Source organism: Cupressus sempervirens, chromosome 6 (assembly GCF_028749045.1).
Source record: "Cupressus sempervirens isolate cs-2001-9-10 chromosome 6, ASM2874904v1, whole genome shotgun sequence".
In the NCBI taxonomy this organism is placed as follows: Eukaryota; Viridiplantae; Streptophyta; class Pinopsida; order Cupressales; family Cupressaceae; genus Cupressus; species Cupressus sempervirens.
Window position 1 is genome coordinate 703,350,593 of NC_143123.1, and position 72,089 is coordinate 703,422,681.

At 36.3% G+C, this 72,089-nt stretch overlaps 1 protein-coding gene across 3 annotated transcripts; it reads left to right on the forward strand.

Annotated features, from left to right (window-relative positions):
• The first annotated feature begins 2,484 nt into the window (after nt 1–2,484).
• LOC149554220 (Transducin/WD40 repeat-like superfamily protein) lies at nt 2,485–57,516 on the forward strand. 3 transcript variants are annotated; one of them, XM_089789458.1, is made up of 5 exons: nt 2,485–2,797; nt 44,891–45,055; nt 55,980–56,467; nt 56,732–57,085; nt 57,221–57,516. In XM_089789458.1, the coding sequence occupies exons 1-5, from the start codon at nt 2,566–2,568 to the stop codon at nt 57,227–57,229; spliced, it is 1,248 nt and encodes a 415-aa protein (XP_089645584.1). In that variant the 5' UTR covers nt 2,485–2,565; the 3' UTR covers nt 57,230–57,516. The 3 variants fall into 3 exon arrangements, with proteins under 3 accessions (XP_089645584.1, XP_089645583.1, XP_089645585.1); XM_089789457.1 differs by having other exon boundaries at nt 56,732–57,516; XM_089789459.1 differs by lacking the exon at nt 2,485–2,797 and adding an exon at nt 43,734–43,917 and having other exon boundaries at nt 56,732–57,516.
• Nucleotides 57,517–72,089: the final 14,573 nt, after the last annotated feature.

The window sequence follows — 72,089 nt, forward strand, 5'->3', positions numbered from 1 at the left end:
AGACTAGGTTGAGTTGATAGTTTTGGGACTTGAGGTTCAAAAGGTCTTAGGGGTTTAATTAGTTTATGACCATCACCTAGTCAGTCTAAGTTATTTTCCCACCTGAAAACTAGTATAAAAGGAGACTTAGGGGCTTCATTTTCACATCATCTCATTCTTAAGTTATATTCTCTCAAGAAAGCAAACATTCAATGCATTTTTATTCAAGCATCAATGTCCAAGCATCTCCTTCTTGCATCAAACTTCTTCCTTCAAGGTGGTAGTGGAGTTTGGCTTTAAGGAAAAGATCCATCATTCCTATTCACCATGTCATGTCACATACATTTCTATACATGAGGTTTTGGCTTCTTTGATTTACTTATGGTTTCTTTGAGTCAAGACTATTACACTTACATACTTGATCACATATCAAAGGTGATTGCACCTATGAAGGTAATTGTATCTTTCACTTGATATTATTCCAATCTACTACATGCAAGCATTTCCTTTATATTTCTCATTTACGATTAATTCCTTAACCTAGGGCTCGATTAGGGTAAGCCCTCATCAAACCCCAATCCCCAAACCTTCCTTTTTTGTGTTGATTTGCAAATTGAGAGTGAAAAGAATTGCAGATTTGGAACCTACAACTCACAATTTTGTTGGAGTCATTAGTTTCAAAGCCATGAACTACATCAATTTGGTTGTAGGACATCCTTCCAAGTTGACCTATTCCTTCAGTCTTAGATTCTGAGGAGATGTCTCGGTTTTGTTCCTTTCATCATTTTATTCTGAGATCTGTGGTTAGAAGTTCACAAAAGATTAGATCCGAAAGTTCTTGAGCTTAAATATATCTTTCCTCTATGCATTTCAAGGTAAGTCTTTCATGGTTCATTTCCTTTCATATCTTTACCCTAGATTTGTATCTTAATTGGGCTAATTATATTTACATAACACCTAAATTTATATTTCCTAAGCAATTAGTTCAATTTTATATTCACATTATCCTATTAAGGGCCTAAGAGAGTGTATTTCTTCATATTGCATTCCTCTTTAGAACCCAAATTTAGTATTAGCACCCTTCTCCCTTTGGGTCTTAGCTAATATAATTTGGATCACATGTGGAATCATACTTGGAAACCCCCCTCTTTCCCTTTCACATTGCAATTGAATGACATAGTGTCCCCGTTAAGTGGAAGTCTACATCTAATTTAAAGTGCTTCCATTTTACCACTAAACACCTTTACCCCTTAATTATCGCTTGAATAAATGTCTGGTACTTGCTTACAAACATGCTACAAAAATCACCATAAACACCAATAGCCATTCACTTTGGTTCATTTTTAGTTTTCTTGGTTGTTGATTGGTCCATTTGTGAAAAAAATACTATTTTTTTTGGTAAGTGACTATTAGGGGGTCTTAGTGGTGGGTTTTGAGTAGACATTTTAAAATGACACTTTTAGACCACCTCACACTCTACAAGTTCTATAGAGAGCTCTGCAAATGCAAGGAACCTAAAAGGTTAGCTTTAAGTTCTTCACTCACATACATAGGCTCACTGAAAAAAATGGTAAATTTTCACATACAGATTAGGAACTGTAAGTGCGCAAAGTAAGCCTGGGCGTCTACAGGGTTGTTCCCCTATTGACTCATTATCTCCCCCCTTTTAATTGGCCAGCTTAATCTAATTACTTTGTTGAAATATTATTATATTATTGTACTTGCCATAGGTTAGGACTATTACATGTGCAAAATTAGTTAATTAATTTTGCAAATATCAACCAATTATATTCAATTATTTCTCCATTGTTTCAATATTTCTAAAGTTTACATATTTTTATCAATCAAATTATTCTTAAAAATGATTTATCTCAATTATAATTGGCTCAATTGATTAGGTGTTATATGACCCCTTTTATTAGAGCTCCCTTCATATTACATTTTTTATGGCAAGATTTTTAGATATTAAACATTGTAATAAAATAATATTATCGTTAAATTATAACACTATTAAGAAAGAACACCTAAACAACTATTGTTTCATTAAACTACATCAATAGGAGAGACGATGATTGAAATTGCGATATCAATCTCATTCAACAATGTGATTGAAGATGTGTATAAAATATAGATCACATCAAAATGTAATAAGCATGAAACAATGTCACAATTTGACAAAATAGTTTATTCTATTTTATTTCAATAATTTATAATAAAATTATAACTTAAAATTAAACATAAAGAAATTCTATAAATGTAATTTATTAAAAGTGAGTCGAACGTATCAAAAATTTGTAAAAATAATTTATCTACATATCTATTTATCTACACTTAATGAATATAATTGTTATAAAACAATAATATTAACTATAATAGCCTATTCTAACTACATATAATAAATATATTCTATCAATTATAATTTTATAATACATAATTATTCGATTAACTATAACCATATCAACACCCATTCCGTAGCCCCTGTTAAATGATGCTACCCAACCTACTACATATATAAATTGAACGATTGAAAGGGAAAATTCGGCTCCGCAAAAAATCCTGAAACAAGCCAAATTCCCGTGAGAAACGATGGATTTGCTGCGGGCTGCATATTCAGATGATAGCAATGAATGTGAAAAAGTTTTTTCAAATGGTAATAAAAACATATCACAAACCGCAGGAAATAAGAATACAAAGAGAGAGAAAATAAGGGAGGAGAGCAATGTTGAATGTAATTATGCGGCTGCTCCTTACATTTCAAAGCGACAGCGCAGAGAAGCACAGACATCTGAAATTCCTTCCACGGCAAGACCATCAGCTGGTTTTTATGAATTCCCTTCTATTTATATATTAAATTCATTTACTAACCTACCTAAATTTAAAGTTAATTTTTTTGGGTTTGCCTTTATATGTTCTAGTATGATTTCCTAAACCTAAAACTTCTTAATCCGCATAGCAATAAATATTGATATCTTTTATATTTTTGCTATTTTGATGCTCTTCAAGGGCTGTATGAGTACATGAGCTCGAAATCATAGCATTGGTCCTTTACCAGACAATTTACTTACACTGTATACAGTGTATGTGATATCTCACTGTTAGTGCATCCAATCATACATAGAACATCCAATCTAACATAGAACTTAGAAAATATCCTTGTGTTCTTCTGCACGCTCAAATAGTCAGGGAGATGCTCTTCCCAGATTGAGGTAGTTGGGAAGTTCATTAATAGTGACATATCTATTCCGCAGATAGTGGGGGCTTTTAATATCCTTTAGGTCAATTTGTACAAATAATGCAATTTCCTTCAGTCTTTGTTGCAAATGTGATCTTCGAGACATTTCTCATTGACACCATGATGCGTCTCTTACAAGCCTAAGAACTTAAAAAAAGGCATAAAAAGCCATAAATAAATTAAAATCAGAAATTAGTATGCAAGAAAAAGCCCAAATGAGATGAACTTGTGAGGAATGATTACTGGACGATATAGTTGTTTGGGCAGCTGTTTCTATGGGTGTTTAGTTTCAGAGTGAGTTCTCCAGGCTTTGTTAGATTGTCTTGATTTATTATTTTTATGATACAGGTACAATATTCAAACATGTCTAATATAATTAATAATGAACATTATGGAAAGAAATATTTTCCTATTTTGTTTAGTGTAAGTCACATAGCTTGCAGATTATTTTCTTTCAAGACTTTTTAGCAGTCCACATCCACCAGTTTCATTATGTATCTCGAATGAGTAGTTATCAGTTGCGTATTTACTCTTTTCTTCTTGAAGCTTACATGTTTTAGGTGGGTAGAATGGATGTTTAAATTACAAAAGAATGTCTATATATAAGTTAAATATACCTTTGATGTTTGCAACTGTTGTGAGACTTTCTAGACAACTCTGTATGCAAATGTTAATTTAAAATACCCGACTGCAAAATCATCATGTGCACAGTTGTTAATTTAGTGTGGGTCTATCTTTTTGTCACAGTGCCTATTTATAAATATATTGAATAAAACATACAAAACTGAGAAATTCTATGAGGTGCAATTAGATCCATTGCTAAGGCAACTTAGTTTTAAGCTAGGTACATTGTATCGCTGACCCATCTCATCAGAAATAACAACCGGTTTTTGTCCCTGCAAATTCAAGTGAGGTCTGCACACAGTCTTATTCTGTGTTGGTTGCTTCTACAAAATGGTTTAACCTGCAGAGAATGGCTAGTGGAAATTGTTATGTCTTGCCAATATATATATATATATATATATATATAATAAACGTCCAACAGGGTTTGACCCCACAAGTTGAAGCAGGTGAGATTGGGGGGTAAGCCCAATATTGCATCCATTAACTCACACTTGAGACAGAACTGATGAAACATTGCACGATTGTTTGCTCATTATAACAAAATTCAAATTCTTCAAAATGGTTACCCATAAAACAAATTTCCTAGTACACACATATACACTCATGATCCCTAATTTCAATTCTCTAAATCCTCATCTTTCTTCTCCTCTTCATAGCAATGAACAATCATTTCAGCTCCCTTTCTGGTCTTCTTTTCAGCTGTCCATAATTAAATTCTGTTCTTTCTTTACTTTGCTCATGTTTTTTGATTCCCTCTTCTATCTCCTTAAATCTGCAACTCAACTTTTATAATATTTCCTTATTCGCAGGAGAAGACTACTTTTTACAACCCAAAATATTCTTCTTTCAGCTGATACACTTTTTGCCTATTCTATTCTATCTCCAGTGCTCTCCTGCTGCAGTTTTAATGCTCACTTAGGTCTGCATATTTTTAAATTTCTTCTACGCTTTTCCTCTATCTATTCTCTTTCATATCTGTCCCAATCTGCTGGAGTATTTTGTTCTTTTCAGAGTTTGCCCTGTTAAATCTAAAGCCCAGAAATAAATGGTGATGAAAAACAATAAGAAAGAGCCAAAACTGAACTAATAAACACCAGAAATATCCTGGGAAAACCCTTCTAGAATGAAGGGAAAAACCCAGCGACACAACAAAAATATATCTTTATTGATAATAAAAGTTCAAGTGTACAATATCCTTTGGTAGCTACGAATATATAACAATAGGAGAGACTCTTCACATTATAACCGAAGGTCTCTTGAGATTCCCATAACTCTTATAATTAATTATAACTCTTCGAATATTCATGCCTCAATGCATGTGAATGACACATGTCATTTACATTTAATATTACAAATTAAACTTAAAAGTCCTTTTCAGCTGAACATAATAATGACAGTAATAACGTTCATATTTCCAGAGATAAAGATCTCTATCGCAACTACCATCTTCAACACTCCCTCTTAGCCAGAGAGAGATCTTTAGCTGAACAATCACACAAGATTGCAACCAAAATGTTAATGATGAAATCTCATCCCATATATCCTATAAGATTCATGAAAACTTGTAACAATCAGTCACTTTCATGGAATTGCTCAACATGAAACCCTGGAACAATTAATCACATTCATGGAATCGCTCAACATGAAACCTTGGAACAATTAATCATATTCATGGAATCACTCAACATGAAACCCTGTAACAATTAATCACATTCATGGAATCACTGAACATGAAACCCTGTAACAATTAATCATATTCATGGAATCACTCAACATGAAAAGATTTGCAAGACTCATAGCTAAGCCTTTATTTACAGACTCTCTCAACATGAACTGTCATGGAATCTCTCAACAGGACATCCAACTCCCATCACAGAATCTCTCAATGTGATGACATCATGGACTCTCTCAACATGATGTTCACTATTGCATAGAGAAAGAGCTATCATAGCTGATCTTACAATCTCATTTATTCACACAAGAATAGAAATAGGTATAACAAAAGCAAGACTTAGTTCCATTTAGGTCTCAAATTTAACAAATACCACAAGCATCACAATCATATATGAGAATGAAGAGGATTTCTTAAGCATTCCCTCTTAATTACGAAACCTCCCTCTTAATTACGAAGCCTCCCTCTGAAGCTAAAATCTTCCTCTAAAGCTCAACATCCTTATCTTGTTGCATCCTACAACCAAGAGAGATTATTGAAATCAACTATCAATGCTAAACATAATCTCTTTTGAGCAATATAATCATAAATACTCATCTCGTTGTGGTCTAATTTCATACATACACAAAGAGATTCAAAATAATGCCTCTATAGCTAATGTAAATATCATAGCATCAATATAATTATAAGAATGCTTATCTCTTCAATTCCATGCAATTCTGACATTCCACCATGGTAATGTTGTATATGCTTTTCCTTTCCTTTACCTTTTTGATAAGAAAACATATCCATAATATACATAGCAATGTTATTTATTCAACAAAACATAATGAATCTCATACAATATGACAGATTGTACAAACCAAAATGTATTAATCCAGACAAAAAATAATAATCCCAAGAAATATAATAACCCCATTTTTTTGTCTGATTAAAAAAAATGACACTCCTAAATCCCTCCCTGTCATATTCTTTATAATGAGCGTATACTCAAATACGATCACCAGAGTTTGTTGACAGTCACAAGAAAAATCTATGATAACCAACCACTATCTTCTCGCTTATTCTGAACGCTCTGCAAGCACACCCCACTAAACATGGAATGATGGTTCCAAAAAAAATGAGAGTAAAAAAAAAAGTTTACCTGGCAGAGGCATCCAACATTCAAGTTTACATGACTAAAATTGCATATACATGACAGTCACTGCTATCTTCTAGTCAATAATCATAGATGAAATACACAGAGCTATCTAAGGGATGAGAACCAAGCAATAGCCGAGAAGCTTTGTGTGATGACAATCTTATAATGACTCTATGCTTGGCAGAATCTATGGCAATGGAAGGAGCCATGGCAGGATCTCTGAAATTTAGTAGAAGAACATACTCCAAATTGATGACAATGGCCCGCTCTCGGTCAAGCATTGAAGATGGATAAGAAAGTAAAGAATCCAAAATACACAAAACATGAGCAAGAGGCCTTGTGCGGTGCATGATTGCATGTTGGATTTCTTCAAATCAATCATCACAATAACCACTGTGCAAAAAATAAATTCCAACAATTCATTAGAAACTTTTATTGTGCCATCACATGAAAACGGAAGCTTGCATAACGTGGTGATCACCGCCGAGAATATATAATGCCCAGAATAGCATCTTTCACAGGCATGACAGATACAAAATCGAAGTAAAGAAAATCTTAACAACTCCCCCACTTTCTGCTTTAAAACAGTAAAGACAATATGCAATCTTCTGACAAGAAACAAGAACTGACTATGCTCCTTCTAATTTCTTTGAGTTGTTTGACCATATTGAAATCTTGCGAATGGAAGAGAGAGAGAGAGACGACCATACCTGACAGATGACTATCGATACTAGAAGGAAATACACTTGCAGTGCTCATCAGAAATGAAATGCCCAGAGAGCCCACACAAATACACATTTTCACTGAGAATGAATTAAGAACTCTTGGCACAGGAATGTCGTTACAGGATTCTTCGAATTCTTTAAATGAGAGATATCAAAAGAATGGAATCTTATCTTTGAAAATCGCCATTGATTCCTTTTCAAACCAAGAAAAAAAAATCATTAAGATCTCCGATAGCATGCTGATAATAATATAACAAGAATATACAATCCTCATACGCAAATAACATGTAAAAAAATAAAGCTGATCTATCATCAAATATGCAAATGTCTGACAATTCTTGTGCAATAAAGAGAGAAACATCTGCCACAATAGAAAAGAATTGCGTTGGAAAATACATGACGCAGAGTCTCCATGTATATCTTCCGATGGTTGCAATCTGAATCTCCTCCAAATGTGTTAAACTGTCGCTCCGTTCTTCAGTCACTGAAAACTGTTATCTTCCTCCCACAAGATTAAGATTTACACACAGTGCATAGAAGGATCACGATACACAGAATATAAAACAGATGCTCAACAAAAGACATCCATATGCTCTGATGAACTTCATTGCATAAACAGGAGAATCTTTCTTACTGTTGTTATCTAACTGAGCTCTGATACCATGTTAAATCTAAAGCCCATAAATAATGGTGATAAAAAACGATAAGAAGGAGCCAAGATTGAACTAATAAACACCAAAAACATCTTGGGAAAACCCGTGTAGAATGAAGGGAAAAGCCCGGCCACACAACAAAAGTATGTCTTTATTGATAATAAAAGTTCAAGTGTACAATATCCTTTGGTAGCTACGAATATATAACAATAGGAGAGACTCTTCACATTATAACCAAATTTTTCTTGAGATTCCCATAACTCCAATAATTAATTATAACTCTTCGAATATTCATGCCTCAATGCATGTGAATGACACATGTCATTTAAATTTATTATTACAAATTAAATTTAAGTGTCCTTTTCAGCTGAATGTAATAATAACGGTAATAATGTTCATATTTCCAGAGATAAAGATCTCTATCACAGCTACCATCTTCAACATGCCCTTATCCCATTTTCTATTCTCCAATCCCATCTAGTTTTGCTGCTTCAAGAATGTTATTTATTTCTATTTGAATTATTTCTTCAGTCAGACTCAAAGAGATGTTCTCTACCTCCCCAAAATGATGTTAATATAATTTTTCTTTAAAGAAAATAATGAAACAACGGTCAACCTTAAAAGAAGTGCTTGGCATCCCACTCTTTCCAATTCCACCATTTTCTTCTCATACCATGGTTCTTTCTGATAGTCTGACTGTAGTGACAGCAAGGATTACCACATTAAAACTATTGACTGTTACTGTAGCTTGTCATGTTCAATATTCTGATCTTTAAGATGCATAGTTATGAATAAATAATATAAGGTTTATCAAGGAAAGATAAATGGTTAGAATATATATATGTATGTATGTATGTCCATGTCTTAGTCCTGCTACTACTAAGAGCCTAATGAGGAAGGGACTGTAGTTTTTCCAAGGAGGGGCAGTTTAAATTTAGCCAATAGGTTGATTCCCAACATAGGGTAGGGATCAGCGTCCCTTAAACCTTGAGGGTATGGACCCAAGATAGGATAAGGGCTTGGGTCCGTAAACTTTGAGGGAGCCTATTGTGCCTGGCCTTTAAGCACTTTGGTTACATCCATATCTTTTTCCTTCTCAAACTGTGGTAGTAGTAAGATCAGCATTGACATTGAAGAATTCTAACTAGTAAAAGAAACCAATTTACTTAATATGTTTGATAAATGGACAAGTTTTCCTTACCTTGATCCATGGAATAACATAGGTCTGAATCATTATATCTTTGTGAATTCAGCTTACGACACAAAATATATGGGATAATTCTGGTTATAACAGGCCTAAACCTAGCAGGGGATATTGTAAAACTATAAATATACTACTTTCTGTTAGTGGCAAAAAAAATAGAAATTCAGAACAGTAGACATTTGTCTACCTGTGGCTGTTAGAGAATTAAGTCTATGTGGACTTTATCATAGAGTTGGATCATAGTCTCCTTATCCATCTTGGACTCTTCTAAATGGCAAATTTGCCCACTCGATACTAATATGCTAGCTGGGGTCAAATCATACATTTTTTGAATGTCCTTCCTGAATCCTACCTTCACTTTAGCATCCTACATAGTTGTAATATTGCATAGCCTTTACTTATATCACCTTGGCATTAATGCATGGGTACCACACGGGAGCGTTGAGCTAGGTTAATGATTTAAAACTTTTTCATGCACCATGTAATAAATTAACGTCAAAGGCATAATAATTGAGATAAATAAAAGCTACTTTGCACACATAAACAAGTTTACATTGATCGTATATCTATAAATTCGAATTTCTGAAGGAAAGAAGTTAAATTAAATAACACATTAGAAATAGAAATAGCGTCACTGTCAAATGTCTACAATTTTCATGGAATATGAAATCGATGGAATCAAAAGTTCAAAACATATATCAAAATAAAAGCTAGAGCCTAGAAGAATAAGGTTCAAACTAGCCTATATGAATGACTAGTTGACCCTACAAGCTTCCTATGTGTACGCATAAGATAGGTCCTGGAAGATTCTGCAGCCATCTTCTTTGCCTGTATGTGAGGCTCATTTTCAGTGACATCCACATCCTTATCCTCATTATCCTTAGATTCCTCACTCTTAAGCCTAGATCCTCTAATGGGCCTCTTCGTGCTCTAGCCACCTCCTATGCCATTGCTACTACCTCTGCCTCTTGATATTCTTGATCAACTCATTCCAAGTCTTCATCACTGAAGATAGTAGCATCAGCATCAGTGTTCAGCCTTCTCTTCAAGTTCATTTAAATGAGTTTGCATTTTACGGATAACATCCGAGGATGCTGCTTTGCAGGTTTGGCATTATGCCCTGATATATGTGCAAGGTGATATTTCAATCGGTTAATACCTCCCCGACTATATTTAAATTGAAGTGCCAACATATAACTTCCTTTTTTTTGATTCGGGGATGACATGTTTTTATACCTTATCCCTTTGGTGTCTAATATGGTTTGCATTTGGGTTACACTTAGGCTTAAATGCACTACTCTTAGGCTCAAACATTATGTTACCACTGCATTATATCGTAAATGATAAAATAAGCATCTAGAATTTCTACACATTCTTATTAAATTGAAATAAATAAAATATAGAAAAAACAAAGCTAGTGTTTTTTAAACTTTTCAAGTTTTCTATCAACATAAGATGAAACAGATGTAAAAAAAATGGAAATATGAATTTAAAAAATTTAGAAAACAAAAAAATGTAACTCACCTCTTCAAATTTGCTCCAAAAATGAAGAAATGCGCTTGAAATTTGTAGAGGCCACCTGTAAATGCTTATTTTAATTTCTCTTAATGCGTGAATGCAAGATACCAACTTGTTCTCTAAAACACCAATGTTTTCCTCTAATTCCTTATTTCCTCTCTTTCTTGTGTTTGGAAATGAAAGAATCTTGCTCTTTGTGTTTGAGAGAAATCTAAAAACATTAGAAGTCAAAGCAAAACAATCAAAAAATCTTTTTTTGTCACTTTATAAAGTTTGTAAGCTGCTGTCAAGTCTTGGGCTTGGGACTTGGTGAGTTAGGCCAAGTTTGGCTAGCTCAGCGAGTTAGCCAGGACTCGGTATGACTCGGCCGAGTTCGAGTCTAGAGCCAATTTGACTTGTTTTTTGGGTTTCGACATTGGACTCGCAGAGTCGTGTAACATTGTAAGAAATAATTATTTTAGTTATTTAGGAGTCTTCAAGGAAGGGTTATAACAGTAATGTTCCCATTTCATACACAATGTTGTTCAATGAGATTTTAGTCAGTATTCGGGTTTTCCTGTAAGCCTTTGGTTGTGATGGGGAGAACTCTAAAGTCTTGGAGAGTTATGGTTTGATTTTTCTTGGTATCTAATGATGTTAATGAGCTCAATTGGTGATTTGGGTTGCAATGATGTTTCCAAAGCAATTTTGGCCATTTGGGTTGTTCTCCACATTTCTTGGAGAGCATATCTATATATTGCATGCAGGTTTGCAAGTTTGCACCAAACCTCTGTACTCAACTTTAGTTACCCCTTGGTGTGATCATTTTTTGTTTCTAAGGCCTTGGTGGTGGTTTTGACAACTTGGACAAGAATATTTGAATGATGCCTCAATTTGGTTTCTATGGCCTTGCTGGTGGTTCTAAAAGTTGTAATATTTCACGTTAGTATTATTTTTATAAAGAAACTTTGTTCCCTAATGTTGATGCCTAGGGAAGGGGGACTTGGACATAAGTTAATTTTAAGCTATCAAAAAGGACATTTGAGGGAAAGTGATTTGTCATGAATTAAAATTGGATTATTTGAAATACCTGAACTACAACATTGTTTCAAATCTGATCAGGGGTTTCGATTGTTGCAATGTTTTGCTTCATTTCATTGCCAAATAACAACATGCAAAGGAAATGGCATATATTTTCAAGGAAATAAATGATTATAAAGACAAATCTATTTATAATGATTCTTATATAAAACATGCATGACTGTTACATCAAATATACCACTGTTACGATGTTGGAACATGTAAAAACTTTCTAGGCAAACATATCTGCACGACTCCACTCAATATCGTCATAACACGTGTGATGTAATCATTTGTAGCACACATAAGAAGATTGCATATCATACACAAAGAGAGACCAGTGCAATGTGAAGTTGCTGCTCTAGAGAAGTCCCAATACCAACATGGAAGGAGGAATCAAGGTCAACAGTCCCACAAATAATCATTGCAATATGAAGAATAACTGCCGTCCAAAAATGGAGAAGCTGTTATGGAGCTTAGAATCATTAGAAAATTCTTGTTCCAGCTTCAATTTGACCTTTAGAAATCTAGAATAGGTTGTGAGAGGTAACACTACTTAAGGCATGCCAAATCCTGAAATTTGGCTAAGTTTGAATTTTTTTGAATCTTTATTATAACTCTTGTGAAGTTGAAACCTATCTCAAACATCCTGACAATATTTATATAAATATAACTTGAAAGTATAAAAAAGGAAATTCTTTCTTATACTTAAATGTTATATTTATATAAATTCTTTTGACTCTTCAGCTGAAAAAATGAAGTGTTGATGTGGAGTTGACTTGCAAATCCAAAATGTTGGCACTAGGTCGAAGTCCAACTAGGTCCAAGGATAAAATCCTCGCCTCCCCCTAATTTCTGCCCTAGCAAAATTGGATAAGCATTGGCACAAGCCCCTCAAACTTGAATTGTGAAGAGGAAACAAGAAAAAATGTTATATTAATATAAATTCTTTTGCCTCTTGAGAAAAATGAAGTGTTGAAATGTGTAGTTAACTTGCCAATCCAAAATCTTGGCACTAGGTCAAACTTCGATCAAGTCCAAAGATAAAATCCTCGCTTCCCCCTAATTTTGACCCTAGCAAAATTTGAGTAAGCATTGGCACAAGCCCCTCAAACTTGCATTGTCAATAGGAAACAAGAAAAAATGATGAAGTTTTTATGGAGCTTTAGGGTGGAATATAGTCCAAATCCTCAAGTAGGGCTGAAATCTTCCCCCTGCCTAGGATATTATCCTCCTAATACCAAGGATTTTCCCCCAACACTAAGGGCCATTCAACCTTTTTTTGGAGATCTATGATGAAGATAGACCATAAAGGGATAAGCCTTGCGAGTTTGTTGGTGAGTTGGGGAGATTTCAGTGAAGTTTATTAAGGAAAAAAATAATATAATCCTCAAGTAGGGGTGGGATTCACCCCCTACTTAGGATTTTTATCATCTAAGCACCATAATTTCCCCCCTTGTTGAGTAAGACTCTTCAACTTTTTTTTTGAGAAAGACAAGGTAGATCAAAGGTGTAAGAATTTGCCTTAGGGTAAAATTCACCCAAGAACTAAGAACTCAAACACAAGCACAATCGTAGACTAGAAAGGAGTATGATCAGAATAACAATGTATTCAATTCAATAATCATTCAGAGTACACTAAGAGTTCTTGTATATAAAAGCCTCTGAGATGCATCTAGAATGCCTCGGAATCAGCTACATGATAAGTCATACAACCAGGCACATGTCCACCAGATATGGGTTATCCTCCATTAAGCACAGAAGTAAGTGCGATGATGAGAGGATAAGCCTACAAGGGTGTAAAATGCAAATCAGTGTTGTAAACAACATGTGCTAAAAAGGGAGTGCAAATAATTGTGTTGTCTACATGACAACTTAGTGAATGATGCAAACAACAGTTTTTTTGACACCATGTGCTAAAATAGAGTTGCGTACTTCTATGTTGTCAACATGACAACTAAAAAAGGTACACAAACTCCTAAGTGTCTCACAAAATAAAATAATAAAATAATGCATTAACCTAAGTAAACTTAAGTAAGTGTAAATAGTAAATACGTATTTACACCAACACCCCCTCTTAAGTGCAACTTAGGGGAATGCCCTTAAGCTTACAAAAACTAGGATGAAATGCAAGATGGGTCTCGGTTACTAGGCCATGTTAGGTACCCATGTACATAATGAAATGCAATCTCTCATAAAGCGGAGAAAGAGGGAAAACCTCATGGGAAAAACCCTCCCCTAAAAAGAGAGGTAAATAGGGATGCATGGATGGATGGAGTAATCAAGACCCCCTCATTACGACATACATCCAGTATATACAATAGTGAAGAAGGAGAAGAACAATACCTCATAAGAGGAAAAAGTCCCCCCATAAGAAAGAAGAGGAAGAGAGACAAGGTAGTCCGCCCCCCCAAATGAAGAATGCCAACCAGTGATTGCTGCTCCAAGGAAGAAGCTGGTCCAAGAGTGCAGAATGATGTTCCTCCCCTTTGGAAGAAACAATGGCAATGGTACAATCCTGAAGATGTATGGTGGCCCTGAAACCTGCTCAAGTATCCCTGTGCTGATACTGATGGTCGCCCCTTCCAACTGTGCTAAAAAGAACGAATGCAGATCTGGCAAGGATGTCTGTTGAACCTGTGCCAAGGAACCATCTGTCTCCTCAACTAATAAAGAGACCTCCGACAACTGCTGTTCATAAGGATCCACAATTACGCCAACCTGTAAATATTGATCATGTAGAGAATGGACATGAGGGTCAGAGTGAGCCCTCGCAACAACTGTAGAAGGATCATTGTAATCAAAGAGAAGATGTAAATCCTCAAGGCTGTCTCCCAAATCTGCGATGTGTGACTCTATGAACAAACGTGCAATGTCTGCCATGTAGTCATCAACTAAAGCTGGAGCTAGAAGACAACATGTACCTTGCTTTGTTGGACCTATCACTATGGCAAAGTATGCATGTGGACTATATTGATGATGTGACCTCTCGCTGCAACTGTCGATAGAACCCCACGTGTCTGAATCTGTTGAAGCACTATTGCTGGTGTCACTATCAGTTTCCACTGTGTATGATGTGTAGAGAGGGGTAGAGGATAAGCTGGGTGAACTTTCCTCAAAGTGAACATCCTTCTCCACAAAAATCTCATGAGTCTTAGGATCCATAAGTCTATAAGCTTTAGCATTGTCTTCATAACCTATGAAAGTACAAGGCCTAGGTGCTTGTGCCTTGCATCCCCTGGAAGATAGGTTTGCCCATGTTGGACAACCGAAGACTCCAAGGTGACTCACAACTGGTTTTCTGCCGCACCATGCCTCAAAAGGAGTTCCCGTCTAGGGCACTATGAGGAGACCTATTAAGTATGTGAGTAGCACTGCTAATGGCTTCAATTTCAAGTGTTGATCAAGAGATTTGGCTTTTATCATGCAATTTGCCATGGTCTTGAGAGTTCTAATCCTCATAGCTGCAACATTTGTCTTATGCGGACTGAATGCTGGTGGATTTTGAAGATCAATCCCCTCATGTTTGCAAAAGTCTCTAAGTCTTCTGTCCACATATCTGTTCTCATTGTCCATCCGTAGAACCTCGATAGCTTTCCTTGATTTGTGTTCAACATGAGTCTTAAAGGCTTGAAGCTTATGAACCACTTCACTCTTATGATGAAGGAAGTAGACTCATGTGAATCGTGAAAAATCATCAACAAAAGTAAGGATGTAGTGGCCTTGGCTGACTGAAGTCACTACAAAAGGTCCTGCTAAAACCATGTGAACCAACTTGACAACAATTGGTGCTCTAGAAGATTTCCCTTTATCATACTTCTCCTTGAGATGCATATCCATTGAACATGATGAACACTCACCCTTAGAAAAGTTGATGTCAGGTAGACCTTTGACCATGTGTTTTGAGCAGAGTTGTTGAAGATAGCGGAAGTCAAGATGACCAAACCGCTCATGCCATAATTTTGTTTGTGGATGTGAGTGAGTCAACAAGGCTTGAGAAGGAGACTTAGGAACAAAGTGGGAGAAGGAATAAAGCCTCTTATCATAATTGACTTTCCATACTGCAACCAATGAATCATCTTTTAGACTGCGCACCATCACTAAATCTGGAAGGAACTCAACTTTGTGGCCATCTCCAAGGTGAGTGATTTGGTCAACTAAGAGGAGATTGGAGCTAAGGTTTGGAACGTAGAGAACATCTTTGAATTCCCCATTTTTCATTTCCACATGTCCTTTCCCTTCAACTTCCATTTTGGTATCATTTCCCACGAAGATGTGCGGTACCTGTGACTACTTCAATGAAGAAAAGTCTCCCTTAGAAGAACCCATATGGTAGGAGGCACCTGAGTCAAGTATCCATTTTGAAGAAGAACTTGTATTTGCCATAAGTGCTTGCCCTTTTGCCTTCGAAGAGGTTGGAGTTGAATCCTTGGAAGTATCTGGCACTTGAATTTTGTTCTTCCTTAGTAGATTTTCTACCTTATCGATTCTTTTAGTTTTGCAATGATGCTCATCATGATTTGGCTTTTTGTAGTATGCACAAAAAAGTTTGTCCTTTTCATTACTTACCTTCTTGTTGGAAGAAGAATTGCCTTGCTGTGAGGAGGATTGGTGTGTCTCAGATTGTGATTTTTGCTTCCACTGCTTCTTGTTGTTGCTAGAACTTTTCCCTCCTTGACTTGATTGGTGCTCATCACTAGCCACCAATGCTTTGGTCTTTGATGTCGTGAGAATTCCTAAATCCATCAAGTGAGATTGTTCAACAATCAACATCTCTACAAATGCATCAAATGTAGGCTTTTGGTAAGCAATTCCCATGGTCAACCTATGAGTATTAAAACTTGAAACAAAGGAAGCATACTTTGAAGGTAGCCTCTTCAGGATGTGATGAATCAACTTGTCATCCTTCATGAGATTTCCACAATCGGTAAGTAGTGCCCTATACTTATTGGCTTTGTTGATGTAATCTTGGATTGTGTCAACGTTCTTTGGATCCAAGAGAAGTAGATCGTCCTCAATCTGAAATCCCTTTTCTTCATCCACCTTACCATACAATGATTCAAGTTTGTCCTAAGCTGATTTGGATTTCATACAACTGGCAATGTGAAAGAAGAGATCTCTATGTACACAATTCTTGATAGCTCTTAAAGCCTGTTCGTCTTGTTGTTTCCAATTAATGAGTTCTTTAGCATCAGTGGGTTTAGGTATTGTACCGTCAACATAAAGACTGTAACCTTTTTTCATTGATCTACTCCATGCAATATCTTTCCATGTAGAATAATTATGTGAAGTGGACATTTAGATGAACCCATGATGCAGAAATGAAAAGAGCACAAAAGAGAGACACAAGAACACAGTACACCCCCTCCCTTTTCAGTCAATCAAAAGAACCCCCCCCAAAAAGATGCTTTTGGCATTTTATAATTAGTGCATGTACAATGGGCCACTTGTCAAAATGAACAAAGTGGACTTTTTGATTTTGCTTTTACAACTGCCATTTGAGGCCCAAATCTATCACTAAGCACTGTAGCTCAAATGTACAACAATTGTGAAAAGTAATCAAAGCTTTACAATGTAGAAAAAACCTTAGTTCTGAAAGTGGGAATTTTGTCAACACAACCCTAGAATTTGACTACAGATCTGGAAAGTAGACAAAAAATAATGCACTTTCAAAAAAAATGATACCTATTTTCGTTTCCAGATGAGCTCGTACGGAGCGTTTGAAGTTGCATAATGCAAGATTGAATAGGTATAGTCGCCAACAAATGCAATTTTTGAAAAATCTTTGCACCAAAACTAGAAAAGAACACCACCATTGGAAAGGTTAGAAATTTTTACCCAATTTCAAAAAAAATCGCCCCTGAATTGGAGTTCGGATGACCGAGTTATGGCCTCACAAAGTTAGGCTACCAAATCAAAAAGCAACTTGGAGAGGGGTCTGGAAGGAAAACTGCATGCTTAAATTTGATGGTCAAACAGTCGTCATAGCAGTTGAAAAATGACTAGGAATGACGGTCAGACGGCCGTCAAATTTAACCTAGTGAAATGCTGATGTTAGTGAAAAAATCAACGGCCTGGTGATGTGGCAGATGATTGGACCGTGCCGTACTGTACGGATGTGACACATGGCAGTATAGATGTACGATCTTGCTGACGTTTACGAGTGACTGGCAGGTCCGATTGGCTGATTGGGTCACTGACTAGGTCCATGTAGGCAAATGAGGTTGATGTTGACGCTGATGCTAACGTGTCATAGGCTGTATGTGCAGTCGATGAGTTGTCTACTGGCGTGGATGGGTGTGCGCTGAATGCCGTGAGGGGATGACTGTTGCCAGGATGTGGCAAAAAAGGGCGGGTCCCTGTGCTGTGTGGTAAGAAATGATACGTACGCGTGTCACTGCAATGTCGACATGCGTCGGGCTCGGAAGATTCATTGGTGCTGCGGGATTGGTCTGCAGGTGTGAGGACTGCATAGTGTTTGTGCATAGCTGGCATGCACCGTAAAACATACAAACTGCCGATATTGTATATCCGTTGCCGGAGAACTCTTTCATGACGCCGAAAAGCTTTGTGCGGTGCCAGAGGGAAATTTGCGGGTGTTGGAGTAGTTTGATGCGGTGTCGGATTTCTTTAAACAAAATCCCATATTGAGTGGGTGAAGCACTTCGAGCACTGTTTAAAATGAAGCTCGCACACGACTTAAATAAAACGGCTCGTCGTGGATTGTAAAGTGGTCGCCGGTTGTGGCAAGTCTGTGTGGCCACCAGAAAATTGAGGGATCTTTGTCGGATTTGTTGAAGAGCCCACCGAATGAAGATTATTCCTCTGAGCAGGGCCGGGCTTTGACAACCTAGTTCTGCAAAAAAAATTTCTCTGCTAGCTCGACTAGGCAAATTTTTTTTGAAAAAATATAGTTGAAAAATGCAAAGAAAAAAAAAGATCTTAATTAAAAATTTGCAAATCTAAAGATCACTCGTGTTGCAAATCGGGGCTTTTGGGTTCCGATTTGCAAAATTATTTTGCCTCATGGTCGACTTTAGCACAACATAGGAAAATTTATAGTGGATCTTCATTGAATCAGTGTTCTGGACGCAATGGCGATGTCTGTTTAGGCTCTAGACACTCCCAATTTTTACAATACTCTAGATTCGGGCCGAGGTGCTAAAGCAACAATGGTCTTGAACGGCTATGTGAAGAGAAAATCTCCCAGCTTTGATACCATGTAAGAATTTGCCTTAAGGCAAAATTCACCCAAGAACTAAGAACTCAAACACAAGCACAACTGTAGACCAGAAAGGAGTATGACTAGAATAACAATGTATTCAATTCAATAATCATTTAGAGTACACTAGGAGTGCCTATATATAAAGGCCTCTGAGATGCATCTAGAATGCCTCGGAATCAGCTACATGATAAGTCATACAACTAGGCACATATCCACCAAATATGGGTTATCCTCCATTAAGCACGGAAGTAAGTGCGATGATGAGAGGATAAGCCTACAAGGGTGTAACATGCAAATCAGTGTTGTAGACAACATATGCTAAAAAGGGAGTGCAAATAACTGTGTTGTCTACATGACAACTCAGTGAATGATGCGAACTCCAGTGTTGTAGACACCATGTGCTGAAATAGAGTTGTGTACTTTTGTGTTGTCAACATGACAACTCAAAAAGGTACACAAACTCCTAAGTGTCTCACAAAATAAAATAATAAAATAATGCATTAACCTAAGTAAACTTAAGTGTAAATAGTAAATATGTATTTACACCAACAAAAGGATTAGGGGTTAAAATCATGAGGTTGATGTTGAAACAAATGTTTAGTATGGTGGATTTGATGAATTAAAAAACCAAAAATCCCCAGGTAGGGGTGGAATCTGCCCCTGGCCTATGATTTTTATCGTTGTGACACTAGGATTTCCACCCTTTAAATAGAGCCAAATTCAACATCTTTATGGGAGGATAGTCCATTGAATGATTTGGAAGTGAAGACTTGAGTTAGATGGCAAATTTAGAAGGAGAAGTGAGATTTGATTAAGTATGAGATGTTGAAATCTCGGCTAGGGCTAGGATTCACAATACATTGAGGATTTTATTGTCAACTGTATTTGATTTCCACCCTCTAGTATTCATGCCAGTTGACCTTTTTTATGGTAGCGTGATCCAAGATAAAGGATGAAGGGTTTAATCTTGAGAGTAGTTAATGAGTTTGGGGGAAAGAAGTGAAGTTTTTTTGAGTACAAGTGTTGGAATCATGGGGTAGGGAGTAGGGGTAGGATTTTTTCATTATCATGATGAAATTTCCGCTCTCTACTTGAAGTTGAAAGGCATGGATAGAGAAAATAGAATGGAAGATGGGAGATTAGTTTCTATAAATTTAATATGAGTACGACTTGGATTTAAAAATGAATGGATTCCATTGCCCTCCAAAGATTAATCCTACAAGAACCCAAATTTCCACCCTCGCCTACAGTGAGCTTCAAAACACAAATAAAGTCATCCAACTTGCACTATGAAGAGATAATATGCAATATGGGGAGAGACATCAAGAAGGCTTACCAATTTGAGGAAAACAACTCGCTACTCTTGCTACAATTGAGGGTGTTGTTCGTCCATCATGGGTTTAGATTCCTCATCTAGCTTCGGTGCTTATGATTAGTCGAACACTCTTTACCACTCTTGCAACACTTTCAAGCATGTGAAGTATGGAAAACATGTTCTAGAAATGCATAGGGTTCCTTTGGTTTTCAAATGGCATCTAATTTCATGCATAATAGTTTCTCCTCTATTGAGGCAAAGGATAATTGAATTTCATGTCATGGAATGCCACAAAACATTTTTGTGCAGGATATTTGACAAAAATATCTTGGTATAGATTTTTTGTCTTCAAGAAATAAAAATTGCTTTATTCATGCTTTTTGCAACATGTGTTATTTAGCTGGATTGATTTTTGCTTCCACACACAAGGCAAGTAGTGGAGGGTTGGCTACGTTTCTTGTGTCATGATAGCAGTCTTGTGTAGTTTTCCATGGGTTTGATCCCACTCAGTGGCTAGTATTGTTCCTCTAACAACCAATTTTTCTATCCCTATATTTACCTTCTCATTTAATATTCAAATCAGCAAGTTTACATATTCACAAGCATGGGATTAACAATTCTAACAGAATAACTGCTTTTGAGGTGTTGCCTTAACTAACAATTGGAATTGAGAAATTATTATGTAACTAATGCTTTTATAATTTATCATCATAACTAACCAAAACATAATGAGAAAGAGAGAGATCACTTCCTACTTGATACTATTGAACAATACTTTACAAATCTGAAAGAAAATAAATACAACGGCCACATAAATAATTTCATAACTAATTGAACTTGAATAAACATGAAAGGAGGAAGTGTTGCCTTATCTAACATTTGGAATTGAGAAATCATTATGTAACTAATGCTTTTATAATTTATCATCATAACTAACCAAAACATAATGAGAAAGAGAGAGATCACTTCCTACTTGATACTATTGAACAATACTTTACAAATCTGAAAGAAAATAAATACAACAGCCGCATAAATAATTTCATAACTAATTGAACTTGAATAAACATGAAAGGAGGAAAGACACCTGCTAACCACAATGACTAAGAATGCAGTCTTGATTTGTCTTGTGCACGTCTTGGCATCTGGTGGAGAGGAGAAGCATTTTTAGAGCCTTAACTTCCCAACCACGGACCCTAAATATCCCCACACAATCTCAACTGAGAAAGGCCCTCCCAGTGCGGGAAAGAGCACAAGAACACCATCACGTCTTGCCACTTGAGCATCCTAGTGTTAGTGTCAACCATCCAGCCGACCATCCAGCCGACTAGACCCTGGATTCCCTCCTAACAGTCTATTAATTCAACCGGTGGCTATTCCGATCTCTAGCGATCACAACAACGTCAATTGCCTCTAAACCTACCATGGCCAGGGATTTACATGGACATTGAGTGCCTGGTCACCCACCTCTTGACTTGACAAACAAGACACCCGTCATTGAACCACCACGAGCTGGCCAGGTTATATTTATTAGACTTAACTTTGCTTTCCTTCTTGGTTATTCGTACTAGTATAATTCTCACATTTGTAGGACATTCCCACATAGTCCATAACTTCATGTGTTTACATCTTCATCTCGTCCCCACTTGGCTGTCCTTGATGATTCATTGATGTATCCATATATATTTATTGTGTTTATAGATTACTATTCCTTTTACAAACAAATCCCATTCCATAAGTGGTTATTGCACGTGAATATGATGCTATTCCCTGATTTAAAAGTTGGAAGACACATTGCCGTGAGGTAAGCTTTCCAGTCTCAGAGACCTATAGATATTGATGCCCTTGTACTTACGGCTCTCTTGGCCAATCATTACTTAATAAGTTATTATCATGTGATGAGTCAATATAGTAGGCTTCCGCTCTCACAGGCTGTTCAGATTTAAAAGGAAAGGATTGGTCATGCTATTATATGGTCATGCTTATACGAGCTCTGAAATGAAACTTAACATGTATAAGTTCAAAAGCATTTGCAAGCCCAATATCATAAGTGAAGCGAGATATGCATAAATTCAAAGCAATTGCAGGCTCGATATCTTTCATGAATTAGACATGTATAAAATTCAAAAGTATTCACCGGTTTGATATCTTTCATGAACAGAACGTAATATCATTTAAGGGAATATGAACAGTTGAGATGCAACCTGATAAGTATGAGATGCTGGTAGTAAATACTGCAAACGCTCCAACTGCGATCTGCTACATTGGGGTCACCTGAAATGCAGTATCGATAAATGCTTCCTGATATTGTAATTACAATGCAGAATATGGTGCAGTAGATGCAAGAGTAGACACTTTGAATGCAAAAATGAGAATGGTTGCAATCCTCCCTTCTATATAGAATAAGGCTCGGTTATTAGAATATGTGAGCTGAAACAAGAGAGTTACGTGCATGGACAAAAGTGCAAGGTGGTACACAAGAGTTACAATTTTGGATTCCTAACACAAGAAGAATAATGAATAAAAAGAAATAGTTGATGGCGTTAAAAAAATTCATTGATATTAAGTGGAATTTAATTATTCCCCATGTCTAACTATAATAGTATCTATCTTATTTACATATATTTGTACATGTTGTACATATATATACATACATACATACACGTGATATTCCCAAATATACGTATTTTATGCATACGTTGTATTTTAAATATACGTATGCAAACACATACGCCATACTTGAATATACACATCCATACATATATACGTGTGTAACATGTACACCTGTATGTAAGTAGCACGGTACCATTATTTTGGAACGTGTTTGACATTACAAGAAAGGACTTGAGGTCAACTCACTTCTCAAAGGTAACATTTGTTTTTAAATTACTTCACCGCATATATGAATATTTATATATCTTATTATGCTTGTTGATCTAGTTAGCTCATGGTGGCCACTTGACATGTGTCTAGTTTGTCCTAGCTTGCGTTCCTTGACCATGGTAGTTTAGATTCATAACTATTGACTTTGGTAGGAGGATGGTGCTCTTGTACCCTATTCCCTCTCTACCAATGCTTGGCCCCCTTTGTCATGCTCCCTACAAGAAGAATTAGCATGGTGAAATCATATTTCCACATCAATCAATTGTAATTGGTCATTATAACTAATAACCAATTTAACTGTAATAGCAGGTAATTTAACTTAAGTTGTCGGATTCAGAACTTGGAGCTCGGGTCCGAGTCCGAAGTCATCCGGGTTCGGATTTGGGCTCAAGTCCGCAACGGGTCCGGGTAGGGTCCATGTTTTGGGTGGATGCATAGGCCAAAACACGGACCCTGCCCGGACCCGTTGCGGACTCGGTGAATCCGTGTGGACCCGTGACAGGTGGGGCCAAAAATTGTGCAGGAGCACATTAAATACAAGAACATGAGAAAGTTAAGATTCATTATTTGTGATATTAAATACATTTGAGTCATTTATATTGTATTTGGGTCAAGTTTTAAAGGCTATGAAGCCATTTTTGTCAAAAATGTAAAAGTTGCGTAAAAAGTTGTAAAATGCAACATTGAGAAAGTTGCTAATAATAGAAAAATGATGTAAAAAGGTATATGGTTGGTCTTGGGGGTAGTTAGGAAGGTTTATAACTGTCAAATGGATATAAAACCATTGTATGGTCGAACCAAATCAATTTGGAGAAGAGGAAATACTTTGATACATTTTTGGTGCATTTTATTGTTGTGGTTTTGATTGGTTTTTTTAGTTTTAGAGTAGTTTCCAGGCCTTGTACGGCCATGTACAGCCTGAAAACCATGTAATATAGTAATGGATATATAGTATGATGAATCCTTTTTCTCATGCTTTTGGTTTGGTTCAATTTTATGAAGAAATGAATAAGTTATGGGTATTTTGGTGAAAGTGGATGTTTGCAGATTTGAGATTCGCCGAATATAGTCATGTTGCAGCGTGTGGTGCGGACATATTTTGGAGACTCGGGTCTCTAATGATATTCATTGGAAAGATATGTGAACTACCTTTCATTTCCAACTGTTTTGAATTATTTTCATTTAGATTTGGGAAAGTTATGAAGATTTGAGTGAAAACTAGTTTTTAAATGCCTTCAATGGTGTTGCAGAAAAAGATTTGATATTATACAATGATTTATGAATGAGAAAAGAAAATAACTTATATATTTGGAAACTAGACTTAGAAATGGATACTGCAGAATTGGTTTGGTATTATTTAAATTTATTTTGAGAAAGTTATTTGATTCCCTAGGAAGGGTTAATGATTTGGCTCCTGATTTATGACAGAAAATATGGGTCTTGGTTCAGAGTACATAATTTATAATCTGCTTATTGGATTGGTCTCAGCTTTGGGTATGTTTTAGAATTACTAATTTGAAACAATTCCTCCAAAGGGTTTTTCAAGAAGATATTTAGAACTGAAGTTATGAACAATGCAATCAGACATAGCAATCTGATTGTGTGAGTGAAGATGTTGTCTTTATTGGTGTATAATGTCAGGGTTCTTTGTTGTAATCTTTGAGATGTTCTTGGTTCCTTGAGGGTGTACCAGCCTATTGTGAATCCCTCTAGTTGAATTAAGATTCCTTGAAGATAAATACAGAGGGCTCTGCATCAAAAAAGTGGCCCAAAAAAGCATTAAAAATATGTTTTTTTTTTTTTTTTTGCCAAACTCTAAAGTAAGGCCTATTAGATGCATTTCATTCATCTAATCTCTCATTTGCTTTGTCATTTTGCTCTCTCATTTTGGTGTGGCCATTTTGCAAGTTTGAAGAAAAGGTTGTAGAGATTGTTTGTGGAGTCTCAAATTCTTCAAATAATCAGTGCTGAGTGTTCCAGGTATGCATTTGATCCTTCTTTTGCTTCTTTCATAGTTTGTTTTTAGTTTTTTTTAATATTTATTGTTCTAAATTTTTATCAAGTTTTGTATAAGTTTTGAAATATTTTTTGAAAATTGTTTTTATAGATTGCAAGAATTCAAGAATGAGTAGTCAGGGTTCAGTGGGTGGGGTGGGATCCCAAAGATTTAAAATTGATAAAGGCTCTCCTTTGTGGAAGTATACAACAAGAATTGAGCAATGTGCTGGTGGGGGAGGGTATATATGGAAATGCAATTTTTGCCAAAACCGATATAGAAGCTCCTATTATCGGGTTAAACATCATTTGATAGGTCCACTAGGTCAAGGGATTTCCATGTGTGAGGGGCCCTCGGAGGGAGGTAAAAAAAAGGGTTGCCAGCTTCTCAAATAGTAGGCATGTTAAAAGAACAACAAGAGGCTGATAGGTTAGTGTCAAAGGCAAAAAAAGATAAGTCAAAGCAAAAACCACCAACACCACCCTCTCAAACAATCAGTAGACCACATCCCTTCCTACTTACCCCATCTGTGGATGAAGATGAAATAGAAACATTCGCATCCCGCAAGAGAGGCCCATTAGATACGGCATTTGAAAATGACAAGAGAGAAATTGCTGACATAAAGATTGGGCGTTGCCTCATTACAAATGGTGTTTTATTCAATCTAGTGAGATCCCCTTATTGGAGAGAGATGGTGAAAGCAATAAATGATGCACCTCATGGTTATCGATCCCCTGGATATGAAAAGTTGAGAACCACCATATTGCATAAGGAGAGAAAGAATGTAGAAAACCTCCTCAAACCAATAAGAGATTCTTGGATCCAAATGGGGGTGAGCATTGTCTTTGATGGATGGAAAGATTGCAAAAACCGTCCATTAATAAATGTGATATGAAGGCGGTTGATTGTGAAGGGCAAGTAAAGGATGCAAATTTTATTGCCCAACTTCTCATTGAATCCATAGAGTCCGTGGGAGCTGACAATGTTGTCCAAGTAATAACGGACAATGCTAAAGTTTGTAAGGCTGCAAGTGCTTTGGTAGAAGCATGATATGAGCATATCTTTTGGACACCATGCACTGTCCACACCTTGAACTTGGTGATGAAAACAATGGGCAGCCAAATTGAATGGATGAAAAATGTGTATGAGGAGGGCGAGCAGATCCAAATGTTTGTCACAAACCACCATATGTCACAAGCAATTTTCAGAACTTTCTCCTGCTTGGAATTATTGAAGGTAAATTTTAAATTTTATTTAGCTTCATTTATCATTTTAATTTTTGTGTCATACTTTACAAAATTTAATACATATTCTTAAATTTTTGTGTTATCAACTTATCATATTAACTTACAATTTGAATTAACATGGTAATAGGTTGCTGAAACAAGGTTTGCTTCACACACAATCGTCCTTAGACGACTTGTGAGGGTGAAAGAGGCATTGGGTCAAATGGTTATTAGCAACAAATGGGGTGGATGGAAGCAAGCTGATACAGAAAAGGCCAAAACTGTAAAGGATTTGATCTTGAGTGATGATTTTTGGAATAGGGTGGAATATGCATTAGAACTCACCAAGTCCATCATGTCTATGCTTCAGTATGCCGACACGGATGAGCCTTGTTTGGGGAACATATATGATGCCATGGACTCCATGCTAGAAAGAATGAAATCAATAAGTTTAAATTTTTATACAATACTTTATCCTTGTTTATTGAGAGATTTTGATTTTTGATTTTAATTAAGTTATTAACACTACATCAAGATAACTTACATGTACATCATTTGACATCCCATGTCATTTAGAGGAGAGAGCAGGATCCTGATACCTTGTACACTAAGGTGGAGAAAATTGTTCTACATTGTTGGAAGAAGATGACTACACCTTTACACGTCCTGGCATATTTACTTTCTCCTAGATATTATAGCAGTGAGATACTTGCTATTCTTGGTAGAGTGGCACCATATAGAGATCTTGAAGTTGTTGCTGGGTATAAGAGGGCACTTAACAAGCTCTTTAGTGATCCTGATGTGGCATCAAATGCTAAGAGAGAGTTTGTTGATTTTGTCTCAGGCAACAATGTAGAACCTGATGCAATCAATGATCAAAGTAGATTGGATGCCATTGGATGGTGGTACTTACATGGGGAAAGTTACATGTACCTCCAACCTCTTGCCATTAAGATCTTGTCACAAGTATGTATTTAAGTTTTTTTCCTTTTCTTATGGCCATTTAGCTTGTCGAATTAGCACTCTTAAATTCCTATTGTATTGTAAAATTACTTAGCTAATTTTTTAAAATTTGTTGGTTGTCTCTCGAGGTTGCGAGCTCTTCTGTTGCTGAGCGGAATTGGAGTACATACTCCTTTATCCACTTAATGAAGCGTAATCGGTTGGGTTCGAAGAAAGCAGAGGACTTGGTATTTATTCACAACAATTGGTGCCTCCTATCACGCAAGGATCCATGATATAAGAAGGGACCAGAGAAGTTGTGGGATGTGCTACCTAAGATTTCTGACTTGGATATGACTATCCAAGATATATCTAGAATTGCCTAGCTAAATGTTGAGGAGGATGAGGAGGATGTGGCTGCATTTGGGGCTAGTGGAACCAATTTGAATTCCAATGATGAGGAAAATGTCAATGATATAGATGAGGATGAAGTCATTGATCCCTCATATTTTGATGACCCATTTGACCCTTGAAGGGCATTTGCATCTTTGATAAACTATGTTTAAACATTTGTCATTAACTCATTTATGATTTATCACCATGTTTCACAGTTTCAAACTTTAAAGTCATAATTTATTATCTATCAATCTGATGAAGTAGTCTATGTTTTGAAATTCCATTTTGCATTTTAGTAATTCAATGTATGATTTTATTTACAACATTAGCATAGATCAATGAGTGAGTATTTAATGTTTATCTTTGACATTTGGCATTGATCAATAATCAAGTAACATTGATATATTCATACTATGGAATGACTTAGTTTTACTTTTACAACTATGTGAGTTTTTTTTTTGGCATATATATATATACACACACACACATACACGAACCCAAATGGGGAAATTTTTTTTGCCCGAACCCACGAACCCAAACCCCAAACCCGAATCCGTCCTCGAACCCGAATCGGCAACTTAGAATTTAACTAACTTTTAAGATCAACAAATATTTCCATACATATGAACTTCAAAAATGAATAACTGATTGAACTAACTGCTTGAAATATCAATGTTAAATGAAATTTTCAAAACAACAAAACTGGGGATGTAACATACCAACCCCCCCACCACTACCCCCCCATGTGTCATCATCCTCGATGAATATTGCAATTGAATACATAAGAAGCATCCATAATGAAAAAATAGCTATCATATAATCTTAAGTAATATCATGTCTCAATGTCTCAAAATTACAAAATAACAATAAGAATTATAGTTTTATGTTTATGGAAAAAATGGTGGGGAAATTTCTGGAAGATTTCATCATAATCTTGCCAAGTAGCATTTTCTTCAATATGTTAGTCCTATTGGACCTTGCACTGGGCGGCATCTTGATTTTGTAAGAGAAAATTACACACATCAAGTATTTTGAGTGGTCCACCACCCCTGGGTCTCGTACGTGCAAGAGATTCCAGTTAATAACATGCTCATCATTGGCTATATACTTTTTAAGATATGACACATGAAACACATTCTGCATTTGGTTAAGGGTTGGAGTTAGAGCAATTTTGTCGGCCACAAGATTTACGACTTCCAAAACATCAAAGGGTCCCACATATCTCGGGGCTAGCTTGGCACCTTACCAAATTTGATAGTGCTTTTATGAGGTTTTACTTTTAGGACCTTTTCTCTCACTCCAAATTCTCTGGGAGTCCTCTTACCATCTGGATAGCTCTTATGTCGATCATTTGCCTCTTTTAGCAACTCAGGGCCAACAATGATTGCCCATACATGGCCTCAAATGGTGCCATCTTAATAGTTGACTGGTTTGAGTTATTGTAAACAAATTCAACTAAGGTACATCTCCTAGTGACATTGGTGATCCATACAATAAATCCCTAGAAGGTCTTCTAGCACATGGTTCACTCTTTCTATATGGCTGTCAGTTTTTGGAGATAGGCCGAACTGATATTTGGTTTTGTCCCTAATGCTGAAAACAAGGTTTGCCAAAATCTAGATGTTATTCTAGCATCTTCGACAGATATAATCTTCGTTGGGACTCCATGAAGTCTGAAGATCTCTTTTACGAACTTGTGGGCAATTTCTGGTGCCCCATTAGTTAAATTTCTTGGAATGAAATGGGCTACCTTGTTTAATCGATCTACTACCACGAGGATAGTGTTATGCCTGATTTTGGTCATAGGCAATCCTTGGATAAATTCCATAGTAAATATTTGCCATTTCTATTTTGGAGCTTCATTTGGGTGCAACAACCCAGTTGGGAACTTGTGCTCGGTCTTGAATATCTGACATTCGAAGAAACTTGCTACAAATTTCACTATCTCCTATATCATGCCTTTCCAAAAATATAATGGTTTCATATTGGCTAAGATTTTTGTCACTCCTGGGTTCCCTAAATATGGGGCAGCATGGATTTCCCTCAGAATCATTTTTTGGATTTCCAAAACTCTTAGGTATGTACATGCTTTCCTTATACTTCAAGAGTCCATTTGTGTCAAGTTGATAACTTTTGTATCTGATGTCATGAGGATCCATCTAGAGGGCTTGACACACTTGATCATAAAAATCATTTCCTAGTAGACTATGAAGCACTTGTTCCCTAAGTCCGGTGTTTATTGTTATTATAGTGGAAATATGCCTTCGCTTACTCAAGGCGTAAGCTACTTGGTTTTCTTTCCCTTTGATATAGCTGATCCCAAAACAAATCCAAACCCAACCCAATTCTTTTTTTGGGGAAATTGTAATAACCCAGTTCCAGGCTATAGCTTAATCAAACATTAATTTCTTTCACAAATTAAAGGTTTGACATTTCGTCAAACACTTGGCAAGCATTCTGATATCACTGTATGTACGATGTTTTTAAATTCTAAACACAATACTAGGAAGTGTAGTGAACTACCCACATTTGTCAGATAAATCAGACTTCAAGAAATTTGCATTTGATAAATACCAAACACATATAAATTTTGCTTTGTGTATTTTCTATTTAAAATTCAGAGTTGCAAGTATTCTCAAACTGATAATATGGAGTTCCTATTTGATTACAATAAGATTGCAAAGCTTTTTATTAATTACAAGAAAGAACCTAACAATAAATCACCCATAGCATAGTTGCAGCAGCCCTGATTATATATGCTCGAAATATAGTAGCAAATGTGCTTCAGCAAGTAATCCCAAACAGCCACGTCCACAGGACTGGACACCCAAACCTGATGCAATCTAACTATCTGACCTGCCAAACTAGTTAACAAGACACCATCAGTTTTGAATATTCCCCACATCAACCAGGCTGCAAATGCCACTCCAGACTATAAGCACACAACGTTAACAAGGAATTAACGTTTCAAGGGCAGAAAATAGGCAACGCACTAACAGGCCAAGTTGGTGTTGAGACTCAGTAAATTTCCAGCTCCTCAAACATCTACAAACATTCCCATCACAATAACAAATAGATGATACAACAAATCCTAGGTAGACCATTCAAACCCCCTCAATCTGCAAATATAAATGCTATCAATTTTCCATGCTCACAATAACTTCCACCCATAGAGATAATAAATTTCTCTGTCAAATATCAATATCCAGATTTATGAATTCTGAATTATCAGCAAACAAACATAAGAATTACCAAATCTCTCCAGGAAGGGTTTGCCCTCTCAGCCATAGTTGATACAGTAAGAGAAGACATTGAATCCCTTTAATAGACAGTTGCTCCTCAGCCATAGTTGCTCCAGAAAGAGGAAGCTCGAAATCTAGACCCTTCGATCAAACCACTATACCTCAGCAGTGGAAGTGCACAATCAGCTACAAACCCTTATACTTCAGCAAGGGCACAAAATTTAGTACCTCAGAAAGCCACAAAGGCAACAAAAGCAAATAAATATTCAAATATGCTTTTTTCAATGAAAAGAACTTGTATTTATAACTTCCAGATTCCCTTTTGTTGTCAAAATGTAATCTCACTCAAGAAGCTTCACCACACAACAATAATTAGAAGCTTCCACTAGATTCTCTCACTTGACTTGCTTAACTAATTAATAAGTGACACTTTCCAATGACAACTCAACTCTCAACTTAAGTGAAATTATAAAGTTAAATTATAACTTTATAATAAGCCATTTAATAATTAATAATAATTTGGCCACTTCAAATATAATAACTCCCAAAATACTCATCATTCAAATATGCTGTCTGAAATAGGAGTCATACTTATTATTTCTCCATGTGACCAAATGCACTTTCCAAAAATAGAAAGGGTCCATCTTGATCAACACGAACTTACCACAAATAGTAAGTACACAAAACTAGGCCCAAACGAAGTCTGATCTAAGCCAAACGAAGGCCAACCTGTATCTTACTGAAATGTAGAGAAGATAAGACCCTCCCAAGCCAAGCCACTGCCACAGAAGACCCTCTATCCACAATAATTAGCCTATGAGGATCACAATAATAGGCTAATCTTTGAAACTTTGATGCCGACAAAATTGGGGACATTATAGTCCTCCCTTCCCGAGATCGCTTTTTCTTGAGCAATACGACAATACAATGAACTCCAACCTCTACCTAGATCCCAAATGAAGTACATGGCATCTTTGACAACACTGAACAACTGCATGTCAACACCATCAAGTCCATCAACATCGCCTACAATATAGCACCCGACACTTGTGTTGATGATGTGAAAGTCAGGGCATCACTAGAAGATAACTCTATAGGAGATCTCATCATACTCTTCTTCTTCGGAGCCACCCATATAATATATAGTGGACTGGGATAGTGATCATCACCAACCATCCCAGAAAAAGACGTAGCTACAGGAGAACCATATGCACTCATGCGGATTGTACCTGTAACTACATCCTCATCAGAAACTGTGGCTACACGAACATCACCAACTGTGGCTATAGAAAACTAAACTGTGTCTACAGATGGTGAAAACTGAGTCCAACTCCTCTCTAGTGGGTGATCAACATCAATCTCAAATAAAGGATTGTCATAAGACAATGCTGTATCCATGTCAAATATAGGATTGTCCACAAAGTGTACCTCATCATCATTGACATGTGTACTATCATCGAGGTGCACATCTACAACTACTGCATACATACTGCTAAAGTCCTTGCTAGATGGCTCAACCGACACAGAAGTGGTTGCTGATATGACAATAGCCTCTCATGCTCCTACTCACACTACTGTTGCATCGCCATCAAATACATAATCCTGGGAACTCATGCCAACAATTGCATCATCTAACTCAACCTGACATGAATTCTCAACACATTCCACCACAATTGTGCCGAACTCATGTGGTGTCTCATAAGAAATGTCCCGCACATCTATAGCTGCAACTATATCATCACATTTCGCTCTTCGAAAAAGTGATATCAAGCTCTGCTCAAATATTGGATTTGAAATCAGCTGGGTCATCCGTTTGTGATTTTGATTCAGCTCATTCACTAACACATCCAACTGTTTCACAATACCCTGTATCTTAGATTCTCCATCACTAGGCGGAGAAGTACGCCCTCTGCGGGTATAATGAATACCAAACCCCCTGTCACCATCCATAGCGCTGAAATCCGAATCTCCAAAACAAAGCACCAATCAAACTGAGCCCAATTCCTGTAGGCTGGTAGGAAACCGCTCTAATACCACTGTAATAACCCAGTTCCAGGCTATAGCTTAATCAAACATTAATTTCTTTCACAAATTAAAGATTTAGCATTTTCTCAAACACTTGGCAAGCATTCTAATATCATTGTATGTACAATGTTTTTAAATTCTAAACATAATACTAGGAAGTGTACTGAACTACTCACAATTGTTCGATAAATTAGACTTCAAGACATTTGCATTTGATAAATACCAAACATATATAAGTTCTGCTTTGTGTATTTTCCATTTAAAATTTAGAGTTGCAAGTATTCTCAAGCTGATATTACGGAGTTCCTATTTGATTACAATAAGGCTGCAAAGGTTTTATTAATTACAAGAAAGAACCTGACAATAAATCACCCATAGCATAGTTGCAGCAGCCCTGATTATATATGCTCGAAATATAGTAGCAAATGTGCTTCAGCAAGTAATCCCAAACAGCCACATGACTGGCTGCCCAAACCTGATGCAATCTAACTATCTGACCTGACAAACTAGTTAACAAGACACCATCAGTTTTGAATATTCCCCACATCAACCAGGCTGCAAATGCCACTCCAGACTGTAAGCACACAACGTTAACAATAGGAATTAACGTTGCAAGGGCAGAAAATAGGCAACGCACTAACATGCCAAGTTGGTGTTGAGACTCAGTAAATTTCCAGCTCCTCAAACATCTACAAACATTCCCATCACAATAACAAATGGATGATGCAACAAATCCAAGGTAGACCATTCAAACTCCCTCAATCTGCAAATATAAACGCTATCAATCTTCCATGTTCACAATGACTTCCACCCATAGAGATAATAAACTTCTTTGTCAAATATCAATATCTAGATTTATGAATTCTGAATTATCAGCAAACAAATATAAGAATTACCAACTCTCTCCAGGAAGGGTTTGCCCTTTTAGCCACAGTTGATATAGTAAGAGAAGACATTGAATCCCTTCAATAGACAATTGCTCCTCAGCCACAGTTGCTACAGAAAGAGGAAGCTCTAAGTCCAGACCCTCTGGTCAAACCACTATACCTCAGCAATGGAATGCACAATCAGCTACAAACCCTTATACTTAAGCAAGAGCACAAAATTTAGTACCTCAAAAAGCCACAAAGGCAACAAAAGCAAATAAATATTCAAGCATGCTTTTTGCAATGAAAAGAGCTTGTATTTATAACCTCTAGATTCCTTTTTGTTGCCAAAATGTAACTTCACTCAAGAAGCTTGTAATGTCCCCATTTTTTCAGGCTCTTGGGATTAGCCTATCATGTGACCCTTGTAGGCTAATGAGGATGGACAGAGGGTCTTTTTCAATGGGCATCTACTTTAGGATTCAATATCCTATGGTTTGGCTTTCGTTTGGCGTCATTCAGACTTCATTTGCTATAGTTTTGCCATGTTTACTATTTATAGTAAGTCTGATATTGATCGAGAAGGACCCTTTCTATTTTTGGAAAGTGCATTTGGTCACATGGGGTAATAATAAGTCTCCTATTTTAGACGACATATTAAAAGGATAAGTATTTTGGGAGTTATTATTATTTTGGTGGCCAAATTATTATTAAATCATTAAATGACTTATTATAAAGTTATAATTTAACTTTATAATTTCACTTAAGTTGAGGGTTGAGTCATCATGGGAAGGGTCCATTTATTTAATTAATTCATGGAAGCCTAAGCCAAGGTATTAATTTAAAGTATTGGAGTAAATGAATTATTAAAAAGAAAAGTATATCTTTTTATCCCACATTGGTAAGAATTGTGTTTGAGCTCTCACAAGAAAGAATAAAAAGGGACTTGAGAGCTCATTCTAAGATATCCATTTTTCATTTGATGAAAATTTATTAAGTTTCTTGGCTGTGAGAAATGGCTAGGGTTTGAGGATTGATTCCTCTCTTGGCAATTTGAATCATCACTGATTGATGATGAATTTTGCAAACTGAATTCTCAGAATACTATTCTGATTCTGTGGATGCAAATTTGGTGCTGTTGTATACCAAATTTGAAGAGAACTATTAAATTGCTGCTATTACAGAGGCTGCAATATAATTCTGGAAATTGGTGAGGACTCAAGGTGCTACGTTTTTTATTTTGGAGAAGATTCAGTAATTTTGGGCTGCATATCAGATTTGAAAGAGCTGCGTCACTTTTTAATGGCTGCGTGACTAGCATTAGAGGTTGCGTTTTTTTTTTCTTGGCAGCCCACACACATGTGGGAGCATTGTGTGAACTCTTAACAGTTAGTGCGCATTCACGGAGGTTTGCGTCTCATTCCAACTGGGTTCTTAATTTAAAAAAAAAAGGTGCTCATTTAATATATTTAATTGTTGTGTTATATGACAATTGAAATTAGAATAAATTTGATAATTGTGATCATTTGTAGCAAAGTGTTGAATTTTAAAATAAATTGTTATCTTTATTATTCAATTTTGGACAAAATTCAATAAGTTAATTTTTATTACAAGTGAAACACAAGACTTTTGGCAAGCGAATCCAAAAATTAATAATTACTTCAGAAGAGAGCCAAGCAGGCTCATTTCAAAGCTTCACCACACAACAATAATTAAAAGCTTCCACTAGATTCTTTCACTTGACTTGGCTTAACTAATTAATAAATGACACTTTCCAATGTCAACTCAACTCTCAAGTGAAATTATAAAGTTAAATTATAACTTTATAATAAGTCATTTAATAATTAATAATAATTTGGCCACTAAAAATATAATAACTCTCAAAATACTCATCATTCAAATATGCCATTTGAAATAGGAGTCATACTTATTATTTCTCCATGTGACCAAATGCACTTTCCAAAAATAGGAAGGGTCCATCTCGATCAACACCAACTTATCACAAATAGTAAGTACACAAAACTAAGCCCAAACGAAGTCTGATCTGAGCCAAATGAATATCAACCTATAACTTACTGAAATGTAGAGAAGATAAGACCCTCCCAAGCCAAGTCACTGCCACAGAAGACCCTCTATCCACAATAATTACCCTACGAGGATCACAATAATAGGCTAATCCTTGAAACTCAACGCTGACAAAATTGGGGACATTACAAAAATTTCAAACCCAAACCTTGGACCCGTATCTGAATTGAATCCGAACCGACAGCTCAATGAGAAATTACTTTTTCCAATATTGATATGAATATGGAGACAACATAAGCCCATGTCATAGTCTCTTCACGTTCCAATCTTTTGTGATGTTTGGGCATAAAATTACAAAACTTTAATAGTTCTAAGTCTATAAGAAGAGTTGCGACCCTCTCATATAAAAAGTTCAATATGTCTAAATTACTAGTTAATCATTATCAGGGATAACCATAGTCACACAAGTACTCGTACCCATACCCCTAGGACACGTACCGGGTACTAGTGCACATACCCAAGTACCAAATACTCAATGGGTACTCAATGGAGAGCATCATAGCTAAGGACCTTGACCAAGATTTCTGATTTTTGTTATAATATAAGCTTTCTATTATGAAGCTTAATTCTAAATATGCAGTTAGTTTGAAACTTTGATACAATACTGATTAACAGTATTATCACTGTTCAAGTTAGAAGTTAAATTTTCAATATGTCATTGTTATATGATTTATGATCGTCTAGTTCATGTTTAAAGTTTGACTTCTATATGATGCATCTAAACATGTAGCATATATTATTATTACAAACATATTGCGAATGTGAAACTAAACACAATATATTACATCTGCAAACTTTATCATTGTTCTTGTTTTGAAAACTCATTTCACGACTCATATTTTCAGATTTTTGATAAAATATCAAATTATAATAAAAAATTAACGTATCCAAGTTCCTTGTCTTCTTGCAACCTTGTGGATAACTATGAAGTTATGTTAGCATTATCGGTCTGTAGTATTTGGCCTAGCCGATTGTTAGTATAATCGTAAGGGTCAACATTCAGGTGAGTAACAAACATAATAGTCGAGACAAAGGTGTGGCATTCAGGACATCAGTTATCCATCTCTCACACAGCAGCAGGGAAGTTGGGAGTACTCCCCTGTGGAAGATGGCTGTGCATCTCTCACACAACGACAGGGAAGTTGGGAGTAGTCTCTGCGTGGAAGAAGGGTGTGCGGCTGTTGTGTGGGACACTCCCATTACATGGACAATCTACCATAACCACAGGAGGAATAGATGACAATAGCAGATTTGTAGGAGTATTGGTAGAGGTGTATGCAATGGATTTTCAGGAGCCACAATAGTTGTTACGTGAGCCGGCATCTACTCCAACAAGTTGATCCTCCACGACAAGCAGTGGTACGTAGTCCCAGTATTGATGCGAATGTAGGACAGAGGAATGTATGAGTAGCATGTTCGGGTGGTGATAGAGTGCAAGTTACTAGAGCCAAGGTGGGTAGCATTTTGAGAAACGCAGGATATGTACGCGCTAGAGCAAGTCGGAGCAGATGTGGATTCTTCCCTACCGTGGCACACTCCTATCAAGGAAAATGGGAATTGGTACACCAATTGAAGTCTCCTTTATCATATTCTTTCTTGCATGTAAGACATTTTCTTTAAGGGAGTTAGGAGTTGTTTCATTTAATTCTGTTGCTGAATGAATAACACGTTTCTAGTATGTTACTTCTTCATTTCAATTAGAAATTTGTGTTACTAGGTGTAATAGAATTTAAATACCAATGCAAGGATAATTTTTTGCTTGGGTCAAAAACTTTCTTTAGTGACAATGAATCAATTTAATCGAGTACTTTAGATTTTGATAATAGTCCTAGTAAGTATACTATAGTGGTATCAGAGCCACAAGACTTGCCAACTTGTGGGTAAAACTATTGGAGTTGCAGGCTGGTTAAAATAAGAAAAATGTCAGATAGGCATGAATAGGAAACCATATAATTTTAGTCACATTCGACCTAAACAGGAAGGATCTTCAGACCATATTGATATTGAGGACAATTACTCAATTGATGAAGAGCTAACCTTTGAGACAAGCATACAGGTTGAACAAGTACAGGTCACTCAAATGGCTCACGATGTCAATGAACAGGAACGAGAAGTGAGGGAAACCTTGTGCGTTATTAGAGATGAACAGAATAATGTCGCCACTGCATTGCAGTAGGCTATAGGTGCTATGCAACAGCTAGCCCCAACACACAGGAGAGCACCGAGTGATCACAGTGGAGGTGGTAGTGTAGCAGGATCACCCCAGGCTTCTAGGGCCCCCACACGAAAAACTAACAAGCCATTGATGCCCATTTTTGCTGAGAATAATGCTGAGGAAGAGGTAGCCCAACTTGCAGTAGCAGGCTTACTTCCAGATAATGTTATGGCTATTTATGATGAATGCGATCTGTTCCCTGATCCAGTTAAGCAAAATCTGACCTATACTTAATACTCGAATCAAAAAAAGGGAGTCGGAGATGACACAATAGGATAGGAGGCCTAGGGCACACAATAGAAACTTGAAGCATGCCATGAACAAGTTATCTCTCCCCAGTTTTGATGGCAGCAATAAGACGTCTATGAGGGCTTGGATTCACAAGTTAGACACATTTCTAACACTCAAACCCATGAGGAAAACATAAGCTATTAGATTTGCCATGATGCATTTAGAGGGAGCAACATATGATTGGTGGCATTATGGACTAGTCACCTAGGATCATGGTCTCATTACATCTTACAAGACTTTCAGCTCTAAGCTGACCACTTGTTTTGACAGGAAGGATATTGAGGTGTACTATAGGGATTTGGCATAGTTACGACAAGGTGGATCTTTAGATGACTTCATTGACGAGTTTCAACAAATCTCGGTCATAGTTGGAACAACGTAAGATAATTTTATTCACAGAGGGCTTACATGACATATTTAGAGGTTTGGTCAAGGTCCTTAAACCAGGCACCTTGGATGATGCTATTAAGATCGCACATGATCTGGACTCATCTTCTTCGATACTACAACCTCCTAAGAAACCTTATAAGGGGTCTACTTCGATCCAAAAGAACAAGAATCAACATAAGACTTCCCCCCCCAGATTGGACTCTGAGACACAAAATGAATTGAGGAAGAAGCTATGCTTCACTTGTAGGGAGCCATGGACACGAGATCATAGATGCCTTGGCAAGGGTAAAATACATTATGTCGAGGTTCTTACAAAAGAGGAGGATGAGCAGTAGGGAGGTAGCGATGTGGATGGTAGCGATGAGGAAGAAAGTGAGGAGCAACCTACTAAAGAAAGGAAGAAGGAATCCACTCTGGGATAGTCCCCTATCATAGCTTCCCTTGCTAGCGATCCCATGGGTCACCCCTTTCGTTTGAAGGGTGTAGTTAAAGGGCAGCGTATTGTGTGCCTTTTAGATACAAGTGCATCACATAATTTCATAAGCACACACTGGGTATCAAAGAGAAGGTTACAGGTTGATGATATACCCGAGCTCGAAGTTAGGGTAGTAGGAGGTGATAGATTAAGGTGCACAGGAAAAGTGCCAGGGCTTTCGATTCACTTTGATGACTATCTTCTAGAGGAAGATTTTAATTTTGTTGACTTGGATGGGTTAGACGCCATGTTGGGTAGGCAGTGGTTACAGACTGTCGATAGGTACATAGTTGATCATGGTAAGATACAGCTAGAATTCTCACAGGATGGCCGACATATAATTCCCAAGGCCATGCCAGAGGGTGAACCCAGAGTGATTTTAGCTCACAAGATGGAGGCTATTATGAGGCATGATGGCATTGAGTGGGCAGTGCACTGTTTCATTTCCTCCAAGGCTACATTAAGTTCAGGACAACAATTTCATTGTGACATGTTTTTGAAGACATACCCTCGGGTATTCCCCCAAATAGAGGGTTTGAGCATATCATTGAGTTAGAGGAGGGCGCCAAACTCGTCATTACCACTCCTTATTGTCACCTCAGGCACTATAAAGAGAAAATAGAAAGGACGATCAAGGAACTCTTACACATGGGATATATTAGACCCAGCTCCAGTCCTCTTGCTTCTTCGGTAGTTTTGGTGAAGAAGAAAGATGGTACTCTTCACATGTGTATTGATTAACATGCTCTCAACAAGAGGACCATTAAGAATAGGTACCCTATTCCTCGCATTAATGAGTTATTAGATGAACTACATGGGGCAGCCTATTTCTCGAAGATAGATCTTCGATTTGGATACAATCAAATATGTGTTCGTGAGGACATGCATAAGACAACTTTCAGATGCCATTACAGACAGAGTTTTTGGTTATGCCATTTGGGCTCACCGATGCGCTACCACATTTCAATCTTGTATGAACCATATTTTTAAAAAGCAGTTGCACAAGAGTGTGTTGGTGTTCTTTGATGATATCCTGGTTTTTAGCAAGACTTGGGAGAAGTATTTGCAACAACTAGACAAGGTACTTAGCATTATGTAGGAGCATTCATTGTTTGTAAAGGAATCAAAGTGCGAGTTCGGATTGACTGAGATTCTTTACCTTGGACATGTGATTGGTGCATATGGGGTTAAGGTACACCAAGAAAAGATACAAGCAATTCTAGGTTGGCCGCCTACGAGGAATGTATCAGATTTGAGAGGTTTCCTTGGTTTTTGCTCTTATTGTAGGAGGTTCGCTAGAGGCTTCTCTCAGACAACAACTCTACTCACTGATGTCACACAGAAAGGGGCATTCAGATGGACAAATGATGCAAAGGTAGTCTTTGATAGGCTCAAGACAGTGATGAGCACATGCCCTGTATTGACACTTCCCGACTTCTCTTGCCCTTTTGTCTTAGAGTGTGATTCTTTGGGGAACGGAATTGGCGTAGTTCTAATGCAGGACAGGCACCCAATAGCATATGAGAGTCGGAAGCTCAAGGTCAATGAGAGATTGTATTCCACCTATGACAAGGAGATGCTAGCCATTATGCACGCCTTAGCCAAGTTTAGATAGTACTTGGTGGGTGGCAAATTCATAGTTAAGATAGACAACAACAACTTGTGATGTTTCTTAGAATAAAAGGATCTCAATGAAAGACAACAAAAGTGGGTCAACAAGATTCAGGCCTATGTTGACATCGAGTATGTCAAGTGTAAGAACAATATAGTTGCTGATGCACTTTCCAGGAGACCTTCAGTAGTAGAGTGTTGTGCCTTTTTAGAGATATCGGCAGATTGGAAGTCTCAGTTACTGGTTGAGTATTCTAAGAATACTCAAGCTTGTCAGATCATGGATGGGCAACTCCAGGACAATAGGCACAAAGTAATCGATGATTTGATTTTTTGTAAGGATATTATCTACCTCGTGCTAGAGTCTAAGCTCAAGGTAAAAATTATGGATACTTTTCATGATGCACCATTAGCTGGACACCTTGGTTTCTCCAAAACCTATAGGCAGGTTAGAGAAAGGTTTTTATTGAAGGGCCTCAAGGATGATGTCTTTCAACATGTTAGAGAATGCCAAACTTGTTAGCAGAACAAGTCAGAGCACGAGTTCTTAGCCGGATTATTATAGCCTCTTCCTATTCCAATACAAAAATGGGAGAGTATCTCCTAAAACTTCATTACAGGATTGCCAAGAGTGCAGGGAAGAGATTCCATTTTTGTGGTTGTGGACAGATTGACTAAATTTGCTGATTTCTATGCTATAGCAGTAGATTGGTCGGACTCTCAGGTAGATGAGTTGTTTTTTCAAGAGGTTTTTTGTCTACACGGTCTACCATAGACCATTGTAAGCGACAGGGATAGCAGATTTCTCAGCACTTTTTTGCAGGAATTATTCAGATTTGCAGGTACGAAATTGACACCCAACATGAGTTACCACCCACAAACAAACGGGTAGACTGAGATAGTAAATAAATGGGTGGAGGGTTATCTTCGGAACTATGTAGCAGGGCAATGAAGAACTTGGATTAAATGGTTATATTTTGGGGAGTACTGCTGCAACTCCTAACACATGTCCCTCTAGATGGCACCATTTCAAGCTCTTTATGGCAGTGAACCTCTATCGATTGTAGATCTAGCCTTACAGGACAACAGAGCACTACTAGCTAGAGATTGTATACAAGATCAGTAGGACGCTTTCTATGGTAGCGAACCTCTATCGTTCATAGATCTAGCCTTACAGGACAACAGAGCACTGCTAGCTAGAGGTTGGATACAAGATCAGTAGGACATTCTCAAATCTCTTCAAGAGAATATCCTATGGGCTTAGAATCAGCAAAAGATGTACGCTGATCGCCACCGGATAGAGCAAAGTTTTGAGTTAGGTGACATGGTTTACCTTTGTCTCCAACCTTACAGGCAGAGCTCCTTGAAGAAGAGTGGATATGAGAAGTTTCAGCCTAGATTTTATGGTCCCTATTGCATTACCAAGAGGGTTGAAGAGATTTATGAGTTGGACTTGCCAGATGACAGTAGAATCCATAATGTTTTTCACGTGTCTTGCCTCAAGAAGGCGATTGTTCAACATGTAGTGCCTTCTGTTGGATTGCCCCCACTTGATGAGGAAGCGAAACTGGTTTTGGTTTCAGTTGAGGTGATTGAGATCAAGGAAAGGAAGTTGCATAATAGATCCATTAGGGAGTATTTAGTTCACTGAAAAGATTTTCCATATGAAGATGCCACTTCGGAGGGCGAATCAATCTTGCAGCATCCGACACTGAGATTGCTTGAGGGCAAGTAATCTCGGGAAGGGAGGATTGTAATGTCCCCTTCTCCGCGCTTATGCCTTACTGGTGCTTTGTTGGTCTATCTTTCCATTCAGATAGGCCAACGACATTAATCTTGAGGATGGCAGCGAGTCATAGGAGTTTATTTGGTTTTGTTGGGGAAATATTTATGTGGAGGAGCTATTCTATAGTTAAGTCACTTTATAAAATTTATAAAGTTACTTTATAATTTATAGTCACTTTATAACAAAAGTAACTTAAGTGACTAGAAGACAAAAATGGTTTTTATCCCACATTGCCTAGTTGTTGTACTTCCCCTCATATCGAGGTTTTAAAAGCAATGAGCTTGCTTGGAATTGACACCATGAAAATATGATATTGTTCAAAATACAAAAGTTTGCTTAAATGTGACTGGTTACTCTCGTGGATGAAACCCTTTGAGATAGTTTGAGAAGTTGGACGTAGACCCAGCCTCTCATTGGTGTCTTTATTCATTTTAGAAGTGAAGTTGCATTGTGAAACGTCTTTGCTGTATGGGATTCCGCTTCCAAGAAGTAAGTTCAATAACGATTAGTGACAGTGGTGAAATTCTTATAGTAATGGAATGTTAGCATAATCAGTCTTCAGTATTTGGCCCAGCCGATTGTCAGTATAACTGTAAGGGTCAACATTCGGGTGAGTAAAAAACATAACAGTCCAGACAAAGGTGTGGCGTTCAGGGCATCAGTTATCCATCTCTCTCACAGCGTTAGTGAAGTTGGGAGTACTCCCGATGTGGAATAAGGGTGTGCAGCTGTTGCGTGGGACACTCCCATACCATGGACGATCTACCATAACCGTAGGAGGAATAGACGACAGTAGCAGATTTGCGGGAGTATTGGTAGAGTTGTATGCAGTGGATTTTCGGGAGCCACAACAGTTATTATGTGAGCTGGCATCTACTCCAGCAAGCTGATCCTCCACGGCAAGCAGTGGTACATAGTCCCAGTATTGATGCAGCTGCAGGACAGGGGAATGTATGAGTAGCATGTGCGGGTGGTGATAGAGTGCGGGTTACTAGAGCCAAGGCTGGTAGCATTCTGAGAAATGCAGGACAGGCTACGGGCTAGAGCAAGTCGGAGCAGGTGTGGATTCTTCCCTACCGTGGCAAACTCCTATCAGGGAAAATGACCAATTTTCAAGTCTCCTCTATCACATCCTTTCTTGCATGTAAGACGTCTTCTTTAAGGGAGTTAAGAGTTGTTTCATTTAATTCTGTTGCTGAATGAATAACACATTTCCAGTCTGTTACTTCTTCATTTCAATTAGAAATTTCAAATTTGTGTTACTAGTTGTAATAGAATTTAAATATCAATGCAAGGATAATGTTCATCTTGGGTCAAAAACTTTCGTTAGAGACAATGAATCAATTTACTTAAGCATTCACACACCAGATTTTGATAACAGTACCAGTAAGGATACTACAGCCAACTTCACTGTCTTCATCTTCCTGTTTGATATCAATACCTGTTCCCAAATATATTAGCAGAATGTCTGGCTTCACTATCTGTATATTAACATCAATCTGAAATAATGGAGGCAGGTAATGGAGGTCCTCCACAGAAATAGGAGGTGCTTGTAACATGAAATAACATTAATGCAAGAAATCTTACAGCTTCCAAACTTTATGCCACAAACTGCTTCTCCAAACCTAAGCATCTGAAAATCAGAGATACATTAGTACAAGAATATTATTTGACTGCCTCCTTCATATAATGAGCTAATAACTCTATGGATACCAGGATATGGCCCTGCCTTCACAGGGGTGATTCTATTAGTGTTTATTGTTCACTTAATTGGCTGATTCTGTCATTGATTATTGTAAACTTGTAATCCTTAGATTGATTTGAACTCGTTTTCAACAACTGGTGCATGCCCACTGAACCATTCTTGAACATGAGAGGCCAATAACTGCACAGAGCAGGCGAGCTTTGACCTCATAAGCTTCCAAAAACAAATAAAAAACAATTCTAGTATATGTGTGCACTTTTGGCTGGTTGCTTATAATTTTGTTATTTTATAAGATCTACATCATTACATCATAATAGTGTACTCTGCAGGCATATTTATTTGTAATTTGTTAGCTTTTAAATATTTAATTTAGCTGTTAAATCTATACTGATTTACTGCTTGGAAATTTCAGTTATTGGTAGCATTTCTGATTCAAAGGTGCCTTCTCATATTCGAGCACAATTGAGGCAATTTGGAGAGGTTAATGCACATCACAACAAGATTCCAAAAGGACTCTCTATAAGCCTTACAGGTCACACTAAAGCTGTAAATGCTGTAGACTGGTCACCAACTCATGGTAATAAGCTAATCATCCTTGTATATGTACCATATTTTTTCCCAGGTTTCTCTGATTTTGAAAAGAAAACTTTTCCTTTGGAATATTATTAATTTAGAGTGGCATAGAAAGTTGAAACTGTGGAACATTTAAAATGGTATGTTAGTTCTAGAATCTATATGAACAGGCGACCTTCAGACAGTACATTTTCACAATGGAAAAGTATTTTGTGCAGACAAATTTGCATCTTTGACTGCCTAACTTTTTCTTCTAAATGCAATTAAGTGTAATTTCATAGTTCATAGATATTAAGAAAAGCTTCATTTAGCTATGGACAATAGTCACGTTTGCACATTGAAAGTTTTACAGAACAATATTATGTTTTCTGGCTATGGAATCTTCATTAGGTAGGTGCTTGGCATAGCTACTAAAGTGAACTCCACTTTGTCTGGTTCTATTTTGTGATTTAGAATTAGTTATGCAAGGTAGTATATTCAAGTAACAGTTCAAAATGATTTCCTCTAATGGATGTTTCAATTATGTGAATCTTAAGGTGGCGATTTATAGGTTCTTTGTATAGCTACTAAAGAGAACTCCACTTTGTCTAGCTCTAATTGGAATTTGAAATAAGTTGCGTGTGGTATCATATCCAAGACAAATATTAGTTCTTACATTGATTTTCTGTTAATGGGTGGGCTCAACATTCAATCATGTGAATGTGAGGGCGGCGTTGAGTTTGGATAAGAGGTATTTGTTTTAATTAAATTAATTCTGTTACTGCTGTCCATCATCAGAGTTTTTTTCTCTACCTCCATTAGAATAAATTAGTCATGTGATCATTGAAAATAATTGAGCCTTGTCAACCATCTTTATTTGCTCAGTAAGGATAATTTAGTGGGTATCAAGATATTCGCTGTCTCCTTATTAAATTGTGGCAGAGTTACAATTATGAATGTCAACTTCTTAAAAATGCCTCTGAAACTTCAATGAATGATTTCATAATATTAATTTGCAACTCTGCATGCCTTATCCTTTTGAACCACAATCTAGACTGTGAATGTGTAAGAACAAAGGATATTAGGAAACTTGTCCATAAACTGTAGGTTTATTGATCGATTAAACATAGATTGATGAGCTATTATAGTTACATTAGGCTTGATTGTAAATGATATTAGAATTACATGCTGCATAAATCATGCTCAATCCTTGTCCCTCCTTGATACTATGGTTGATCTTGGCTTGGTTATCCTTTATTTCCGAAGTGCAATGTTTAATCCACTTTGTGCAACCTTTTGTTTTCCAATGCATCCAAGCACAAACATGGATGCATGCATCCATAATAGCATTCTATTTACATGGCAAACTGAAAGTTCAAAATGGAATTTAATTACTTTTGTTTAAAAAGGGGACCACTTGTCAAAATATTTCATGCCAAATATAGTGCATAGAGAAATGAACAAATGTTAGAATATTTTTAAGATTTTGTCAGTGTTCTGCTAATTAGCCATTAAAAGTAAAAATCTGAGAGAAAGAGCAATGGCTTAAGTTTGCTCCTATTTGCTGATGATGACAAAATAGTTTGACTATGGATTGAAAAACTGAAAACTGAAAATAAATAAATAAGGCTACATATGTAATTAGAGTAAAATATGCAGGTATTTGATAACCTGTGGGTTTTTTATTTGTTATAGAATAACCTGCACGGTTTTCAATTGCCTGTGATTTTTGAGAAAAAACCTTGTTTCACAAAAAAAAAGGCTGCTAGTTTAGGCTGTGGCATGGCCCCTGGGATGAGCCATGGTTTTTCCTTGGGTTGTTTCTATATTTGCATCAATCTGTCTATTCCTGCCTCAAGTAGCCCTCGCCACTCTTTGACCTATTAAAATAGGACTCCTTATCAGGTCAACCAGCTGCTCAAGAGAATGGGAGATGGATTACAAAATCTTTAATGAATCATCTATGACTTGGTAACAGAAATCTTTCACGAATCATCTATGACACAGCAATGGAAATCTTTTTTTGGGATTGACTCAGGCGTAAAAGATTTTTTTTCCAACTAATCAGTAAAAAGCTAGGGGAAGTTTCAGGAAATTGAAAAATGCTGTACAATTCATAAAAATAGATAAAATACAATTTTAAAAATCCATACCAAATCAGGATTTGATTGCACTTTTGCAGATAAAATTGCAATTTCTGATAAACGTTCTTTTTTAAATTTTGTTGATAGTGCACAAGTAGGGAAGAAATGCCAGTGATTCAATTTAGAACAGATTGCCAAACCTGCTGAGTGCCAATTACTCCACAGTTATATATTATTTACATAGGTCTACTACCAGAAGGGCTATGCATCATTTATTTTTGATGCTCTAATCTCTACAATTTTCTGGGTTTTCATCACAATCCAGCTATAGAATTGCCTCCCAACTTGCAATATGGTAACATAATTTTACATTTCCCTGGACTGAACAGATACTCGACTTCTTTGCACATATGTATACGTTTGTTAAGGTTTTTATTTTAATCTTTTTCTCCCCTGCATATGAAATAATAATTGAAAAATACCTTTGGATTGCTTGTTGACCTTAATTCAAAAACATGCAAAATATTTTCCAATATATTTCCTGTGTCAAACAAGCATGTTATGCTATGCTATGCAAAGATGGCATCATTTATCATTTGATGTCTTCCATTTGTCGGAATGCTGAAAAATCTAGTCCATTGCACCAAAGCCAAGCACATTGAAATTTATGATCATTACTTCTGCTACTTGATCAAGATTGAGGATGTATTTGTTTTTATTATTGTCCTATAGAAGGTCAAGTTGTTGACCTAGTGACTGAACCACATGATTGTGATCTAGAAGTAAACTTGGGGTTGTATCTAGTTTAATCATTAAGGGGGGAACTAATTAAGTTACGAATGGTGGGCAACATGGCTGAAGTTTTCTTAGTAATGGATAAATCTTCATGCCTAAATTAGTAGCTAGTTAGTACTTGGTTTCACTATTTCTGTTTGCATTATCAAGTTGCCATCTTATTTATAGTGGCATTTTTAATGATCTAATATTTCCTTGCCATGTTTGGTCTTGCCAGGACTTAACCCTAGGAACTCTCATTTGGGTGCTTGTGTGATCTAGCACCGAGTGACTAACCTACTTTGCAGCTTGGCTTTTTGGTATGATCTTTATCAAAGTTTTTTCTTAACATCCTTTATTGAGCCACACTTTGGTGCTTGAGCCTCTTACCTAGCTCTGATATCATACTATTTTCCATGGACCAGTCAGATGTCAAACTTATGACCTCCCTTTAAATCTTTGATGGACGGTTGAATTTAGAACTTTATTGATTTATAGTCTTCGAAATTACACCACAGATCCATCCTCTAGAGCTTACGGTCAGTTTCGGCCTTAGCCCTGAATTACCGTAAACAAGCAAGCAGTTTCACATATAAGTACTGTCAGTCTCTTCAGTTGATCTCTCTTTACTTGCCCTTTCTCAGACTGGCTGCTGCTATCGTAGCTTCCTATTAGCTTCTCATGCTTATTTTTCCTGTTTGCTGAATGATTCACCACCTTAATATAGCTGTAAGTGATGTCTACCAAAATGTGATACGTTGTTCCCTGTGCCATATAATAAGGATCCTAGGACCAATATTAGATGAAATCACCATTAGCAACTTATTGGAACTAGACACATTGCTATGAAACATGTGGGTGAACACAGTGGGAAAATTTCAAGATACACAGGCTTTAAAACTCGGTGCAGCCTAAAACTATGAACTGCCTTGAGATCAATTCACTATTGATGACTGATAGAGAATACAATCTGCAAAAGGGAAAAATAAAATAAGATGTGTATTTTTTTTATTGATGCAAGATTGTGTGCAGGCCTGGGATGCCCTTTCATCAGTTATGAGCTGTCTTTGTGGCAAGATTTTTTGGTATGCTTGTTAATTAAATTCTGCTAATGGCTTTTTGTTAACACCCCAAAGTGAGCCAGGCTTTTGGTGCATTGGGGTTCATAGTTGGCTTTTATATCACGTTAGTTTCCATGAATCGGCTTGAACATGAACCTAGGATCTCACAATTGGTGTGATCTTCCAATCCTCTTTGAGACCGTATTTTTTGGTAATCTTCTTATAATGGTTTGGGTGCTGCTCATTTTCTCCAACAGGGATGTGTTGGAATGTGAAAAAGATGTATACATTTTCTGTTTTGGCTTAAAATACATAATGGATTTTGGATTCATTTTTGTAGGGATGTCTACTAATTGGTGCAACTTGGTTTACTTTGTAATTACTAGTTTTGTAAATAGATATTGGGGGAACCCCTTTAAAATTTTTCATTATTGGTACATAAATATTTATGCTGTAATCATTCCAATAGCAACATCTAGTAGGACACACTTTATAAATTTATGACATATTAGAAAGTGTAATGTCCCCACTTTAGCATTCGACCAAGTGTGTGTGCGTTAGCCTAGTTCTATATGGTCCTAAGGGCTAACGAAGGCTTTAAAGGGATCTTAGAGTATTTTGGCCTAGTCATCTCTAGTTTGGGCCAAAACGGAGTTGATTTACTCAATTTCAGGCATACTTGCTATTTTTAGTAAGTAAGCAAAACACAGGGGAGGCTAGTTTTGCTGATTGAATTTGATACTCCACGGTCTGACGAGCTATCACTCATGCTATTCGGAGTCGGATAGCTAATATATTTTTATGCCTGAAGTATTATTAAAGTAACAATTAATTTAGTTGTAAAATATTAAAGTGTTATTTTAATATTTAATTTTATGGGGAAATGTGCATATCAAAAAGGGGCACCTAAGGGAGACATAAGTGATTATTTTAATATGTTTTATGTTGCACATCTTTTATCCTAGATTGCTCATGTGAGTGGAATGGACCCTTGGAGAAAGTATAAAAGGGAGCGTTAGTGGCTTCATTAACCAGGTTGAATATGAGAAGAAAATTGATGTGAGTTGCAAATCTGTTCTTGGCATTAGAGGACTTCTATCCTCTCTTGTGACATTCTAGACGTCATTCCCTTAGGGTTTGGCCTTTGGAATTCATTGCTATCAGCTTCATTAATAGGCAGATTGGGCACATTTCCAGCTATAGGCGGATTGGGTGTTTGCTCATATCATTCTCGCTTCTTGTCCCATCTTATGCCATTGTGAAGGGATGATTTTATGAAGGTCTTGGACTAATTGAAGGCAGATTTTACTGTAGCAGCACTGTAGCACGACACTATTCATATTACTGTAGCAACAAGATGGGAAGTCATTACTGGAATATTATGTTGAATGCTGGGGTAATTAGTGAGTTGAAACGTCTGCTATGTGTTTGGTTTTATTAGTTTGAAAATTAATATTATTTCAGTAGTTCAATCTTCAGTTTGCATATTATTATAAATTCCTTCTTGTTCATGTTATGTGGTTTCAAATCTATGCAAAGACATAAAAACAAACAAATATTTTATTTCTAGAGCCATAAAGGGGTTTTTTTAAACGGAGAAATTAAGAGTTGGATGCAAATTATTTGACTAAATTCCTATCAGCAGTTGGTTCAGTTTTTGGACATTTCTAAGGTGTCCATTATAGAAAGTGTGGCTCTTGTCCCATGCCTAAGTCAATCTCTCGTTTCACAAGGCCTTATCAAGTCTTAATTATAGATGCCAGTTCCTGTGGGTTTAATACTTTACCCACCTCTTTCTACAAAATGTGGTGGGAGCTTAATCTGATCTGCTGGATGAGCTTTGTTTCCCATTTGTGAATTTGCATTTATGTACCTGCCAGTCTTACCTACTACGTATCTCTTCGTAATCATCTGCTTACCATTCAGGATCGCTCATCCTTTATTTCTTGTATACTGCTATATGTAACTATTTTCTATCCTTGTCTTTCATATGCAAGTCTCTTCTTTCTATTGTAGTCTTCACATTATAATGTATGTGAAGAACAATTTTTTTTATTTCATGCTAGAAGAGCTCTAGAGATTTCTGAGGAGAAATAAATGGTAAAATAGCTAAGTTACCGGATTCGCACCCTGGAGCTCGGGTCCGGGTCCGGATTCATTCGGGTTCGGATCCGAGCCCGGGTCCGCGACCGGTCCGGGCAGGGTCTGCATTTTGGCCTGCGGGTCCTCCCGGGTCCGTGCAAGCACGGACCCGGGAGGACCCGCAGGTCCGCATTTGCACGGACCCGGGAGGACCCGCAGGCCAAAATGCGGACCCTGCCCGGACCGATCGCGGACCCGGGCGAATCCGGGCGGACCCGCGGCAGGTGGGGCCAAAAAGTGGCCCAAAAAAGCAATAAAATTATGTTTTTTTCATTATTTTTTTTGCCAAACCCTAAAGTAAGGCCTATTAGATACATTTCATTCATCTAATCTCTCATTTGCTTTGTCATTTTGCTCTCTCATTTTGGTGTGGCCATTTTGCAAGTTTGAAAAGAAGGTTGTAGAAATTGTTTGTGGAGTCTCAAATCCTTCAAATAATCAGTGTTGAGTGTTCCAGGTATGCATTTGATCCTTCCTTTTGCTTCTTTCATAGTTTGTTTTTAGTTTTTTAAATTTTTTATATTTATTGTTCTAAATTTTTATCAAGTTTTCTATAAGTTTTGAAATATTTTTTTAAATTCGTTTTTATAGATTGCAAGAATCCAAGAATGAGTAGTCAGGGTTCAGTGGGTGGGGTGGGATCCCAAAGATTTAAAATTGATAAAGGCTCTCCTTTGTGGAAGTATACAACAAGAATTGAGCAATGTGCTGGTGGGGGCGGGTATATATGGAAATGCAATTTTTGCTTAAACCAATATAGAAGCTCCTATTTCCGGGTTAAACATCATTTGATAGGTCCACCAGGTCAAGGGATTTCCATGTGTGAGGGGCCCCCAGAGGGAGGTAAAAAAGGGTTGTCGGCTCCTCAAATAGCAGGCATGTTAAAAGAACAAGAAAAGGCTGATAGGTTAGTGTCAAAGGCAAAAAAAGATAAGTCAAAGCAAATACCACCAACACCACCCTCTCAAACAATTAGTAAACCACATCCCTTCCTACCTACCCAATCTATGGATGAAGATGAAATAGAAACACCCGCATCCCGCAAGAGAGGCCCATTAGATACGGCATTTGAAAATGACAAGAGAGAAATTGCTGACATAAAGGTTGGGCGTTGCCTCATTACAAATGGTGCTTCATTCAATCTAGTGAGATCCCCTTATTGGAGAGAGATGGTGAAAGCAATAAATGATGCACCTCATGGTTACCAATCCCCTGGATATGGAAAGTTGAGAACCACCATATTGCATAAGGAGAGAAAGAATGTAGAAAACCTCCTCAAACCAATAAGAGATTCTTGGATCCAAACGAGGGTGAGCATTGTCTTTGATGGATGGAAAGATTGCAAAAACCGTCCATTAATAAATGTGATTGCTGTTTGCCCCAAAGGGGCAATGTTTTTGAAGGCGGTTGATTGTGAAGGGCAAGTAAAGGATGCAAATTTTATTGCCCAACTTCTCATTGAATCCATAGAGTCCGTGGGAGTTGACAATGTTGTCCAAGTAATAACGGACAATGCTAAAGTTTGTAAGGCTGCAGGTGCTTTGGTAGAAGCACGATATGAGCATATCTTTTGGACACCATGCACTGTCCACACCTTGAACTTGGTGATGAAAACAATGGGCAGCCAAATTGAATGGATGAAAAATGTGTATGAGGGTGAGCAGATCCAAATGTTTGTGACAAACCACCATATGTCACAAGCAATTTTCAGAACTTTCTCCCGCTTGGAATTATTGAAGGTAAATTTTAAACTTTATTTAGCTTCATTTATCATATTAATTTTTGTGTCATACTTTACAAAATTTAATACATATTCTTAAATTTTTGTGTTATCAACTTATCATATTAACTTACAATTTGAATTAACATGGTAATAGGTTGCTGAAACAAGGTTTGCTTCACACACAATTGTCCTTAGACGACTTGTGAGGGTGAAAGAGGCATTGGGTCAAATGGTTATTAGCAACAAATGGGGTGGATGGAAGCAAGCTGATACAGAAAAGGCCAAAACTGTAAAGGATTTGATCTTGAGTGATGATTTTTGGAATAGGGTGGAATATGCATTAGAACTCACCGAGCCCATCATGTCTATGCTTCGGTATGCCGACACGGATGAGCCTTGTTTGGGAAACATATATGATGCCATGGACTCTATGCTAGAAAGAATGAAATCAGTAAGTTTAAATTTTAATACAATACTTTATCCTTGTTTATTGAGAGATTTTGATTTTTGATTTTAATTAAGTTATTAACACTACATCAAGACAACTTACATGTACATCATTTGACATCCCAGGTCATTTAGAGGAGAGAGCAGGATCCTGATACCTTGTACACTAATGTGGAGAAAATTGTTCTACATCGTTGGAACAAGATGACTACACCTTTACACCTCTTGGCATATGCACTTTCTCCTAGATATTATAGCAGTGAGATATTTGCTATTCCTGGTAGAGTGGCACCATATAGAGATCTTGAAGTTGCTGCTGGGTATAAGAGGGCACTTAACAGGCTCTTTAGTGATCCTGATGTGGCATCAAATGTTAGGAGAGAGTTTGTTGATTTTGTCTCAAGCAAAAATGCAGAGCCTAATGCAATCAATGACCAAAGTAAATTGGATGCCATTGGATGGTGGTACTTACATGGGGAAAGTTACATGTACCTCCAACCTCTTGCCATTAAGATCTTGTCACAAGTATGTATTTAAATTTTTTTTCCTTTTCTTATGGCCACTTAGCTTGTCGAATTAGCACTCTTAAATTCCTATTGTATTGTAAAATTACTTAGCTAATTTTTTAAAATTTGTTGGTTGTCTCTATAGGTTGCAAGCTCTTCTGCTGTTGAGCGGAATTGGAGTACATACTCCTTTATCCACTTAGTGAAGCGTAACCGGTTGGGTTCAAAGAAAGCAGAGGACTTGGTATTTATTCACAACAACTGGCACCTCTTATCACGCAAGGATCCAGGATATAAGAAGGGACCAGAGAAGTTGTGGGATGTACTACCTGAGACTTCTAACTTGGATATGACTGTCCAAGATATATCTAGAATTGCCTTGCTAGATGTTGAGGAGGACGAGGAGGAGGATGTGGCTGCATCTAGGGCTAGTGGAACCGGTTTGGGTTCCAATGATGTGGAAAATGTCAATGATATAGATGAGGATGAAGCCATTGATCTCTCATATTTTGATGACCCATTTGACCCTTGAAGGGCATTTGCATCTTTGATAAACTATGTTTAAACATTTGTCATTGACTCATTGAGTCATTTATGATTTATCACTATGTTTCACAGTTTCAAACTTTATTAAGTCATAATTTATTATCTATCAATTTGATGAAGTAGTCTATGTTTTGAAATTCCATTTTGCATTTTAGTAATTCAATGTATGATTTTATTTACAACATTAGCATAGATTAATGAGTGAGTATTTAATGTTTATCTTTGACTTTTGGCATTGATCAATAATCAAGTAACATTGATATATTCATACTATGGAATGACTTAGTTTTACTTTTACAATTATATGAGTTTATATTTTTTTTGCATATATATATATATATACTAACGAACCCACCCACGAACCCAAATGGGGAAAAAAAAAATTGCACGAACCGAACCCCGAACCCGAACCCATCCCTGAACCCGAATTGGCAACTTAGTAAAATAGTTATCCACCCAACTGTGAATGTGAACGTAAAACAAAAATCAAACTGTTGAAGAAACCAAGGAAAAAGCTGGATTGAGATAGTTCCCTTCTGCAATGACTTGTAATGTACAACACACAATGCAAGAGGAGTACAACTACACGTTATCTGTTTTTTTTTCTTTCTTCTTGAGGAGAATGAGCGGTGGAGGTTAGATGACTAAGTTGTATTTGGGGGCGTAATTACAGGACTTATCAAACACTTGACATATGTTTTATTTCCAAACTGGCCACTAAACTCGGTATGATGAAAAACCCACAAGTCAATATGTTATTTAAAAAGTAAGGAAAATTACTAGAATATTTAAAAATTAGAGAAAAAGAGTACAAATTTGCAAATAAAATAGGAATTTCATCTTTTTGCTAACTAAGAAGTGTGCCTTTTCCCGGGGCAAAACCTTGATCTTCTAGATTTTGTATTGGCCCTTCAATCAGTTTTTAATGCAGGCTAAAAGCCTTGTTCTCTTTGACTCCCTTCCAATAGCTCTTTCATGAGATGGAGCTTTACATAATTATTTGGTATAATCTGTAATATGCAGTCCACAATACAGCCTATTATACAAGGTTCTTTTGATTCCTAGGTCATTTTCTTGTTGTAGTTAGATTTTTTTGTTCTCGTAGTTGAGTGATTTTTAAATTCCAAGTCTTTTGTTGTAATTCAATATACTTTTGAACCCCATTGAAATGCCTTAGTCATTACTTGCATTAATATGATTTTTTCTTCTCTTACTAATCACTAAGTCTAAGAGAGACATTCATCTGAACATTGGTGTAACTCTTCTTTCCCTGCAATTTGTGTTTCTTGATCTGTATAGGAAAATGGCCAGATATATTTCTTCTTACTTTTTCATTTTCCTTATAATTGTTAAGCTTGTATTTTAAACCAATCCAGTGTGCACAATAAAAACATCTGCATGCAAATCTATCGTATGCTCAACGGTTTGAAAACTTTTGCCCCCACTCCTCCATTCCTTTTGTCATGTGAAGGTATGCATTGCAATTGCATTTCCTATATGTGGAACAGATAGCTTATAAAATTGTAGCAGTCCATTAAACTATACTTTAATCTATTTTGGGAGGACAGATTTAAGACAAAATTAAATAATGTAAATAGCTTCTTTGTAAATATCACAGGTTTTGCATGAATTTTGCTTTATTTTTCGACGAATGCCTATTTTGCAGGACATCTTCTTGCTTCAGGGGGAATGGATCATATTGCCTACATTTGGAATGTTTGGGACAGAGAGGGCCAGAATAGAGCTTGTGTGTTAAGCCATCACAGTGCAGCAATTAAAGATCTTCAGTGGTCAAAGCAAGGAGTTACTCTTCTTACATGTGGCTATGATCAAACTTCCCGACTTATGGATGTTGAGACTTCTAGTCAAGTACAAGTGTTCTGCGAGGAACAAGTTGTAAGTGTTGTGAAATTTCATCCTAAAGAATTCAATCTATTTTTATCGGGTGGATCAAAAGGAGCTATAAAGCTTTGGGACATTAGAATGAGTACGGTAATTCGTGAATATTTGAGAGGTCTTGGCCCAATCATGGATATTGATTTCAGCTATGATGGGAAGAATTTCATATCCTCCAGTGATAATTCTCAGACAAATTCCAGTGAAAAGTCTATTATTGTTTGGGATTTTCAAACCCAAGTTCCTTTATCAAAACAAGTATGTAATGTAATATTTGTCCTTTACGCACGTTCAGTCTATTAAATATCTACAAGTTCTATGTTGATTTTATAATGGTAACTTTGTTGATTTTATAATGGTAACTTTGATGTGTTATTTTTAGAAATATGGAAAGAAGGTGCAGTATGTTATTATATTTTTTTTTCATGTTGTTGGTAGTTGAAGATTATAGATTAAAATGTTTCAGTTTTCTGAAGAAGATTTATGGTTTACTGCGTCCTGAAATATTCTGTGCTTTATCAGGTCTATGTGGAAGCATATACTTGCCCATCAATTCGCTATCATCCTGTTGAAAATAGCTTTGTTGCTCAATCAAATGGTAACTATATTGCAATATTCTCATCTACTCCACCATTTAAGTTAAACAAATATAAACGGTTTGAAAAGCATGAAGTTTCAGGGTTTCCAATTCGGTGCAACTTCAGTCAGGATGGTGAACTTCTCGTTACTGGTTCAGCAGATGGTTGCATATATTTCTATGGTTATAAATCATCAAAATTATTAAGGAAGATGCAAGTGTATAAACATGCATCTATTGATGTTGTTTACCATCCCTTATTACCTTCAGTGGTTGCATCCTGCAGCTGGACTGGTGAGGTATCAGTTTTTGAATAAATTTGAGAAAATTTCATTCTCCCAATCATCAGAATATATACAAAATTAAGTAGTGTATGCGTGGATTTCATATATAGTCATAGATGGGAATCTCTGATAATTCCTGCTGATATGTAGAAAGCTTGAGAAAAAGCACAGGAGGCTTCCAAGTTAATTGATGCTGTTCATTCATTCTATTAAGAGTTGGTGAAAAGGATGATTCTAAAACGATTTTGTATAGATGTAATTTCGGCATTCTAATTTGTTAGTCATCTTCCAATAGAAGACAGAAGACAGAAGATATGGTTTTTTTTGGTTAATCTTCACTGAGGTCTAGCTTTTTAGAACAAATGACGCAGAGGGAACTGAAACAAATTGATCCGATCAATGTAAGTTGTACATTAAGGTAATTTGAAACGATAGGGCTTCATATATCGAACATCTCAAGTGCATTGATTAAACTGATGGTCTTAGGCTGAAGTTCTATGGAGAGGCTTCCTGAAAATAGAGGGGTGATCAGTGAGATCTTTTAGAAATATTTAAAGGTGAATTGTTTCATAAATTTTATTATATGGTTCAGTTAAAAAAATTTAGCTTCTAAAATTAAGGAAGCTAGTGATCCCATGAATTGTATGTTAAAGATCAATTTTATATTTTTACTTTATAGTATCATGATTTATGGCGAGCTTTATTTTGTTTTGGTGGGTAAATATAAGAGATTAATTGTTCACATGCGACACAGATTTCTCCCAAGTTAGTTGGGCTATTTCCAGTCCCTCTCCATTTTAAAGCGCTCAAATTTAGAGAGCTAAAAAGTAGGACCTCCTGTAGAAGATTTCAAATAAACCTTAGCCCTCTAAAAAAAAAATCTCACGGGACCTTCCACTCCTAAAAAATAGAGCCCAAGCCCCCTTTATGGGAGCCTTGCTTTATTGAGCCCAAAATGTTATTTACAAGCTCATATTAATTGTAGCAGCAAAACAAAATGCTTCAGATTCTAATTCCATTAATTGAGAAAGAGGATCCTTACCCCACCTGATTTTTAAGATGAATGAAAGAAGACATCCTTAAGCATATCACTCTCAAAGTAGGGTAGCGACAAGCAGGGCGGATCAAAGAAGCAGGGTATATTAGCAATATTTGTTAGAACAAGGTTATCATCAGGGAACAACAAGAAGCAGCAAACAACCAAGTCCACATAGAGACCGAGCACTACTGAAGGAGGTAGGTTGGGCCCACAAAGAGCAACAGTCTACAAAACCCTATTATTTTATCAACATCGAGATTCTAGGTTGGATTCTACAAACTCTCCCTTGTTTTCCTTTCTACTATATTTGTTTATGAATGATTTGGAACTTGAAAATTGCATTCACCCTTTCACAACAAAACAAGAACCCCACCTAAACACGCAGTGAACACAAACACAAAGATTCTATATCCGAGTTAGCAATGTAGAATATGGGGAGACTAAGAATAGGAGGCTCTACACCGAAAACCCAGGATAATGACAAGCAACAACATGGGAACCTAAACTAGTGTTTGGACAATCTCAGGATGGCACAATGATCGCTGTGCAGTCCTCAAATGCAATCACAACCAAGGGCTATCGTAGATCGTCAGTACATCTCACTAGAAACACAACAAGAAGAGCATCACAATGTAAACACCAAATTCATCTTCATCAATGAAAAACAATACCTAGGGATACTTAAACAGAGATAGATCCGAAAGAAGAAAAGACAACTGTAGAAGAGGAAACTTATCACGATTTTACCATGGATAGCTAAAAATCACCTAGTAATCGATACAAAGGAACAAACAAACGACGTTTCACCAATGCAAGAGGAAACTCAAGAAACTATGACAGGGATTCCTAAAATAAAAGATGGGATAGACAAAGAAACTTGTGAGGGGGGCTTTCTACAAGAACCTTACAACCTATCCTCTCCTTTGCTTTGGTCTTTGGAAATATATGTAAATGACCTTATGGACATGAAAATAAGGATACATGACTTGGAGGAAAAAGGACAATAGGATAGAGAAAAGTTGCAGGAGGTCACAATAACTAGTTGGGAACTTGAAAGAGAAAACAAATGGTTGAAAAAGAAGGTCTTAAACTTTCAAGATGACATCAAGAGAGGGCAGCAAGAAATAATCACTATCAAATATGCTTTGAATGAAGGTAAAGTGATAATAGAAAAAAACTTAGAATAAATAACTAAATCAGATACCACAACAAAAATTGAGAAAGTTCAAGCAACATTAGTAGGCATGGTGCTAAGAGAAAATGAACTAAAAGAGCAAATAAAAAAAGCCAAATCATGGGCACAAGTGGTCAATGAACCATCCATGGAACAAAAGGACGTCATTCAAAAACAAGTCAAGAGAAATTAGAGAGGAGAAAGAAATACAAGAAAAGATTATAAACATCATTATCAAAGGCCTAAAAGACTATGGGGAATGTGAAAAAATAGAAATTTCGACACATGACTTCATTAGGGACAAACTAAACTGGACGGGTAAGATCCGGCAAGCAAACATATTTGGGAGAAGTATGGGAATGAGGAAAAATAGACAAGTGAGAGTTACTTTCAGCAACATAGAAGACGAGTGCAATCTTGAAGAACATGGGGCTACTCAAAGACACTTGGAGGAAGGAGTGGGAGAAAGTAAAATCAGCAAGGGTTGTTGACAAATGGGCTTGGATGAAAAACAGTAAAGCACATTGCTGATAAATCAATGAATAAGAAATAGGAACTTAGGACCCCACGAGAGTATCTAAACATGGTGAGTTGGAATTGTAGAGGATATCCATAGAGAAGAGGACCGGGGTTGGGGCCCATAGCCGAGGGGCAAAACATTATTTGTCTCATAGAAACACATGAACATGAGGGGTGTAAGATTCAATATTTCGAAGGGTACAATAAAGTCTCCGTGTGAAATGAAGAAACAAAGATAGGTAAAGGTCATGGAGGGATTACTATCTTGATAAAAGATACGTGAAACAAAAACATAAAATTGGAGAAAGATGACCCAAATAAACAATTTATATGGCTAAAGATTGAGGATGATGAGGAGATCACATGGCTCTAAATTCTATAAAAAGAGGCATCTAGACAATGAAGATCCATTTGTAGCTTTAAAGAAAGATGTGCTTTCCTTTAATCAAACTATTAACACAATCCTTTTAAGAGATTTTAATGCTAAGACTGCGAATAACCAAGCTATTCAATTGGGCAACAATCTAACATAGGACATCAATCCCTTGTGGCTAAAAGAAGATGATGACAACATCAGTAAATGAACCTCATAGGATGAAAAAGGTGGCGTGTTTCACTTTGGGGCTAAACTCTTAGGGCTATGCAACCTCTACGAGTTGGTTGTGTAATGGTATGAAGATGTGGCTTAAATCAAACAAATTTACTTGTGAAATGTATAACAGACAAAGTGTGGTGGACTATATGATATGTTCACAATCAACCATCACCAAGGTAGTTGATTTTAGAATTAAACAATGTCCTATATAGCTAAATTCAGATCATATGCCCCTCTGTCTTAAATACAATATGAAGGTCAAAAGAATGATAAGTGATTAGGTCCTAGATGAAAGCACAAAAGGACATAACGAGAGCAAGGTTCTTATAAACAATGAAAATAAAAAGATATTTTGCACCGCTCTAGAACAATAGATCCAAATGCATCATGACATCACAAATATAAAGGAAAACAATGATAAGAAAAGTCACATCAACAACATCCCACTAATCCTACTAATTCAGGAAGCGCTAAAGAGTTGTAAGAGAATAAGGATAAAGAAGAGCATCTCAAACACCTTTTCGGCTAACCCATGGTATGACGAAGAATGCAAGGTTGCAAAAAAGAAATTTAAAGAGAGATAGGTAAACAAAATAATCATAAGAGAATACAAACAATTGATCAAATCCAAAAAAGAAGAATATGTGATTAATTAGAGTACGGAGCTAATCATGTTAAGAAAGCACAATCCTAAAGATTTTTGGAGGAAGTTACAAGAAGCTAGAAAATAGGTTGAAAATAAAATTATGGATTCTCAATGGTCAGAATATGCAGACTCTTTATAAGAGACCGGAGGACTAAGTTTCACTCTCCACAATCAACAATTTGGATGAACTATTTTTTGATGAAGTCATTACTCTAGGGATAAGGAGATTAGCGAGTGGAAAAGCTTAGGAGATTGATGGGCTATAGGCTGAATTTGTAAAGTAGGGGACAGATTTGTCAACTCCACACATTAGGAACATTTTTAATATGGTCACGCAAGGCTGCTTTCCGATGGAGTGGACCACTAGTGTAGTTATTCCTCTCCATAAAAGTGGGGATGTCAACAATCCTTCCAACTACCACACCATCATGGTGAACCCCTGTTTACAATTGGCTAATGAAGATATGTAATTGTTGTCATTTATAGCAACACATGATGTAGAAAACCTTGGAAATAAAGATACTTAGCTTTTGGTACCTAGAAAATTGTCTAAGTATGAAATTTGTTTACAATAGTGTATTGTTTTATATGTAAAATGTTTTTGATGTCATATTATGATTAACAAAGTTAGATGGAGATAGTATACATGTTGATGATGATGTATATAAGCTCAAACATCTGTACGAATAGTACATAAAATATATATTCATGTTTACCAGTGAAACAGAACAAGTAGAATTAAAGGTAAAGGAATTATTTTGCTTACAAAATAATTACTTGACCAATTAGGGCCAACATCCTAGATGTTTACTCTAAGTTGGAAAAGTATATTATGGTTTTAGCGAGCCTAGCAACAATTTGTGAAAAGACACAATATATATACAAAGGATATCTTGCGAGAAGAAGTGTGCAATTGTATTGTAATAAATGATATGCGAACTTTTGTATCTTGTGAAGTGAAGTTTGTGAGACCCTAATCTTGTGATCCGAGATCGAGCTGAGGTCAGGGATCAGTCAAGAAAGAAGTTACAACATCGATATACTGGGAGACTAATTACTTGTTTGGGCAGTGAGCTCTTCTTGTAATTGGAAGTGCATGTTTGGGCAGTGAGCACTTCTTGCATCTACTGTACTACAACTCTTAACACAGTTGGAATCTCCTAACAAGGATTCAAAGTCTCCTAACATGGACTCTCTATACTGAATTTTCTTATTGACTCCTAATAGTGTCCATCCTCTAACAAGGAACATATATATCAGTATATTATCTAGTTGGTATCATCTCCACCGGAGTTTTTCCTTGGCCAAAGTCTCCCTAGTTAACAAAATATGGTGTTATGAATTATCTCTGTGCATGGTTACTGTTACTATTTAACATTACTTGTTTACTTTCTTATGTATGGTTCAAAGTAATAAATAATATCCAGTTGGAGACTAAAGTTTCTAAATTACTGATTCAACCCCCCCTCAATAATTCCCATTTCTAACAATTAGTATCAGAGCATAGTTACTTAGAAGAGGCTTAACAGTTTGAGTAAGATCCCTATGGATATGAAACAGTTGATGAAGAACCTTGAAGAGGCACTTGAACAAATTGATCTCCTTTCTGAAGAAATAGATAAGCTGAAAGATAGATATGAAGACTCCAAAGTATATATTGGACAATTGAAGGAAAATATTGAACATCTCAAATCCAAGCTTGAACCTATTGAATCTGAAACTAGTGATGATGATTATTCAAAATTGAAGATAGAGTACAAAATCTTCAAGCATGAATTGAAGATTACCAATCTAAAGTTGAGTTTGAAGAGTGATCCTATCAAAGTTGAATCTCATTTGACGACTAAAAATTCAAATCTTAGAGCAAGTTTAGCAAAGAAGACATCTAAGTTTGAAATATTGAAAGACGATCATGAAGAACTTCATAAGTACAACACTATTGTGAAAGGTGAACTAACTCAGTGCAAGAAACAACTTGAGTGCAAGCGACAACTTGAAAAGTTTTATTCTAGGAGAGAAAAACTTGATGATTCAATGTCAATATAGAGGCCTACCTATGATAAGACTGGTCTTGGTTATTTATTTAACATGTTTGCAAAGAAACCTGAAAATAGATCAGATCTGAAAGGAAAAGAAAAATCTGATGATAAGATTGAATACTGTCAATCTTCTGATAAACCTAAAGAAGTTGGACAAGGAAGCTGTGATATTGGATGAACCAAAGCAAGCTGAATCTCCTAAGGAAACCAGGTATGAATTTAGAGGTAAGTGTTTTTCATGTAATGAAATAGGTCATATGAAAAGAGATTGTACGAATAAGTCATTTAATCATGTTATAGATTTTTATTGTCATAATTGCCATGGTATGGGTCATAAAGCAATTGATTGTAAGAAACCTAAATATGATAATGATAGAGGGAATCGTAGAATGTTTAGAACTACCAACCTTGCAGATAGAAGAATATCTCATGAGAGGACATTGCGAGAAGGAAGACTTTATGAAGAAAGAAGATAGATCATGTGTTATAAGTGTAACAACTTTGGACACATAGCCCAGAATTGTCACACACCTATTAATCAGCATAATCTTAGAAGTAAAACCCTAGTATGTCAATTATGCAACAACTTCGGACATACAACAAAGTATTGTAGAATGGACAGAAACTTTAGAGATAGAAGGAACAACGAAAAAGACTTTAGAAACAGAAGAAATGATGGAAGAAACGTTTTAAATGATAGAAGGAACCATGAAAGGAAATTAGGAACTAGCAAAGATAATGAAGATCAAAGAAATATAGTCAGTGAACTTTGAAAAGAACTTAACGAGGCATTTGTGAAGGGATTTAATATTTCTGAAGAAAAGTTAGATGATGTAGAGATAGGAAAATCAAAGTCAGTAATTGAGTTTGATTCAACCAAGTTGAATTAAGCTTGTTCACATCACCAAAATTTGAAACTTAATGTAGAGATCAAATTACAAGTAGCGAAGTTGGGAAAAGGTGTATTGAGATAAGTTTAGATTGTAGCTAAGCTCACTTGCAATTTGGAGCTTATCAAAATTTTCTACGAAGGAAGTAAGAGTTACTGTTATGATAGAGAAAGTTAAGTCTATAACAGAAGATGAAAACTATGTTTGTACAGAGAATTTTGTGGATCGAAGTTACTTGGAGCATTGTCATGATGCAAGGAAGCTATGGTAAACCTCGGGTAGCATTTGAAGATCAAACAAAGATTTCAAGCAAATATTTGATTTATGAATGTAATTGATAACTTTTTCGTGTTTTTAAAGTACACAATTAATGCAAGTTCAAATTAAATGAATAAATAGAGTACAAACTTGATTACCACTTCATTGCGATCACATCAAAAGCATAGAGCACTCATAAGCAACTTGACAAGGCAATTTCAAACTAAACACTATTTTGAAAAGATGTATTTTATCGTTTCTCCGTAGAATTTCTTCGATAAAGTTTATATTTGATAAAATCATGGAGATGTCAGTTATTCATAATGTTGAGAATGAGGAGAGACCAAAATTGAAGGTTGTTTCCATGAAACTTGTAGAAGGAAACCCTAATTCAACATTATCTATTACTCTGAACAATGTAGTGTATTTGGAAGATGTAGGAAGTTATCTTAATAATAAGTTTGAATCTATTGAGAGCAAGTATATGAACAAAGATATGAAAATTGTCTTTAACCATGATATGTCAGTAAAGCCCGGATTTGATCATTTGAAAGACTTAGTCAAATATCATTTCTACTGCAAACTTGATACTGAGGAATGGACATAGATCATACTAAGTAGAATTCATGATGAAAAATTGTGTATAGAAGACAATGTAGTTGACATTTCAGCTGACCTTATTCATGAGGTAATTGGTCTTAGTAAACAAGGCAGTGTACCTATAGGTGGGAAACTAGTTAAGAAGAAGGTTGAAAGCTACACTAAGATAGTTTATAATGGGAAGGCCATGGTGATCAACACCATTGAACAAGATGATGTAAGATTCCTAAGTAGACTCATTGCCTATTTTATTTGTGCAAGTTCTAAGATTGATGAATTATCAACAGAATTCATCTATGCAGCTTATAAGATTTGTGTTGAGAAAGAACAAGTTAACCTAAGTGAAATTTTGAGAGTACAACTCCTTGAAATCTTACAGAAAATCAAGAGGACCAAGAATGGTGTGTTTAGATTCCAGTCATTGATCAATCCTATATTCTTTCATGTACTTAAGAGATTTCTATACTTATCAGTTACAGAGATTATGAGTAGTGAGAGATGTACCATGGAAAAGATTACAAATGTATGTAGAAGACATCCAACAAACAAAATCTTGGATAGCAAAAATTTGATCATGAATACATTTCATAATGATATGAAACAAAGATTTAGAATTGCACCTGCAATTGTAGAAAGATTCAAAGATGATATATGTGTTATGGTTGGTACAGATTTAACTCATTTTCAAATAGTAGAACCTCAGGAACATTTCTTGATCTCTTAGGTTATGAATTAAGTGATGACATAGCAATTGGATATATTAATCTATTATTGAATTCTGAAAAGGACCAAGCTGAGTACAGATTTGGAACATATGAAGACATTACCCAATCAACTTATCAAGCATCCTTGGAGAAAGCATCTCACAAAAAGATTGAGACAATAATGAAGAAAGCTCCAACTGAGGCCGGTATGACAAAAAGTGAGTCACATGTAGTTAGACAGACAATGAAAAAAGGAATAATGTATGTGCAACCATTATAAGTTGGGCAACCATTTGGTGTGTCTATTGCAGAAACTCCTTCAGAACAAAGCATTCAATATGCTACAGTATCAGCTGAACGACCATATGAGCCAAAGAGAAAATCTGAAAGATTAGTAGAAGTTGTGACTAGCAAGACTAAAAGAATCAAACAACAGGCTACTGGACCAAGTAAAATAAAAAAGTCATTGTTGAAAATTGTGGAATCCAACAAAGAAGAAGAAGAATAAGAAGAAGAAGAAGTTAAATAGACAGATAAAGTTTTTGTTTCTAAACAATCGGCAAGAAAAGCAAGGCAACTTTGGAAGCCAAAGATTGAGAAGAGCAACCCAGCCATTGCAAATGAAGGGAACTTAGTTTAGATGAACAAATTTTATGATTTATATAATGATATTGAGAAAGATCAGATTGATATCTCTACTGTGAGATATATGATTGCTAACAATCTAAAACTTGAGAATATTGAAGGTACAATAAATCAACAAGTCTATGATAGACTTATAGAGAAGAAAGCACCAGCTCAGGAAGAGGATATAGAACTTCGAAAGTCCATAATAAGGACTATATGCAGAACAGATGATGAGGAAGAAGTCAAGAAATTGTTGAGCAAGCTGGCACCCTACTTGAGGAACAAGGTGAGACCATTTCTATTTATGGTGGGTGAGAAGGATACAATAAGAAGTGAAACAATTGCAGCTATTAGTCAGATGACGACAGAGTCAAAGGAAACTCTTTCATCAATGCCTAAAACTTTGGAAGTGTTAGTAAGTGGTGACACTATGTAGATTGAACAGACCAATGTTACTATGAACATCGATGACACTAATCCTTTTGAAAGTTTCAATTAGCTTGAATCTCAGGCCGAGGTTATTCAAGATTAGTAGAAACTAATTGAAGAAGAGAAAAGACAATTAGAGGTAGAAAAGAGAAACATTGAAGAAGCCAAGTAGAAATTGTTTGAAGAAGAAATGAAAAGAAGAGTAGAGGAAGAAAGGAGGAAAATAGTAGAGGAGGAAGAAAAGAAAGAGAAGGAAATAAAAGAAAAAGAGGAGAAAGAGAAAGAAGAGAAAAGAGCCAAGGAGGTAGCAGAGAAGAAGCAAAAGGAAGATGAAACTAAACCATCTATTTCATCTACTCCACTTTCGCTTGCTAGCCTAACAAGTGATAATGTTTATCAAGTGACTTGATCTCATCTTTGACAAAATTGATTGAGAAAAACAGAAAGGTAAAGAGCTTACAAAGAACCTTGATGGATGTAATTGATAGATTACAAAGTACTCTACCAGTCAAGCATACAAAAGTAGATCCCAAATAGAGAGCACAAACAGTGTTAAAGTTCTCTGCTGAGGAATTTACAAATTTATTGAATGTTGTAGAGTCCAAGGCCCAAATTTCTCATGATGCTAATCTATTTAGCTCCATTTGTCAGAATATCAAGAATGATTTGTTAAGTCTTGATACTTGTATAAAGGAACTTTAGAGATGTCAACAAGATGGAAATGTATTGTACATTAAGTGTACTTTATCTCATAAGTTGACCAAGAATTTTGACAATAAGATTGAAGGAAAGCTGAGTGAGCTAGAAGCTCTAACAAGCTAGATACAATAACCTTCCAACAAAGTTGATAACTTTGAAGGATAAGTGGTCAATGTTCACAGTAATATCAAAAAATTGGAACTTAAGAAAGACCACATTTTGAAGAGATTATCATAATTCAGAGAGTCTATTTCTCTGAAGATACCATCTATTGAGAGACACTTGGAGGAATGTGTCAAAGCCAAGGAGACCTACTCAAATTTCTTATACTCTGATCTCAATGCAGTGGAAATTGCATCATATGCCCAATGTGCAATTCTCACTTCTGCTAAAACAACCAAGGACACTTGGGTAAAAGGTTTGAACAGTCTTAAGGAAAGTTTTGATGATTACATGAAGATGTTATCAGCTTAAGGTAGATGAACAAAGTTTTTGACAATAGATGAACAATTTTGACAGTTTTTGACATTCCGACCTTTATCATTGATGTCAAAGGGGGAGAAGATGCATAAGAAAATTGCAAGGTAAGATATGAAATTATATCGAAAGGGGGAGCATGTGTAAGATGGATCAATTGTAAAAGATGATTAATGTATTGACACTGTAATGTTTTGGACAAGTTTTTGATACTTCACCAATTTTTCCTATTTTGTTGCCATCAATGCCAAAGGCGAGATTTTTGACTATTGGCTAATGAAGATATGTAATTGTTGTCATTTATGGAAACACATGATGTAGAAAACCTTGGAAATAAAGATACTTAGATTTTGGTACCTAGAAAATTGTCTAAGTATGAAATTGGTTTACCTCAGTGTATTATTTTATATGTAAAATATTTCTGATGTCATATTATGATTAGTGAAGTTAGATGGAGACAATATACATGTTGATGATGATGTATATAACCTCGTACATCTGTATGAACAATATGGAAAAGAGATATTCACATTTTACTAGTGAAACAAAACAAGCAGAATTAAAGGTAAAGGAATTATTTTGTTTACAAAATAATTACTTGACCAATTAGAGCCAACATCCTGGATGTCTACTCTAAGTTGGAAAAGTATATTATGGTCTTAGCCTACCTAACAACAATTTGTGAAAAGGTACGATATTTATACAAGGATATCTTGCGAGAAGAAGTGTACAATTCTATTGTACTAAATGATATGCAAAATTTTGTAACTTGTGAAGCAAAGTTTGTGAGAACCTGATTTCGTGATTCGAGATCGAGATGAGGTTAGAGATCAGTCAAGAAAGAAGTTACAACACCAATATATTGGAAGACTAATTACTTGTTTGGGCAGTGAGCTCTTCTTGTAATCAGAAGTGCATGTTTGGGTAGTGAGCTCTTCTTGCATCTATTGTACTACAACTCCTAATAGAGTTGGAATCTCCAAATAGAGATTCAAAGTCTCCTAATAGGGACTCTCTATACCGAATTTTCTCATTGACTCCTAACAAGGTCCATCTTCTAACAAGAAACATATATATTAGTATATTATCTAGTTGGTATCATCCCCACCGGGGTTTTCCCTTGGCTAGAGTTTCCCTAGTTAACAAAATATGGTGTTATGAGTTATCTTTGTGCATGGTTACTATTACTATTCAACATTACTTGTTTACTTTCTTATGTATGGTTCAAAGTAATAAATAATATTCAGCTGGTGACTAAAGTTTGTAAATTACTAATTCACCCCCCCCTCAGTAATTCCTATTTCTAAAAACCCCCTATTAAACAAGCTCTATGGGAGTATGGTAGAGTGGAGAATCTACAGATGGACAAAAAAAGAAGGGAAAAGAGCTACTAGATAGGCGAGTTTTAGACCAAAATATTCCACCATTGATCATTGCATTACCCTAAGGTTCCTCATCAAAAAAGTGTGGGATAAATAGGGGGAAGTGGCTTTTTGCTGCTTTGTTGACTTTAAGAAAGCTTTCGACATTGTTCCTAGAGATAAGTTATGGAATATGATGGAAGAATTGGAGGTCCCAACCAAATATAGAGCTGCTATTTATAAACTTTATGAACAGGTTAAAGCAAAATTCAGAACCAAAGTGGGCAGGAACATAAGGGTCAAATAGGGGTGCTTGTTTTCTCCTACCTTATTTGGCTTCTATATTGACAAGTTAGAGGAATGGCTAAACAAAGCCAATGGAGAGGGAATTTAGTTGGCTGATTATGTGATCAGATTGCTTCTTTATGCTGATGTCCTTATTCTCATTGCTAAAACAACACATGGGCTGAGGAAATATTTGAAGAACTTAGAAACCTTTTACATAGAGGTAGGGATGGAGATCAACACTTCTAAGACCAAGATAATGGTCTTTTCCCTAAGGAAAATAAGCACTTTCATATTTAACGACAAAGTGCTAGAAATTGTAGAAGAATACAAGTATTTGGGGATAGATTTCTATTACCAGCTCAATTGGGAAATATGCAGATCACAAGGATACAAGGGGGATGGAAGGCATCTTATCTTCTTCAAAATAGGTACAAGACATCACAGTTATGGGACAGAAAGACTAAGAAAACCCTCTTTGGGTTGTTGGTGGTACCAGTTATTTTATATGGTAGTGAGGTATGGGGGAGCCGCATATCAAATCATAAATGGTGACAAATTGAAATAATTCAGAGACACTTTATCACAACTAATCTCAAAATCAAATCAACAGTTCCATACGAGATTATTTTAGTAGAGGTGGGCATGTTTTCGATGGAGGCCTTCGCAATTGTTAGATTGCTGAGCTATTTTAAAAAAAGTGAGTAAAATGGATGCACATTGCTGGCCTAGTAGGGTGGTTGATAGAGAATTGGCTCATTGAAAGAAGACATGGAAGAAACAAAATGATAAATGGTTCAACAAGTGGAACATTGACTACCGAGAGTGCCCGAAAAACAATTTTGAAATAAAAAATGGGTGACAGGAAAAATTAGATCTACCATGTGGGCAAAATAGTTAGGTAGAAAAAAGACCTATTATGTCAAAGAATTTAATCCCACATGTGAACATGACAACAAAGAGTGTTTAGGAGCCAAGATCAAAAGAAAGACAAAAATCCTAATTACTGAACTGAGATTTGGTTCACACCATTTGAGATGTGAAACTGGTAGATGGAAGGTCCTTAAGGAAAAGTGGGAGGACCAAATTTGTAGATTTTGTAACAAGGGTGTGGTGGAAACAGAGTGGCACTATTTGAAGGATTGTACAACATACAAGGACATTTGCAACTAGCACACAAAAACTTTAAAAGTGAACAACATAAAAGACCTTTTCGAAGGACCAAGACTCCTCAAGGGGTCCATTTTACTTATGTAGATTCACAACAAAAGAGATAGTCTGGAGAAATCACATCATATTGATTAGGAGTCTTGTGTGGGTCCCTTAGGCTTATGGCCTCATGGACGTCATTACAAATCTTTCATTCATTCATTCAAAGAGATGAGCCATGGGTTCAATCAAATAATTAATCTTTGTTGATGAACAAGGACAAGAGCAATTGAGGACATAGTTGGATAGCTGTACTATTTCTTAAATTGAATAAAGATTTGTTTTAGATTTTGGACGTCTTGGTCTTAAATGTTTAGATTGCATGATTAGAGGTTAGATTTAGTAGATATAATTAATTATTAGCTCTCAATCTCTCCCTCCCTTCCTCCATCCCGCCCTCCCTCCCTCTCTCTCTCTTTATATATAACTGGTAAAACTTTAATTGATTCGAATATTTATAAGAATTTATGAAGTGTTTAATTAAACATATTGTCATTTTAATAGATTTTATTGATAATGAATTAGATCTTTGGGAAACATTTAGTATAAAGTTAATTTAGGTTGTTAATGTTTAATCTTTCTAATTAATACAAAGATATAAAATAAATATATAATCAACATTTACACCAAAAGGAGGTGCAATGTTGTTGCCAATAAAAAAAAATGTTAAATAATATATTGAAGGATAATGATAATAGTCTTACATACTTCTACAAGTCAATGCTTCATTGTCCTCTTTAGTTATCTTTAGTTAGTCTAGTCCTCTTCAGTTAGTCTAATTTTAGTTGTGAAAGATTCACCCTACCTATTAGTGATGTATAATTTGTGTTTTCAAAGCCTTTCCAAATATCATCCTTGCCTATGTTAACATGAGAGATTTAGAATAGGAATGGACATTAAATACAATATATAAAATAATATAATTAAATAAACTAACATAACCTAACTAATAAAATATTAGTTTTGAAAATAACATAAAGAATATGACTTTTTTTTAAACTTCTTCAATGAAGAGGATATTAAAATTCAATGTCATTAAATTTGTAAGATTCATGAAGTTAAGGCTGATATATTTATTTAGATACAAAATTTTCCAAATACTTTTTAAATTAGTAATTTAAACTTTAAAGTTTAAATTATTCATTTATAGTATCTCAAATTCATATTTACAATTGATCATTTCAATTTCTTAGATAACATGTTACGCATTCTCGTGACATAACCATCTTTGCAATTAAATCCATTTTTTAGTTTTTTGATAGGTAACAAGTCACTTTTGATTGGAGTTATTAACCAGTGAGGCCACAAATTTTGGGAACCTCATCCCCTTGAAACAAATACCCAAACCCATGAGCACGAAAGCCCAACAAGGACACTGAGCTTGAGGGGCACAAGAGATACACACCCAATGTGGGTCTAGCACAAGGTCCATGAGCACTTCAAGCCCAGTGATATCATGGCAGCCGAA

Excerpts from the sequence above, each read along its gene's own strand:
- LOC149554220 (XM_089789457.1), top strand. The coding sequence starts at position 2,566 with ATGGATTTGCTGCGGGCTGCATATTCAGATGATAGCAATGAATGTGAA. Across the intron at positions 45,056-55,979 it reads AGACTGGTCACCAACTCATG|GACATCTTCTTGCTTCAGGG; the intron begins GTAATAAGCTAA and ends CCTATTTTGCAG. Across the intron at positions 56,468-56,731 it reads AAGTTCCTTTATCAAAACAA|GTCTATGTGGAAGCATATAC; the intron begins GTATGTAATGTA and ends GTGCTTTATCAG.